Source organism: Panicum virgatum, chromosome 9N, assembly GCF_016808335.1.
Source record: "Panicum virgatum strain AP13 chromosome 9N, P.virgatum_v5, whole genome shotgun sequence".
NCBI lineage: Eukaryota > Viridiplantae > Streptophyta > Magnoliopsida > Poales > Poaceae > Panicum > Panicum virgatum.
This window is the reverse complement of record NC_053153.1, coordinates 14,444,224-14,512,835: the sequence shown is the minus strand read 5'-3', so window position 1 is coordinate 14,512,835 and position 68,612 is coordinate 14,444,224. Positions and strand designations below refer to the sequence as shown.

Here is a 68,612-nt window from a genome sequence, read left to right as displayed (position 1 = left end):
CTCACTAATGCACCAGCTACTTTTCAGTGTGTTATGAATGAGGTTTTGCAGCCTTTTCTCAGAAAATTTGTACTTGTTTTCCTGGATGATATTTTGATCTATAGCAAGACTTTGGATGAGCATGTACACCACCTCAGAGCAGTGCTGGAAAAGCTCAAGTTCCATCAGTTTTATCTGAAAATGAGCAAATGTTCCTTTGCCCAGTCACAAATTGACTATTTGGGTCATATTATTTCCCAGGATGGAGTTGCTACTGACCCTTCCAAAACTCAGGCAATGCAGACTTGGCCATTACCCACTACAGTCATTGAGTTAAGGGGTTGACTGGGTATTATAGGAGATTTGTGCAGAACTATGGCATTATTGCCAAACCACTGACTCAACTCTTAAGGAAGAAACAATTTCTCTGGACAACAGAAGCCACTGCAGCATTCTGTGCTCTGAAACAGGCTATGACACAAACACCTGTACTTCAGTTGCCTGATTTTTCCCAGCCCTTTGTGGTGGAGACTGATGCTTGTGCAACTGGTATTGGTGCTGTCTTGATGCAAGGGGGTCGTCCTATAGCTTATTTGAGCAAGGCTTTGGGGCCAACACGCCAGCATCTGTCCATTTATGAGAAGGAATTTCTTGCACTCATTATGGCTGTGGAGAAGTGGAGGTCTTATCTGCAGAGACAGGAATTCATTATCCAGTCTGACCACAAGAGTTTATCTTATCTCTCTGAACAAAATTTGCAATCTGATTTGCAAAGGAAAGCAATGACCCGCTTGATGGGTTTACAATTCAGAGTGGTGTACAAGAAAGGCAAGGAAAATTTAGCTGCGGATGCATTATCTCGAGTGGGACACTTAATGGCAATTCAAGCAGTGTCTGAAATCAAACCTTTGTGGCTGCAGGAGGTTCTAAATTCCTATGTCACAGATGCAAATGCTCAAATTCAGCTGACTCAGCTGACCCTAGCCTCACCTGATCCTCAGGGGTATTCCTTGATGGATGGCCTCATCAGATATCATGGTCATATTTGGATTGGAGAGAATACAGCAGTCAGAACTAAGATTATTGCTGCACTACACTCCAGCCCCATTGGAGGCCATTCTGGCATTCAGGCCACTTATTACAGAGTCAAACAGCTATTCCATTGGAAAGGCATGAAACAAGATGTTGAACACTTTGTCAAACAATGCACAATTTGCCAACAAGCCAAGCATGAGCATTCTCATCCAGCAGGACTTCTCCAACCTCTTCCCCTTCCACAAGGTGCATGGCAGGATATATCTCTGGATTTCATAGAGGGATTACCATTGTCAGGGGGCTCCAATGTCATTTTGGAGGTGGTTGATCGTTTCACTAAATATGCACACTTCATGGCACTCAAACACCCTTTTACTGCTACTCAAGTGGCTAAATGTTTGCTGGATTCAGTGGTTAAATTGCATGGAGTACCTAGAACCATGGTTTCTGATCGTGACCGAATATTTCTGAGTTCAGTATGGAAAGAGCTCTTTACCTTGCTGGATACCAAACTACTCTATAGTACAGCATATCACCCTCAAACCGATGGTCAAACCGAACGAGTTAACCAATGTTTGGAGATGTATCTACGCTGTGCAGTGCATCATACTCCTCACAAATGGAAGTCTTGGTTATCCCTAGCAGAGCTGTGGTACAACACATCTTGGCATTCATCATTGGGGTGTTCTCCATTTCGAGCTTTGTATGGCCATGATCCCAACATGGGTGCTACACCAGTGCTGACAGAGACTACTAATTTGTCAGTCACAGAGATGCTGGAAGAAAGGGCTACTCATACTGCTCTTTTGAGGGAACAGTTGGCTATTGCCCAGACTCGAATGAAGCATCAAGCTGACCGTAAGAGGTCTGATAGAATGTTTCAGGTGGGGGAGCAAGTGTTACTGAAACTCCAACCATACGCTCAAGCTTCAGTGGCGAACAGACCTTATCCTAAGTTGGCTTACAAGTACTATGGCCCCTTTGCTGTGTTGGAACGAGTTGGTTCTGTGGCCTACCGCCTGGATCTTCAACCTGGCTGTTTGGTTCATCCAGTATTTCATGTTTCGCAACTCAAACCCTTTACCCCTGATCATTCTCCAGTCTTTTCAGATATCACTAAGCTTGCTGATTTGAGCGCAACTACACTGGAACCTGAGAAGATCCTACAAAGGCGGTTGGTGAAGAAGGGCAACAAAGCCATTCCACAGGTTCTTCTGAAGTGGACCAGCCTACCCGAGTCGTCCGCTACATGGGAAGATTACTACGTCGTCAAGCACCATTTTCCAAATGCTGTTGCTTGGGGACAAGCAACCTCTGAAGGGGGAGGCAATGTCATGGCCGACGCCACGACGACTGATGAGCTGTAGTTAAGGAGAGACGTAGTATTATATTTTACGCTTTCTTTGCTTAAGAAACGAGAATTGTAATGTGGGCCGGAGGCCGTGAGCGTGGAGCATAAAGCTACCCGCGTGTAAGAGGAGAACTGAGATTTTGCAATTGAAGAAACGAACTCGAAGAGGACAACCTGTCCTCGTTCCGTTCCCCCAACTTATCCACCATTTGTGCGTGCTCACGTCCCGGCGATCGCCGGCGGCCAAGGGTAGTGACAAGATGGAGGTGGAGAACCAGTGGGGCGGCCACGACTCCCGCGCGAAGGCCGACAACTTCGCCGCGTCCGTCCTCTCCTGGCTCTGCAACTCCAAGGGTACCTTGCTGCACCCTTTCCATCAACATTCGCCTCTGATTTTATTGGCCTTGATGCGGAATCTTGTAGTTAAGGCGTGTGTTTGATAGTGGGTTTTGAGATAGTTTTGAAATCTGCTGGCTTCGTCCAGAGAATTTGGAGTTGGGGCCTATTTTATTAAGTTCTCTTTACGTGTGCCTCAATTGAGCGTGTATTCGAAATTCTAGGTTATGTGCATGATTTAATTCTCTATAGGAAGAACACCACCCTTTGTGTGAATTGATCATTTTAATTGTTGTGATTATTTATTGGGCAACATGAGGTTTTCTAATTCTTTGTTGGGGCTGCCCTCTTGGATTGTCATGATCTAATCTAAATAGTTGAAAGATGATCATTTACACCAAATTGCCATAAAATAGGATGGGTGGCCTATTTGGCATAAATTTTGTGATGAAATCGCCAAATTGTCATTAGCGTGTGTTGTGCTGACAGCGTTGAATTGCTAGCTTATACATAGAAACATATTAGTATAACGGACACTGACAAACTGTAGTGATTCTAAGCTGAATATAGGTTTATAAGTTGAGTGCCATGGTATTGCGTTGATCAAATACTTGAGCAACAATGGTTATCCAGTCAGCTGCTTTTGGCACAGATGCTGCCTTGGCATTAGGTTGTTCTCGTACTCTTATGCAATTAAAGAAATATGGACAACTTTACCACCGTTAAGAAGGTCTACGGGTTTGGTTGAGTTTTAGGGCACATTTGTGGCACTCTATTGCTTTATTGTTAGCCACAAACTCCATATTTGATACTTTGTGCTTAGCCTTACGCTGCCTATAAACTCCTAATGGATTCTGTTGCCCTCAGGGGAACATAGCCGTATTCAATTGGATTCTGTTTATTCATCTTTTATTTGAATACTGGAATTTTGGTTCCCTTTTTTATGGCTTCAGTATAATTTTAGGAATCAAGATTTTGCATCCAGTTTTGATTTTTCATGTTTATGGTTCAATTTTCTGAACTTGGAAACTTTTGTATCCCATTTGTATTGACAAGGTTTCTTTTCAGGCCCACATTATTTCGAAGACTTGGCGGATATGATGGATGCCGAGATATCTGAATTGTTCAATGCCGACTTTCAGGATAATAGTATTGAGGAGGTAGTTATTTCCCCTGTCTATTCATGTTCAGCATCAACCTACATTTTAACTGTTAAATTGATAAAGTTTTGCCCCTGCCGAATCTAGTTCGGTTAAAACTGTATGGGTACATATTTTTTATTACTGTTTTCAAATGTGGATCTGTATGCATATTTCTTTCTTACCAAAAACGATGTTTGTTCTTGATTTAACATTAGCTGAATATATGTATGTTGGGGTACGCAGATGTCACTTTTACTCTTGTTGATCAGCACATTAAGGATTGTTGTACTTGCTTACCCTTCACGTGAACTAATTTATTCTTTCCAATTGGTTATGTAAAGGAGATGTCAGATGTGTTCAAGACATGAGTGTACTGTGTACATGATATTACCCATTTGGATCATGACACCTGCCTTTGAGTTAATTGTTATGTGCCAGATGGGGAGCCCAAGAAGTAATGGTTGATAAGCACTTGGATGGTAATGGACATTAATCTAATTTTACTGAGTGAATGTTGGGGTTGGGGAGTTCATGTGCATTACGTGACACATATTATTGAAAAAAATAGCTATTGTTTCCTCAGATGAATTTGATCTTGTTCTATATGAATTACTATATCTAATTTTTCTACACGGGACTCTGAAGTTATTTAAAAGTCTATAGCACACAATCTGATTTTTTTTCGGTAATCAAGGGCAAACTGTATTAACTAAGTGCTATTTATTTGTGCAAAGCATAACATATGTTGATTAGTTTCACTATTTTTTTTGTTGCAAACAGGTCGCTAAACAGTTACTGATTATGCATGAAGAATGCCTGCAAAGTAACTATTCGTCTATAGAGAAGTTAAGGAATTCACATGTTCAGGGGAATGCTGTTTCCCAAAGTAGACAGGTATGTACTAGTGGGTGCACATTTCTCGTGTGTAAGATGGGGACATTAAACATCATTTCCTTCCTAATTAGAGCTGGGCGACCATAGTCACTTGTTTTGGGATATGTTGATTTGAATGTAGCCAATAATTTATTGGATATCACATAAGCTTGCTTTCATTCCTTCCATTAGCTGGTTGGAGCAGATTAGTTTCAAAATTACAATTGACCCAGATGTTTGGCTGTGAAGCCTACCAGTTCATTGGAGCTTTTGCTTAGGTTTTCCCTCAACAAAGTAAATTTGAGGAGTTGCTAGCCTTGCGAATACCTTGAGCTGATATGTGTATGCTATATTGACTATGGAGGTTGATGTTGATATGAATCATTCCAATATTGCACCTTCTAGTAGAGTAGTTGATATGAATCATTCCAATATTCGTAGCTGAGGTTGAAATCTCTAGAAGTCCTTAGCAAGTTGTTATTGAACCGCAACAGTTTTGCTGGAGCCGTGCTTGGTACATACGCTTCTTAACTGGTTTTCTTCTCCTGAGCAGATAGCGGGCGACGATGACGACAGTGATAGCTTAGATGATGATGATGACGACGCGTCGATGATGGATGATGAAGCAGTTGCCACGCCAAGTTGATGGCGGTGGACAGGCGAAGACCCTCCAAGCCACCCCAGATGCCGATGGCTGGACTGTTGTGCCTCCTAGGCGTGGTCGGGGCAAGAATTGAGGAGCGTAAACGTGGTAGCTGCTGAGTTTGTTACCGAAGGTTTTCTGAGCGTTGAAGTCTGAGTATTACTACTATAATATGTATTTCTCTGAATCGTCAGGGAAGTTGAGTGTGCAGTATGTTTTCCTGACACTAGCTTCAAGCTGCGCACTACGACTAGTCTTGTGATTAGTATGATGTAGCTTGGGGCTGGACATGGTAAATATAAATCCAACCTATGATTGCTACGACTAATTCATAGTGCGTAGCTATGAACAGTACATTTTGCTTGGTATAAATGAGCCCAACCTATGCACGCTAGTCTTTACGCTGATGACGCGGCGGTTTTTCTGAATCCAGTCAAAGAGGAAGTGCAGTTGGTGGCTCTCCAAATGTGTTTCCCATAAGATGTGAGGGCTGCAACTTGGAGGATGTCCAGGTGTAGTAGGATCACAACTTGACATACCCACCTTGAGGTGCTTGCCTCCAAGTACGTCATTGTTGCTGCAGGGAAATCAGGGTGGACACCACATATCCAATGAAATGCTACTATTGATGCAGGGGGTTGAGCAGCAACCATGGCCACCACCTACACTGTTGGTTTTTTATAGCGTTGGTGTTAAATTCAGGCCAACACCTTGGCCATCTTTTGGTTGTCATATAGCTGTTGTGCACTTAGGCAGCATATGGTTCAAAGAGCAAATGCAAGATAGAAATACCAGACTGTCAACTGGAGTTGTGACATGGCATCAGTGGCTGATCCAATTAGTCATCCCCTGGTCTGCTTGTGCTCTGCAATGTTGGATTGGTGAAGTGACAGTTTCCATACATCAGCAGCTAGCGTTGAAGTGCTACACAAGTGCAGCCAAATTAGTAATGTTCAGTGATGGGTATTGGCTGCTATTTACTTGCCATCATGAGCTAGTCCAGTGGAAGCTCTCCTGGGTGTCTACGAGTAGTTGTTGTTTTGCCAGCAGCATCAAAATGTGGCACAATGCTATGGTTGATGTGATATGGTCGCTGGAGACTATAAAGCTGAGGTTCTGTGATCTTTTGTACAACAATTTCCAGATTAGTCAGTTAGTTGCTCAGTGGATTTGTAGGCATTTACCAAATGTGAATCCATGGATTTTCTCACTTTCAAGTATGCTACCTGCTAGAAGAATCACGCTACCAGTTGTTGTGCATTGGTGCCTGCATATTCTATTTGGATGCATGAAAAAGATGATAGTTCAATTGACCAGCTGGCCACAGGTTGTGATCTGTATGGTATCTTGGCTCGATACATATGATAGCTGCTTGTTTTATAATTGCAGAGGCTGTGAGTTAATCCAAGATCTACCAAATACAGTGGGTGGCAAACGTGAGCTTCGTCAGTTACCTTGTTTGGTGGGCGCAATTCACATTAGTAGTTCTGACAGTGACAGGTTTACTAGATCTCATATTGTGTTTTGCATTCTTACATGGGACCCTGGCAATTTCTTTCCTTGGGGGCAAAGCGATTTTCATGGAGGGGGGAACACCAAGCAATTACAAGGATCATATCATTGCAATTTTGGTTTATATCTGGAAAGTACGATGAACACAACTGATGACTTAAATTCATTGGGCCAGTCAGAGAAGCATTGGCAGCTTAACAGTAGTTGTTGCTGGAAGGATGGATGTTGCAAACCTCTCCTATATCAAGTATTAGGTCAGATCAGGAAAGATTTGAGTCATCGACAAGGCACTGATCCAATATGGATTAAGCACTTGGTTGGCATACCCAGTTTGTTCACACAACAAAATGCTACTACTACAGGCATAGTCATGGCATTGCTTTTAGTGCCACTGATCCTCAAGATTCTGATGGAGTCATGGGATTCGGGAGGTCAAAAAAAAAATTTTTTGAACTTAAAGGGAGGTCAAAATCTACATCAGTTTTTCATCATATCGGCTTGGGGGCTAGCCGAAGCTAAAGGAGGGAGGAATGTTAGGACCCCATGTCTGGGCCGGCTGCTTCATGTGCCGTGGGCCGTGAAGGGTGAAGGATTCGCCGAGGAAATAGAGACTGCTCAGGAGAGGATATTAATTATCAGAAAGAAAAGGGAAAAGTCTATTTTTCAACCTCCAACAGTCACGTTAGTCCGGATTTCAACCTCGAATTACGAAACCGGACACTCTGGGTCCTCGTACTGTCAAAACCGTCCAAATTACCCCCTTGGGTACTGTAGCAAGCAGTTTCAGGAGCGGTTTTGCCGACGTGGCACGCAGGGCCCACATGTCAGTCCACGTCACTGCTCATTGCCTCAATGACATGTGGGGCCCACTTGTCACCTCTCTCTCCTCCTGCCTGCGCGCCGCGTTCCTCCGCGGCGACGCCGGCCTCCCACCCCGTGCGGTCATCGTCGTCCTTGCCGGCCTCCCGCCGCTCCGCTTCGGACGACGACGCCTCGTCCCCATGGCCGCTCCACCTCCCGACGGCGCGCCTCAACCCCGCGGCCGGCCACTCCACCTCCCGCCGGCTGCGCCTTGACCCCGCCGCTCCGCTCCGGACGGCGGCACCTCGTCCCCATGGCCGCTCCACCTCCCGACGGCGCGCCTCAACCCCGCGGCCGGCCGCTCCGCCTCCCGCCGGCTGCGCCTTGACCCCGCCGCTCTGCTCCGGACGGCGGCGCCTCGTCCCCATGGCCGCTCCACCTCCCGACGGCGCGCCTCAACCCCGCGGCCGGCCGCTCCGCCTCCCGCCGGCTGCGCCTTGACCCCGCTCCTGCTCCGGCCGGCGGCTTCGCCTCTGCCTCCGGTAGGCGTCCTCGCTCCCACGGCCTCTCCGCCTCCGTCCGGCGGCGCCTCGTCCCCGCGACCGCTCCGCCTCCTGACGGCCGATGGTAGCCGCACGAGCGAGCTTGCGGGCGCGGGGACCCACTTGTCATCTCTCTCCATGGGATCCATTTCCCCTGCCGGCGTCGTGGCTGTCGTCGCCGTGGAGCTTGGGCGCCGCGTCCGCCGCCGAGCTGAGCCTTAGGCCACCGCGTCTGCCCGTGCCTCAGGCCGCGTGCGTCGACGTGCGCCTCCGGCTGCCACGCCGAGGCGCCTATCTAGGAGGCAAGAGTCGAGGGGCTAGGACACCAGTAGAGCTCGCGCGCGCCTTCGTCGCCGCGGAGCTCATGCGTCGCGTCCGCCGCCGAGCCGAGCCTCGGGCCGCCGCGTTTGTGCGGGCCTCTGGCCACCGCGTCGCGTGCGCCTCCGGCTGCCGCGGAGCTCATGCGTGCCTCCGGCGGCCGCGTCCTTTCATTGCCGCGGAGCTCGCGAGCCGTGTCCGCCGCCGAGCCGAGCCTTGGGCCGCCCGTCTGCACACGCCTCTGGCTGCGAGCCGGGGCCGGGGCTGGCGAGGAGGAGGATGGGCCCGACGCCAGCGCGGGAGGCCGCAGCGGCCGGCGCGAGGCGGAGATGGGGAGGGGCGTCGACGGCCAGGCGGGCCAGCGTGAGGCATTAGGCGGTGGCGGCAGTGGGAGAGGAGGCGGCGGCGGCGGGAGAGTAGAAGTGGGGCCCACCTGTCATTGAGAGGGAAGAAAAGGTTGATGTGCTGACGTGGACTGACTTGTGGGCCCCCTGTGCCACGTGTGCAAAACCACCCTCAAAACCACTTGCTACAGTGCTCGAGGGGGTGATTCGGACGGTTTTGACAGTTCGAGGGCCTATGTTACCCGGTTTCGTAGTAGGAGGTTGAAAAACGGACTTCTTGACTAGTTCGAGGTTATAAAATAGACTTATCCCGAAAGAAAATATGTTCATCTTCCTCCTCAAGTCTCTTCCTCCTCTACTGTTCTTCGTCTAGATTATTTACTAGTCTCTGATGTATCTCTCATCCTCCGATCCCTTGCTTTGCTACCCTATCCCGAGCTCTATTTTTCTCAAATTTGTATTCCGAACTTAGCTGCTTCTATATCAGTGTCATTTCTGTTGGAGTAAGAAAGGGGGTTGCTAACACAACATGATGCTGAAAGGAATACATTGCAACCCAATTTGCTCTCTGTGCGATCAGGAATTGGAATCTGCATCTCACTTATGCTTGCACTGTTGTTTTGCGCAACAAGTCTGGTCTCTGGTCCAAACTTGGTCTGAAGGGTTGGTATTGGTTCCTGCCCTGGGTGTCAATGTTCAGGATTGGTGGAATTCATCGTGCAGATTGCTGATGCTGAAAACAAGGGCCGGGTGGCAGCTATGCTAATCTACACGACATGGAACATTTGGAATGAAAGGAATAGGCACATTTTTCAGGGAGTTTCTCAAGCCCCGCAACGGATTCTTGGATTGATCAAGGAGGAGATGGCGCTCCGACAGCAAGCGTGTGAGCTACGGGTGCATAATATAGTATCATAATGCATATATGTTCTACGAGTATGAGACTACTAGTTATTTATGTAATCGTAATCATTGTGAACTTTGTATTGCTTCTCCTTCCTATATGATCCGGCAGTGCTCCTGCCTTTATATTCAAAAAGAAAAGGTGAACAGAGGGCATTACGCCTGTATGGAAACCCGAATAAACAAACACAAATGTAGTCCCCTTCTGTAGTTGCGTGACGAACAAAAAGTGCTTTCCTCTAATCGCCGTCAACGGCGATCCTTCTCCGAGCCAAAACCTTCATGAGCTTATATAACGAAAAAAAGAGTTGGTGGGAGGGGTCCAGAGATGTTAATTGGTGACTTTTAGGTGCAGCTCCAATTTTTTAGTTCAAAATTTTATACTAATTCTACGATTTGAGATATCTAAGAATCACCAATTAACACCCGAGACACGAGCGAACCACTCTGGTGTGTTACAGCCGCTCCGGGCCACCGCCGGTCCCACCTGCCATCTTCACCAGCCTCACGTGTGGACAAGACCAGCGGATCTGCATAGCCTGCACACGACCCAGTCACCCACCGGAAAAAATTTGGGTGGGGATGGGGACCGTCCCCAAACTCCCTCTCGTAGGGACCGTCCCCAAACTCCATCCCCGATAGATGACGCATGGCGTCTCTCGCGAATCAACGACGAGGCTCGTGACGAGGAAACTGCGCTCGCTTGGCTCAGATGATCAACTTCGTCCATCGGCTCAGGCGGACGGGATCTTGTTTTTACCTATCGAGCTTTTTTCGCGACCGTGCTTGGGCAGTTTTTCATTAAGAGGAAAGAAGACAAGTTTGTTACAGAAGACTGAATCCGGAGAATTAGAACCAGACCTATACACAGTATCCGATTACTCGGTAACAATACGTGACCTGAAAACACACCCGAAGTTGCTAAAGCCAACTCTAGCTGTCTATAACCTGCATGGGACCAAGCTACGACCTTATCACACACACAACACAAGGTCATCTACTGTTCTAACCCAACGATCAAAAGTTCTATCATTTCTTTCTTTCCAAACTAACCAAGATACCAAAGGTAACCAAAGAGTCGTTTTACCTATCGAGCTGATAAATTAAATAAAAAAAAACTCCAGAGCCGGCCGCAGCTCATCTTCACCACGTCGTCCTACGCTGCCGATGTGCCGCCGCTGCCGCTGCGATCTGGAAGAACTAGTAAATCATTGATGCTATTGGAGTCTCAAGAGTCATCAAACCAATTCTACTTGTATCTTTCTTTTTTGCTGGAACTCGGATGTCAAAAATGTTTTGGTGAGCTTCACGCCTACTTTAGCTGCTGGCTAAAGAAGTCATCGACGATATGTCAGCACTCATCAGGCAACACAGGCGCCGGTGGAAGATGAAGCTGGGCCTCGAAGATCATCTCGGCCCAGGAAGCCCAACCCGCGAGTGTCTGGCCCAGTGTGGAGTAACGTGTGAGATGTGAGGCGTTTTTTTTCATTTTTATATTTTTCAAAATCGGTTTTTACATAAATATATTTTTTGGTTTCACAATTTACAGGTTTATACCCCTACTGCCCGGCAGGGGGGCGGCAGGGGGCCTGCCTCCCGCCCCCTTGCCGGGCGGTAGGGGCCTATATGCAATTAAAATTTTTGTTTTATCGCATGGAGGCCCCTACCGCCCGGCAGGGGGGCGGCAGTCTCCCACCCCCAATATAAAAGCCGAGGTCCCCCCACACCTGCATTTGCAGCAAACAACATCCAGGAGAGACGTGGGGTGAGGGAGGGAGTTGCAACAGCGAAGCCCTGCCAGATTTTAATACCGAACTGAAATTTTAATACTATAGCATTAATGAAATTAAATTGCTTTACAATATTAATGGATTCATACGTAACTTACCTGCAGATCACAAGTCCGGAATCCAGCAAGGTTTCGCTGTTGTAACTCCCTCCCTCACCCCACGTCTCTCCTGGATGTTGTTTGCTGCAAATGCAGGTGTGGAGGGACCTCGGCTTTTTATATTGGGGGTGGGAGCCTGCCGGCCCCCTGCCGGGCGGTAGGAGCCTCCATGCGATAAAACAGAAATTTTAATTACATATAGGCCCTTACCACCCGGCAGGGGGCGGCAAGGGTACAAACCCGTAAATTATGAAACCGAAAATATATTTCTGTAAAAAACGATTTTGAAAAATATAAAAATATAAAAAACGCGAGATGTGAGTACTTGCCTATATGTATCGGCTGAGAGCGGCAAGCCCCCTGCCGCCCCCCTGCCGGGCGGTAGGGGTACAAACCCGTAAATTGTGAAACCGAAAATATATTTCTGTAAAAAATGATTTTGAAAAATATAAAAATATAAAAAACGCGAGATGTGAGCGCTTGCCTATATGTATCGGCTGAGAGAGAGGGGTTATGAATAATGTAAACAACTGAATTCTGTTATCCTAATCTGCCCTCTGTTGATAAGATCAGACGTGCTTTTCTATGGAATGGCTCAGCAGATGTTGGGGGGAAATGCTTGGTGGCCTGGGACAGAATCAAGAGTCCTAAACCTCGTGGTGGTTTGGGTGTGCTAGACTTGGAGAAATTCAGCAGGGCACTCAGACTTCGTTGGCTATGGTTCCAATGGACAGACCCTGACCGGCCTTGGGTTGGATCTGAAGTCCCGTGTTCTGAAACTGACAGACATCTGTTTAGGTGTAGCACGACGGTTACAATTGGGAATGGCAGTACTGCAGCATTTTGGGAATCAGCTTGGGCCAATGGCTTGGCGCCCAGGGACTTTGCACCGCATCTGTACAAACTTGCTTGGAGGAAGAAACTTTCAGTGAGGGAAGAAATTGAGAATCGGACCTGGACTAGGGGACTTTGGCGCATGTCCACTGCAACTGAAATAGCCGAGTTCATTCAGCTTTGGGACTGTGTACAAGAGGTGCAATTCTCGGATAGTTCTGACACGATAATCTGGAAGTGGACAGCAAATGGCATGTATTCGTCCAAATCGGCTTATGACATTCAGTTTGTAGGCTCTTACTGTACTTTCAACGCAAACGCAATTTGGAAGGCTAAAGCGGAAGGAAAGCATCGGCTCTTTGCTTGGCTACTGGTGCAGGATAAAATTCAGACTGCAGATAATTTAACAAGGAAAGGAATCGCCTGTAACTCGATCTGTTGTTTCTGTGATCAGGAGCAGGAATCTGCTGCTCATCTTTGTTTGCACTGTGTTTTCGCCCAGCAAGTTTGGAATTTGGTTCAGAATTGGACTGATGGCCTGATCAGCCTACCGCCTTCAGGGATTGGCATTGAGGAATGGTGGAATCTGATGATAAACAGCACAACTTCAGAAAACAGAAACAAGGTTGCTGCGATACTCATTTACACGGCTTGGAACATCTGGAATGAGAGGAACCGAAGAATATTTCAGGGGTCTTCACAACAACCAACAGCAGTCCTAGGTTTCATCAAGGAAGAAATGGAGGTTCGACGACAAGCACTTGACAGGGAGCAGAGCTCTTTATTTTCTTAATGTTTTCCTTTACTATGAGGCCGAGTGTTATTTTGTTAGTATGTAAGCAAAACTATGTAAGAACCCGCATTTTTATCCTCCTTAAATGATATGGCAGTGCTCCTACCCTTTATTTCAAAAAAAAATAATAATCTGCCCTCTGTTCATCCCAAAACAGCTAGCCTCTCCCCTGAATCTCTTCTTCTCCACTTGATTATCATCTCTGCTAACAAATTGGTATCAGAGACACCCATCCTGGAACCCCACGAGATCCACCGCGACCATTACACCCGTTTCCGCAAGCAATTCGGTTCTGTCATGGATCCGCAAATGCAGAAGATTTTTTGATGAACTGAAGACCGTATCCTCGTCCATCAGCGATCTCAAGGATTCGCTGTCTAAGCGGATCGATCACGTCGAGACGACGCTGGGCGCGCGGTTCCAATCACTGGAATCCGCGGCGCAGATCTTCGATGATTGGAAGCCTCGCATTGAGTCTTCTGTGGATGATCTGAAGGTTGAGATCGGGGCGCTGCGCAAGACAGTGAACCGCGTCGTCCTCGACTCTCCTTCCCCTGCCGGAGGCATCTTCCCTCCTCCGGTGTCGGCGACATCGCCACCATCTGCCGGTCTTCACGCCGACGGACCCGCTGGGCACCACGTTGCCAACAATCACCGGGAGAGTGTGTATGGGTCGGTGTACGCCCGCATGCATTCCCCGGTCAAGGGTACGTCGATCCCGCCCACTCCACCACTTCATCGCTCCCCTTCCCATCCTAAATTGGAGATCTCGGGTGCTAGCGTTGGTCCTATGCATGAGTCGAGTCGTTATCATTCTCACAAATCTGGTAGAACTTCCCCCGGTAGACTACCTAAGCTCAATTTCCCCGTGTTTGAGGGCGACAATCCTAAGCTGTGGATCAATCGCTGTCAGGATTATTTTGAGTTGTACTGTGTAGAACCATATCGATGGATCAAACTTGCCTCAATGCATTTTTCCCTATCTGCTGGGCGTTGGTTGCAATCCGTAGAGAAAAAGTTGCGATCGGTAGAGTGGTCTGAATTTTGTCAAATGGTGCTGGATCGTTTTGGCAAGGAGCACCATGAGCTCCTGATCCGGCAATTGTTTCGCATCCGGCAAACAGGGTCGGTCTTTGACTATATCGATCAGTTTTCTGGACTGGTTGATCAGCTCACGGCTGAAGCGTCCCCTCATGAGAGAAGACTTAAAAGTGCTACAATATCAGACCCAGGAGGCTGATAACACTTTTATTACATCAGATGATACATCACCGTACAACTCCACGCGGAAGTGGGCAGTGAAGCGCCACTATCGCGAGGATAACAACCAACACCCGCACAACGATATTAACTACGAAAAGGGGTCATCAGAGTCTTGCGCCATACGAAACTTCCTGCAGGCGACCCTATCCACAGGCAAGGTTGGGTGCAGGACGGGACCTCTACTCAACGTCTTCGGGAATGAAGTCTGGATCTTCCTCTGTAAAAATTAAGAACGGGGTGAGTACAAACGTACTCAGCAAGTCCAACCACACCCACGGAGGGGTTTAAATAGAATACAATGCACATGATAAATCAAGGATAAGGTTAGGGTTTAATTTGCGGAAAGCTGATTTTTATGCAAGGGTTCATTTGAAAGAAAGGTTTTTCAAAGCAAGTTTTTTGAGTAACACAGGATCCAAGTTTTAAGTTGCTACCAGACTCCTCATCCGCCGTAGCACATGGCACAACTGCCGGACACTTTTCCAAAACAACTCACGCCAACCCATCCAATCCCAGAAGAAACACTAGTTATGTAACCACACCGTAACTCGCCCAGTACCGTGGGCATAGCTATTCGAATATATTTTAACTCTGCAGAGGTGTGCAACTTTACCCACAAGCGGGGTACCGCAACTCGATCACCTTAGTGTCGGTGCAGATCCCAACAAAGCCATTACCCACCTTAGCTAGACCTGACGAGCCATCACGGGATCCACCATGGGGTCATTGACCTATCACAGAGGTTTTAACCGGGGCATAAGTCACACAGAGCTAATCTCTTCTCCTTGATCACCTGTTGCTGTCAGCTCTCCTGATGGCTATCAGACTAACCAGTGGGGTTTATGCTAAGCCGTTGCCCATACAACGGTTGAGTGGTTTGCACGATAATGGAGTTAGGTGAGATGACACACCAACTCGGTCCTTAGTTGTGACAAGATGAATATCTCCCTTCCTTGCTCTACCACACAGGCACGAGCACACCATTTGGCAAATCACACAGAAGTGCCATCCATCCCGTCTAAACTTATCTTTCGAAAATTTCACATTTTTCCCTTCACACACACTCACACATTTTCCTTTTATAAAACAAGTTGTATTGTGTTTAAGGTCCTAAGCATTCTAGCAGCGATTAACATCCAAACAAATCACATTCAGACATTAATCTAGGTGGTCAAGGAATGATTATAACAAATCAAAGGGTGGCTATCCAACCATGTTTTCAGCAGGCAAAACATATGCAATTTTATAAAACAGTCCAATAGGTTGTGTTTATAAAAAAAACTAGGACAAAACATGCATCAAAGGTCGGGATTGAACTTGCCGTCTTCAAAGCCTTCCAGGAAGTCCTGATCGAGGTACTGTCCTTCGGGTTCGGGGGCGCGGAACTGATCCTCGTTTGCTTGCTCGAAGTACTGCTCATCGACGAGCTCTCCCTCGTTCACACCGTGATCTACGACGCATACAAACAAACACACAATCAAGAAAAAAGAAATAAAAGCTTTATCGTTGAGCTCGAATCATAAACAATTAAGACATGGAGATAGGAGTAATGTTTTTGGGCGATTTCCTAATGGCATGTCCAAAACTATGTTAGGAATGGCGCGGTAAAGTTTCGGGTCGATCGGAGATCGTTTGGCGCATAAAATGATAGGTTGGAGAGGGATTTAGGGTTAAATAAGGATCCAGGGGCTCATTTGTAAATTGTTTGGAATAGAAAAGGACTTAGTTGTAATTTCTAGAAATATTTGGGGCATACTAAAAGGTGTGGGGGTTTATTTAGAATTAAGTTTATATGGTGGAAGGGTTTATTTTGAAAAATAAAAAGAGAGAGGGTTTATTTTGCAAAAAGCTAAAGAGTGGAAGGGTTCTTAAATGAATAGAAACAAAGGCAGGGCGGTATGGGTAAAATGGCCTGTCTTCTTCCCCCCCTCGCTGAGAAACAGGGGAGGGGCGGCGCAATGCCGGCGGCACCCGGCCGGTGGCCCTGGGCCACGGTGGCGGCCGCGAAGTGGGGAAAATCTTGCGGGGCTCGAGAGGGTTTGTTTCCCCCCACTCGATTCGAGCGGAGACGGCCCGTGGTGGCGTGGCCACGGTGGTCGGCGGAGATGGCCTGAGATGGACGTGGAGGCGGCGTTGTGGGCTCGGGGAAGGGACTCGAGGAGGGCGAAGGGGTCGTGGGGGTCGAGGAGCCTCTATCCTTGCCCTCACCTTGGGCGGAGACGTCTCGGGAAGGCGGCTCGATGGAGGCGGGCGGCGGCTGGCCCTGGAGCTTGGCGTGGCGGCGCTGCGTGGCTTGGGCGAAGGCTAGAGGCGGTGGTGGAGGTTGTGAGGATGCTGGGCGACGAGGTGGCCTATTTGTAGGCGCGGCGAGGCGGTGGAGGGGAGGGGCCGCGTTGGTGGTGGTCCGGCGAGCTCGGCAGGGCGCCTTAATGGCGTTTGGCCGCTACCGCGGTGTCGTGGAGCGGCGGCACGGGCAGCGAGGTGGCCACAGGATGACGGGACGTCTCGGACAGGCACGAGCGGCGCGGCGAGCACCCGAGGCGCACAGGGACGCGCGTGGGCGGGGAGCAGAGCACGCGCGGCGAGTCTCCCGGGCACGCGGAGCGCGTGCGCGCGTGGAGCAGGCACTGTGCGTGCTGTGCGGCTCGGCGGACGGCGTGGCGAGGCGGCCAGGCGATGAGACGAGTCGGCGAGCGGCGCGGCGAGCGGCGTGTCCGCGTGGTGCGCACGCGTGGAGCGCGTGACGCGCGCGGGCGATGCGTGAGCAGGCGGCCGGGCGTGGCGTCGCGCGCGACTCGGTGTGCCGGGGCGCGGTGAGCGCGTGTGCGCGCAGCAGCGCTCGCGTAGCGGGGCAGGGGAGGCAGCGGCGGTGCTTGGCGCTGCGGGGTGAGTGGGCCAGGGGGGCGTGCGCGTGCGCGTGGGCAGGCCGGGACGGCGCGGTGAGCATGCTGCCCTGCAGCGCACGGGGAAGGAGAGAGGGAGGGAGAAAAAGAAAAGAAAAAGGAAAAAGGAAAAAGAAAAGGGGAGGGATAAAGAAAAAGAGGAAAAGAGAGAGAGAAAAGAGAGATCCCTCGGCGGCGACCGCGGTCGGTTGCGCACGCACGCCGGTCGGGCGTGGCGCACGGGACGAGGAGGAATAGGGAGACGGGACAGCGGTTGGATATCGGGACCAGGTTTTCGGGAGATCGGGCTGGGAATGATTTTGAATGGACTGAGCTCAACGATTGAAAATAGATTTTGAGATTATTTAGCGCGTGATTTGATTTGGTAAATTTTTGGAATATTACAACGGCTTATGAATCTCCTCCTGATCCCCTTTATTATACCGTCCGGTTCATAGAAGGGTTGCGTGATGACATTAAACCTACTTTGGTTGTTCAGCGACCCCAAGCCCTCGATACTGCTTGTGTTCTTGCTCGATTGCAGGAAGAGGTGGCGGATCCTTACCGCAAGCGTGAGTTCAAGAAGACGGAATTCTTTCGGCAGCATCCTATCACTACGGCTATGCCATTGCCGGCTCCTCCTTGTTTGGATCGGCCTATGGGTGCTGTTTCTACTGAAGATCGCAAACCTGCAGAAGGTGGTCGCGGTCGTGTCACTGATGATCGAATTGCTGCTTTGAGAGCCTACCGTCGTGCCAAGGGCCTGTGTGTTAAATGTGCAGAGAGATGGGGTCCCGGTCACAAATGTCCCGAGTCCATCCAGTTGCATGTCATGCAAGAGATGTGGGATCTACTGCAGGCTGAGGAAGATTGTGAGGATTCTGTCAGTCAGCGAGATGGTTCAAATGAACAGCTATATCTCGCATTATCAGTTGCTGCTTGTTCAGGTGTGGAAGCCCCTCGTACTATGAGGCTGCAGGGGTGTGTCCAGGGCCGGGAGGCACTGATTCTGATTGATTCTGGAAGTTCAGCTACTTTTGTCAGTTCAGACTTTGCTGCTGGCATGGAAGGAGTTGTTCCTCTGACCAAATCCATTGGGGTCAAGGTGGCTGATGGCAACAACATTGTTTGTGATTCTCAGATATTGAATGTGGCTTGGTCTGTGCATGGATGTTCTTTTCAATCTGATATGAAAATTCTTCCACTTCTACACTATGATCTAATTGTGGGCATGGACTGGCTTGAGGCATACAGTCCTATGAGAGTTCATTGGGGAGAAAAGTGGATGTCTATTCCATATAATGGGTCCTCTATTGTATTACAGGGTCTGGCGCCAATTTTTCCTGAAGGTACAGTGGTGGAAGTGTGTGCTGTGCTGGTTCCTGAGGATAACACCAAGGACTTGTCTGTACCTCCTGAAATCTCTGCATTACTGGATAGGTTTGCTGCTGTTTTTGCCCCTCCATCTGGTCTTCCCCCTGAGAGAGCCTGTGACCACACTATTCCCTTGATTGATGGAGCCACTCCTGTATCTATGCGGCCATACAGGTATCCACCTGCTCTCAAGGATGAAATCGAAAGACAAGTCAAAGCAATGCTGCAAGAAGGTATCATCCAGCACAGTGTAAGCCCTTTTTCTTCCTTAGTTCTCCTAGTAAGGAAAAAAGATCTGTCCTGGAGATTTTGTGTGGATTTTCGACATCTGAATGCTATTACATTAAAGTGCAAATACCCTGCCCCTCGTATTGATGACTTTTTGGATGAGTTGGGTAAAGCAAGCTGGTTCACTAGTTTAGACCTTACAGCTGGTTACCATCAAGTTAGACTTAAACCTGGTGAAGCTTTTAAGACTGCATTCCAAACTCATTTAGGCCACTTGAGGGACCGAAAAGGCGACCAGAGGGGGGGTGAATGGGAGCCAATTAAAACTTTCTTCAGGGAAAGTTTGACCTATGATCCCAAACGTGCACTACAAGCCCTCTCTTCTAGAGTGTGCACAGTGTAGCTGTAGCTGAGCTAGACACAAAGCACAAACCCTAGGAACAAGATGCGAAGAGATCAAATCAAGAACGGCGAGCAAGCAACAGAGAAAGCACGGTATATGAGCACCGGTTAAACCGACGTGTGAAGAAGGTCTTCACCGGTTTAACCGACGTCACAGAGCCGGCAGCAAGAGAAAAACAAGCACCGGTTGATCCGACAAAATCAAGTGTCAACGTTGGTGCAGTTGTCCAGAGACACCTCAAAACGGACTTAAAGAGCACCGGTTAAACTGATGAAAACAAAGCCCTAGCGTCGGTGCAGTTGTCCAGAGAGACTACAAAATGAATCGCACTGAGCAACGGTTGAACCGACGTTGATGAACTTCTATACGCCGGTGCAACGAGCAAAACAGCACACAGGGATCGCTGGTGAAGCTTCACCGGTTGAACCGATGCATGTGGAACTAATGCACCGGTGCAACCAAGCAGAAAGGCCAAAAACCCTAAAAGCCAAAACTTCTACTCGCCAGTTGATCCGACGATCTTGATCTCAAGCGTCGGTTCAACCGGCGATAACGAAAAACCCAGTCCGAGCAGAACTGGTGTTTCACAGCCCGCAACCTTTGGAAAACTTGATGATTGGAGGATCAAAACAAGTCCAAAGGGGCTCAAATTTTGCAGGCACGATCACAAAGACCTTGTGAACATACCCACCAAAAGAATAGATGAATCACTCCATGGTTTGGGAGGAATCGAGGAATTCCCGATCAAGAACGGGGTTTTCCTAGAACGTGAAAAGCTTCGATTTGAGAAGACTCATGATTCCGTAGGATTTAGAACTAGGCTAGGTGGATTAGAATCACTTCAAAGAGTCACACAATCATCACAAACTCGTGCACCAAGAATCAACAAAGCGAATTCGAAATTCATCGCAAAGAAAGCACGATACATATGAAATTGAGACGAAATCAACACCCCGGAGGGCACAAGGAGGGAAGGGTCTCCTTTCCCATCCAATCTTAGTACAAAGTCTCAAAAATTCACACTCCAAATCCTACCCTAGAGAAAAGAAGGAGGAAGAACAGAGAGAGGGGGAGGAGGCGCACAGAGGAGAGGGGGCTCTGGGCGCCAGGAAAGGAGAGCACCTGAGGAGAGAGTGGGTGAGGGATATTTAAGCCCACTAACTCTAGAACTAAAAGACTAAACTACCCCTAGACTTAACTAGACACTAGAAAGCCCGTAGGTGCAAAACCGAAAAAAGATACAAGGACTCATCCGACGGCCAAGGTTCTTTCTTCGAGTCGAAGGCTTCTCCGCGGTTTTGGAGGGTCCGCGAAACCCGGGTAGGTGGCCGGTTTTGAGAAAACCGCCAAAACTCCACGCGCGGGAAGATTCCCGCCTCCACGCCGTGGCCCTGGACACCATTCCCGCCTTGGCCTTCTGACGGCCCTAGACGCCGCCCGACGCCCGTCACCTCCTCGCCCGCCGCGAGGCCCTAGACTCCGTCGACGCCCGTTCCTCCGCCAGTCCCGAGACCGACGCCCGTGCCTCCACGACTTGGCGTCTTCAACCGCCGTCCGCCAACTTGGTTTTGTGGCGTAAACCAAGAAACCCGCCATCCACCGGTGCTTGCGCCCTCGATCCAGGAGTGGATGCCACAGCTGTCGCCCGGCCCAAGCTCCGGTCCCGGCTGCCCTTCACCGCCGTCCACCGCACGGTCCATCGGCCACAGCACCTCCACAGCAGCTCTCCGTCGACACTCGACGCCCGTGTACCTGCAACCAAAGACCAAGCACACGATCACACCGCACGGTTGACAATTCACTCATCACAGCTAGGAGAAGGTACTCAACATTCCTCACCACTATGAATTTCGAGTGATGGCTTTTGGGTTGTCTGGAGCACCTGCTACTTTTCAGAAAGCCATGAATACAACTTTGGGCCCCTACTTAAGGAAGTTTGTCTTAGTCTTTTTTGATGACATCCTCATATACAACAGATCTTATGAAGAACATCTTAAGCACATTGAGTTGGTCTTGCAGCTGTTAGCCAAGGATCAGTGGCAGGTCAAGCTGTCTAAATGTTCCTTTGCACAGAGACAGGTCTCTTACCTTGGTCATTTTATCAGTCAAGCAAGTGTTGCTACAGATCCAAAAAAGGTGTCTGCTGTACAAGAATGGCCCACTCCCTCTAATGTGAAAGAGTTAAGGGGATTTCTAGGATTGGCTGGTTATTATAGGAAGTTTGTAAGGAACTTTGGTGTTATTTCTAAACCTCTGACAGAGCTCTTAAAGAAAGGTGCATTGTTTGTTTGGACTAGTGTTCATGCAGTAGCTTTTCAGACTCTCAAGAACTCTTTGAGCTCAGCACCTGTGCTAGCCCTTCCTGACTTTTCCGTGCCATTTTGCTTGGAGACTGATGCTAGTGGGGTAGGGATTGGTGCTATTCTTCTTCAGAAAGGTCACCCTCTGGCTTACTTCAGCAAAGCCTTGGGCCCTAAATCTCGAGGTCTGTCAGTATATGAAAAGGAATACATGGCTATTTTAGCTGCAGTTGATCAATGGAAGCATTACCTGCAGTTGGGAGAATTCTACATTTTCACTGATCATAAAAGCTTGGTCCAGTTACCTGAGCAGAGGCTCCATACACCCTGGCAGCAGAAAGTGTTCACAAAGTTGCTGGGCTTGCAGTACAAGATTATATATAAAAAAGGAGCGGACAACAAAGGGGCTGATGCACTGTCAAGAAGGTATGCCTTTGTGTCTGAATGTGCAGTTCTGTCCTCTAGTTCCCCTCAGTGGTTACAGGAAGTCCTGCATTCTTATGAATCTGATGATACTGCTCAAACCGTTCGGGCTAAGTTGGCCTTGGATCCCTTAGCTGTTCCTGGTTATACATTGCAAGATGGTCTGTTAAGGTACAAAAACCGTATTTGGCTGGGGGCCAATCCTCATTTGCATCACAAGATTATGACTGCATTTCACTCTTCAGCTGTTGGGGGCCATTCAGGTGTGCCGGTTACATATAAACGTCTTAAGCAGTTGTTTGCCTGGCCTGGAATGAAATCCTCAGTACAGTTGTTTGTCCAGTCCTGCTTAGTTTGTTAGCAAGCCAAGCCTGATAGAGCTAAACTGCCAGGCCTGCTTCAGCCTCTTGCAGTTCTTTCAATGTCGTGGCAGCTCATATCCATGGATTTCGTGGAGGAATTACCCAAGTCCAGTGGCTACAATTGTATTCTGGTGGTCGTGGACACCTTCTCAAAATATGCTCACTTCCTGCCTCTTCGGCATCCCTTTACAGCAGCTTCAGTGGCCAAATTGTTCCACAATCAAGTCTATCGTTTGCTTGGTATGCCGTCAGCCATTATCTCTGATCAAGATCGTATCTTTACCAGTAATTTGTGGAAAGAGCTATTTAAGCTTGCCAATGTCACTCTCAGTATGAGCTCTGCGTACCATCCATAGTCTGACGGTCAATCGGAGGTGTTTCGTTCATGCTTGCCCCTCGAAGTGGAGTTCTTGGATTGCTCTTGCTGAATACTGGTACAATAACAGAACACATTCGGCCACTGGAAAATCTCCGTTTCTGGTGTTATACGGTTATGAACCAAAACATTTTGGCATCTCTGCCGCTGATGCAGTGTCTACACCTGATCTGTCTGAATGGTTACAGGAACGACAATTGATGACTGATCTAGTGAAACAGCATTTGGCCCGTGCTAAGGATCGCATGAAAAGGCAAGCTGATAAGAATCGCTCCGAGCGAGCTTTTCAAGTGGGGGACTGGGTATTTCTGAAGGCACAACCCTATGTTCAATCGTCGTTGGCTCCACGAGCTAGTCAGAAGCTCTCTTTAAGTTCTTTGGCCCCTATCAGATCATCTCCAGACTCCAGAGTGGGTTCGGTTGCCTACAAACTGCAATTACCGTCCAGTACGTCTGTTCACCCGGTGCAGGGCTGGCTCTAGTGTTTTAAGGGCCCTAGAGCGAACGGGATACGGTGGGCCCTTAAGCTATTTTTTTCACATTTGCAAAATGATAAAGCATATATTAGTAGAAAGATTTACTTAATTCTTAAAAACATTGTCGATATTATAAACTGAAAGAGCATTAAAATGAGACTATTATGCCAAATGAGAACCGAAAGCTCGAACGACTCCATCAACGATAAGAAAACAACCACCGACATTTATTTATTACCAATACACGATATGGGTATGTCGATATATGTATACTTGCAAATATGTTGAGGAACGAGAGTACTCTATCCTGCTTGTGATGAGTGAATTGTCAACCGTGCGGTGTGATCGTGCGCTTGGTCTTTGGATTGCAGGTACACGGGCATCGAGTGCCGACGGGGAGCTGCCGTGGAGGTACTGTGACCGATGGACCGTGCGGTGGACGGCGGTGAAGGGCAGCCGGGACCGGAGCTCGGACCGGGCTGTAGCTGTGGCGTCCATTCCTGGATCGAGGGCGCAAGCGACGACGAAAGGCGTGTTTCTTGGTTTGCGCCACAAAACCAAGGAGGCGGACGGCGGTTGAAGACGCCAAGTCGTGGAGGTGACGGGCGTCGGTCTCGGGACTGACGGAGGCGACGGGCGTCGACGGCGTCTAGGGCCTCGCTGCGGGCGAGGAGGTGACAGGCGTCGGGTGGCGTCTAGGGCCGTCAGAAGGCCGAGGCGGGAACGACGTCTAGGGTCACGGCGTGGAGGCGGGAATCTTCCCGCGCGTGAGGTTTTGGCGGTTTTCTCAAAACCGGCCACCTACCCGGGTTTCGCGGACCCTCCAAAACCGCGGACTGGTACTTCGTCAACGTGGCGGCATCGCAGCAAAGACTTCGAGTCGAAGAAAGAAGCTCCGTTGTCGATGGAGGGTGTACAGCGGGCTGTTGCAGACACGACCGGTCTGACCGGTCCCCTGGACCGGTCTAACCGGTCTGGCCGTAGCAGCCGGGTATAAATACCCCCCACCAGCCCGTGGGTGGGTGAGTCTCTTGAGTCTTTTTTTTTCTCTGAGTTTTTCCTTCTCCCAGCCTCTGCTCTAGGTTAGGGCCAAGGACTCCAACGCAAAGAGAGTTTAGATTATAACTATTCTCTTCATCTAGTGGGTGGATGATGGGCGGATGGCTCTAGCCTTTGTATAGGTGAATTCCTCTGAGTTTAATGGATGAAATTTGTTTGAGATTCACTTGTGTGTGCTGAGCATCTCGTCCTCCCCTTCTCTCTTGCGTTTTGGGTTTAATTCTCCTCTTTTGGTGTGTTTCTTGTTTGGAGGAGACCGACCCTTGAATTTGTGGTTTGATGAACTCTTTGTGACGATTCTAATCCTTCTAGACGAGTGCTAAACCTACTGGAATCGAGAGTTCACATGAATTGGTGATTTTGTGCTAAACCCCAATCCTCTTTGATCTTTCCTCGATTTCTCTCGATCCGTGAATCTTTTGGGTGAGATCCTTTGGGGACATGTTCCCGGGGTAGTTACGAAGCTTTCCTCCAAGTTTCATCGAATTTGGACTTCGCTTGCTCAAGATTTGCCTTTTGAAGCTTTGGGCTCGGGCTGTCTGGAAGGGACCGGTCTGACCGGTCTCTAAAACCGGTCTGGATTTTTGAATTCCAGCCCGACCGGTCTGACCGGTATGTGCTAGCAGTCAGACCGGTCTGACTCAGTGTGCTGCTGGTTGTGGACTTTTTCCAGATTTGCTTCCGCGGAGTTTTCTAGGGTGTGCTGTTGTGAGATAGCTTGTTCATAGCTATTCTCACACACCTTAGGTGTAGAGTTTGCGGTGATTTTGGGATATAGGCCGACGGATCGATTTCGGAAGAAATTTAGATCGGCTCCCATTCACTCCCCCTCTGGTCGCCGGTTTCGGTCCCTCAATTGGTATCAGAGCCAGGTTGAGGTTTTCAATACCTTAACCGGTTCGAAAACCACTTGGTGACCATGGCAAGTCTTGGTAAGATTCCGGTGTTTTACGACGAGGACTATGCCTACTGGAAGGTTCGCATGAGAGCCTTCTTGCAGAGCATGGGAGCCGAGATCTGGGAAATTACCAGCTTTACGAGGTGCTTGCTGTTCGGACCACACCTCTCCAGGTGACCCAGCACGAGGCTAACGCCAAGGCCGTCAATGCCTTGTTCACTGGCGTTTCTCGTGCGGAGTTCTCACGCGTCCAGGGTTTTCAGGAAGCCCACAAAATTTGGACATGCCTTGAGAACTACCACGAGGGTACACCTCAGGTGAAGGCCAGACTGTTCGAGACTCATCGGCGTGAGTACGAGAACTTCACACAGGAGCCAGGGAAGAGCATTGACCTGATGTTCAGTCGTTTTCAGTCGATTGTGAACAAGGTCAATGCGAACAGATCTGCTGGTGTCCTTGAGTACACAGAGCACGAGAAGGCTCTCAAGTTGCTCTACGCACTTGACCCTCTGTGTGGGATCTCAAGGTGAACACGATCATTGAGTCTGCAGGCTATGAGACTCTGACCGTGAACGAGCTTTTTAGCAAGCTCAAGGCCACGGAGGTGGATAACCAGACACGAGCCAAGCTCAATGGTGCCCCTCCTTCCAAGAGCGTCGCTCTTGTGACTGGCCCAGGTGGATCGAGCTCTAACGCTAACTCTGCTCTTGGCTTTTCTCTTGCCTCTTTGCCTTCTGTTTCAGATGAGCAGCTGGAGACGCTGGGCGACGACGACTTGTGCCTCCTCATCAGCAAGTTCCAGCGCGTCTACCACAACAGGCAGAGGAAGAAGAACCCCGGGTGCTACAACTGCGGTGATCTGAACCACTTCATCGTCGATTGCCCCAAGAAGTCCGGCGGCGGCCAGAACAACTCCTTCGACTACTACCACCACCGCGACCGCGACGAGGGAGGCTCCAACAAGGAGCGTCGGCGCCACAAGCACTGCAGTCGTGACCGGGGAGGACGCTTCGACAAGGAGTCGCTCAAGAAGCGCTTCCAGTACAAGGCCAAGAAGCGGGAGAAGGCCTTCCTGGCGTAGCTCAGCGACCTTGACAAGAGCTCCGACACCGACCGCTCTTCTTCACCGACCTCCGACGACGACGACAAGAAGAAGAAGAAGCGGAACAAGGAAGCCACCGGCTTCATCGGCCTTTGCTTGGCGGCCGGTCAGCGCAAGAGCTTCTGCACCATGGCGGGCGAAGCCGATGGTGCTCGTGCGTCTTCGGGTGGACATGCTACACCGACGCACTCTGGCTCTTCTCCTGGATCCGAGAGCGATTCAGAGGTAAACTCCACAATCGACCTGCTTGATACAGAGGTTAGGGAGTTGTACACCACTCTCGACAACCAGAAGAGGCTGCTTAAGGAAGCAGCTAGAGAGCGTAGAAAGCTTAGGGCTGAGCTGGCTTGTGCTAGGGAGAAATCTAGTGAGGATGAGTGCGCTGGCTGCATATCTCACATGAATGATCTTGTTGCTCTCCGTGCCAAGCATGATGAGAACGTCGCGAACTTAGATGTTGCTAAGACTTCGCTTTCTGATGTGTCTCACGAGCTAGCCAAGGCCAAGCATGAGCTTGAACTTGTCAAGGACGCTCCCATTGTTAGTGATGTGCTTGAATGCGATGAGTGCCCTATCTTCAAGTCTGATCTAGCTTCTTTGCAGTCCAAGTTTGCTATTGTTGTTTGTGAACTAGAGGAGCTTAGATCTAGGCATACTTTGCTTGGCTCTTGTAAGCTTTGTCCCACGCTTAGGTCGGAGCTAGAGGAGAAGAACGCTTTGATCAAGTCTTTTGGAAAGACTAAGGTCATAGAGTCTAGCCCACCTATTGACTGCTTTGTTTGCCCTGGTTTGATTGCTGATTTAGATAGTCTTGCGGTAGAGAAAGCCAACTTGGAGAATGAGAACACATACCTTAAGGCGATTCTGAGTTGGGTTTCTAGCAGTGAGCCGCAGTTGGGCATGATGATTAAGCAGTTCAAGCGTGGTGATGGGTTTGGGGTTGGTTACACATACACGAAGTCAGACTTTGACAGGTTGTATGGTAAGATTGGCAAGGCTGCTGGAAACACTGCTAGCACGAGCACACAGCCTTCGCTTGTTGACCGCGGATGGTGTGCTTAAAGAACCACCGAAAGCACCTCCACAGAAGCAGGTTTGGGTTCCAAAGCCCAATGCGCTGAGGAACCCCCTCGACACGCTCCTTGCTGCCACAGCCCAGGTTGCCCAGAAGAAGAGGGCTGCTCCTCCCCGTCCGCAGGCTAGGTCTCCACCTCCCAAGCGTGAGGTGAGGTACCACTACGAGTTCTGTGACAGGGAAGGTCATCTGGAGGAGTTTTGCTTCAGGAGGAAGCGGGCTGTGAGGAGAGAGCAGGAGAGACGGAACGTGGACATGTACTCTGCTCGGGTGCACTTACGCCCGTACGTGCCTGTGAAACCGCGAGAGTTGGCTCTGATACCATTCTATAACGTCCTGCCTCCCCGAGGCCAGGCCCGCTTACATCTGGCAGCTTTCTAGGATATAGACTATCCTCACAGACCAACACATGTCTTTTCTGCGCACTTTTTCCTCACTCGTGCGCACCCGGGAAGAAGTTCCCGGTCGGTCACCAATCCCGAAATTGCTCCAGGCCAAGCACGCTTAACTTTGGAGTTCTTTCGAGATCGGCTTCCGGAAAAGAAGTTACAACTTGTTGATATGAGTATTCTATCAATTCTATTAAGCCCTTGGGCTGGGGTGTCACAGTAAGGTAACGGAAGGAACACCTTTTTTGGACTGATCGCTGGATGCATGGCAAGTGTCTTGAGGGTCTTGTCCCAAATGTTGCCCGTTTGTGTACCAGTGTGAATTAGGAAAAAGAGAACAATAATGGAGGCCTTGCAAGGGAATTCATGGATTGCAAATATAAAAGGGGCTCTCGGTTGGTTTGGCTTACTGAATACCTTGAGCTTTGGGACATGTTGGTGGGTGTTACTCTCAATGACAATGAAGACACTCATAACTGGAAACCTGAAGCCTCAGGTTTATTCTTGACAAGATCAACATATAGGAGTTTTTTTATCGGCTCATCAACATTGAACCTTGGAAGAAAATATGGAAGTCATGGGCACCTGGGAAATGCAAAACATTTGTCTGGCTGGCTGTTCGGAATCGTTGTTGGACTGCATATCGTTTACAAAAAAGAGGTCTTCCTCATCCTGAGCATTGCCCACTCTGTGATCAGGAGGAGGAAACCATTCAACACATCCTCATCTCATGTGTTTCTGCAAGGCAATTCTGGTATGCCATGTTGCAGCCCATAAACTTGAGTCGGTTGACACCCACAAGGAGTGAATTTTGCTGACTGGTGGAAACATGCTGACAGGAGACTTCCTAACCAGCACAGGAAGGGTTTTAACTCCTTGTGTATACTCGGGGCCTGGATCCTTTGGAAGCATTGGAATACTTGTGTGTTTGAGGGAGCTTCTCCAAACCTACAGGTGGTGGTGCAGGCCTTCAAGGAGGAGTCCCACCTATAGCAACTCTCGGGGGCTAAAAAGCTTACTGCCCTAACACTACCGGAATCTGGTAGTTTGCCGTGTTCCTGGGGCACACGCAAAGGCTTTGCCGTGTGCAACACACGGCAAAGCGCTCACGACATACGTCGGTCAGCAAAGAGCTCTTTGTCGTGTGTCTTATGTTGGGCACACGACAAAGCTGCTTTTGCCGTGTGCATTTTCCGACACACGGCAAAATAAATGAATGGTACATAAAAAAAGAAATCCATGCAGGCCCGGCTGTTGCCCCACCGCCGCCCGCACCCCCGTTGCCTATCCCACCAACTGCCTGCTGCTGCCCTGCCGGCCACCGCACGCCACCAGGCCGCCACCACCACTACCACCGAAAGCCGCCGCCGCCACCGCTGGAGCCATCTCCCCCTCCATCGTCGACGTCGAGCACCAGAGGAAAAGGTTGTAGCCGTCGCTGTCCCCTGTTGCGGCCTCCCGCTGGGGAAGGAGGGGAGGACCGGCGCGTGGTGGCCGGATCCAACCTCGCCGCCACGCCTCCCAATGACGGTGCGGCCTCCCGCCAGGGAAAGAGGGTTTGGGGTCGTAGATCCGGCAGTGGTAGAGGAGAAGGAGGGAGCCGCACGCCAGAGGAGGAGCAGGGGGAGCCGCCACCGCCACCGGAGGAGGAGGACCAGAGGCCGCCACCATCGCACGCCTCCCGCTTCGTCCGCACCGGGAGAGGAGAGGGAGGGGGCCCCGCGGCAAGCCGGCTGAGGGAGGAGGCCGGCCGGGCGTTGTCCTCCTGCTAGGTCCATGCTAGGAGAGGAGAGGGAGAGGGCCACGCGTCGGAGGCTGGAGCAGCCACTTTGAGCCGCCGTCCCGACACCGGATTTGGATCCAGCGACAGCGGTCGGGGCTGCGACGGCGGCGGAGAGGAGGGAATGGGGGGCGGTGGGGAGCAGGGAGAGAGGGGAGAGATAGGGGCGGCGGGAGTGTGAGACGGGAGAGGGAGACGGGTCAGGGGGTAGGGTTTGGGGAGGGGGTGGCAGGCCGGCGTGTGTTGGGCCGGGCCGATGCGGCCGGGGGGGGGGTGTTGTGTTTGTCGTGTGCTGTAAATAAGGACACACGGCAAAATTTGGCTTTGCTGTGTGCCAGAAAAAAGGTCACGATAAACCATGACTTTGCCGTGTGACAGAAAAAAGGTCACGGCAAACCATGACTTTGCCATGTGCCGAAAAAAGCACACGGCAAACCATGGCTTTGTCGTGTACCCGAGATATTGCACACGGCAAAGTAACAAGCACACGGTAAACTAGGAGTTTCCGGTAGTGTAAGCCCTAGGATGGGTGTGTTGCAGGTCTAGTAGATGGTCGAGTTGTGGTCTGGTCCTATGTTTCATGTTTTTATGTAATAGTTTGTTATCCTAGATCTTTAGTTCCTCACTCTAGTCCAAGGTGTGGAATGTTTCTTTGTATTTGGACTATTTTTTCTCTCTCTTAATATAATGATACGCAGCTCTCCTGCGTGTTCGAGGAAAAAAATATGCATTAATGTTACCTCTCCTTGTTGCATCTGTCTTGCTGAAATTACATTATCCAATTTGCAATCGTGTTAATTTTATTTGTCTCGTTCATTAGGCAGGCTTTGTCAAGAGCAGTAACAGAAGATGAGCTTATCTACATCAGAGCACAATACAACTTGTTAGAACCAAACAGCAGAGATGGTCGAATATGTATCGACAACTTCAGGATGGTAAGTGCTTACAAATAAAAATTTACAGTTGGCTTGCTCATATTCTATTTTTGGACATGTATTATGATATATTGAAGCTTTTTCCATGTTTATGACACAATACTCAACTTTCCCTTTCCACCCTTTTAATTATGCAGGCTCTTTTACAGAACTCGACAGATGCTATGAAGGAATCCAGAACACTTGAGATCTTAAATGCGGTATGAAATACATAATCTATAGCCAACTTTATTTTTTCCACATTTTGGATGTATATGCCGTATAAGGTTCAGTGTTTCATTTTATGGATGTAATCACCTCCAGCTGGAGCCACTCGCATATATGAGAATGGACTTCGAGGAATTCAGAGCTGCTACAATCAGCCCTTACCAGCTTAAGGCTGTGGCACGGTGGGAAGAAATCGCCAATACTGCATTCGAATACTTTGAGCAAGAAGGCAACCGTGCTATCACAATCGAGGAGCTGGCTCAGGTCTGTGACCTAATTATACTGAACCGAATGATGAATTGAACCTTTGGTCTCGTGTAGATGCTAATCAAGTTACCTCTCCTCTCGTTTACAGGAGATGAATCTTTCCTCAGCGCCGTATTCCATCGTGCGCGGCTGGATTAAACCGTCGGATGGCAAGCTTAGCCTTCTAGGCTACACCAAGTTGTTGCTTGGATGACTATGCGAAGCGCGGGCGACGCAAGGCGGCACCATTGATTCTTTTGCTGCGCTGGTAATTACTTGAATTGGTTCCATACTTCCATTGGTTTTGTTCATGGGGTGTTGGAGGGATGCTGGTGTTTTGTCTCTTTTCTTCTGGTGGTTTAGCTTCTTGTAGAGAGAGACAGAGAGGGGGGGGGGGGGGGGGGGGGGGGACGGAAAGCGAACGCAAGTAGTGGTTAAAATCCTCTGTCCGTTGGAACTTGCCTGCTTTAATTATATTCATCGGTGTGTATTGCAATAGAGAAGCAGTAGGCAATGTTGTTTTACTAGTCCATGTACAAAGTGCCAGATGTTATACTACTCCATATAGGCTTAATCCATATATTATGAAGATATAATCCAAAATAGCAGAATAGTTACTGTATGGTCCTTGAGTAAAACGCATATGCTATTCCATATAAGCTTAATCCATCTCGACTAGTAGCAACATAGTCACGATGAGACATGGCCAAAATGATTCACACCATGCAAATCCTATATTACAAACTACTTTGACCAAATAATAAATAACAGACCATGGAGATAAATTACTAGCTAGGTAATAGTTTCTTCTAAGAAAACCAAAGAAAAATAACATGGATGAATAAAAGCAGAAGCAACATGCGAGCTACTTGCGATGTTTAATTCACAGCAACACGATAATCAACCATAAACCGCACTTGCACCATTCCTATCACAAAAAAAAATTAGCTTCTATGTATTTCTTCCACCAAGTGCTCTGCAAGTAACTTGAAAAAAAAACTCATAAGATGAATGCTAAATATTGAATGCATTGCAGGGACCAAATAAACTCAAGAGGCTATAGAATGCTGAATTCTGAGCTAAAAAACAAAAACAAAAAACAAAATACATATATCATGCTGAATGCTAACAGATGCTGAACCAAAAAAAATGTTAAGCTAGCAAATATTTTATTTGAGAGGCTACCAGATACTGATTTAATAAAATATTGTATTTTTGAACCACCAGATTGTATATTATCATACCATAAATCAATACTACTATTAGAACATTCAGTCCATAACTCCATACCAGCACCAAAAAATATGATAACCAATAGTATATAGTTACAACTAAAGGGTTGGCAAAATATTGTCTTTAGAACAAGTATTGGCAATCTACTCTAGAAAAGCATATCAACAGTCAAATTTCATGTGCAAGACCAAATATTGAAAAGTATTTCAGAAAACCATATGCTGAGCATGTTCAAAGAAACATATCTGATTTTTCTTCAGTTTTCATATCATGCACTTCCACTGAGCACTCTGCAGGTAACACAAATTGACACATGGCTTAGTTTAGCTATTCATCTTTTGTAACCGTACTTATTTTTCTTGTCAGATCTGATCAGACAAGTGTTAACTAAGTACACTGAGCATATTCAAAGAGACATACCTAATTTTTCTCTTTAGCCAAATTAGTCGAACATCAGGATTTGTATGATAATTCAAACTGTACTATCAAATGTGAACTTATATAATATCCTGACAGGAAAAGGATGCCAGCAATAATACTCATGAGGCAGGGAAAAGGATAACATCCTGGACCTCTTGATATAATAAAGACAGGAACTAGGAAGGAACCAGGAAGTATCACAATCCGATGACAAATTGAAACGTGCTATAATCGGTGAACTGCTGTCTAAGCTATGGTTGACAGCATGAAGTAGCATAACTCCACAAAAAAAATGATGATAAACTAGTAGAGAAAAATTTAAAACTGATGCAGGAAGTTGGATCCGCTTGCTTTTACCTGGAACAAGCGGACGACCTAGGAAGTGCCAGGGTGAGGAAGAGGAGCATGTGGTCCGCTCACTGCATTCAGCCAACGTCCGGGTCTAGCTTTCTCTGCTTCAACAGGATCTACAAGAAAAAGGTGTGAGGAGAGGAGAGGAGAAACCCTAGCGGGAGCACAGGGAAATGCGTGGTGAGGGGGAGAGGAGGGGGATCCATCTGATGCGAAGGAAGAGGTCGCCGTAGAGACGCCGGGGGAGGAGACGCTGCCGGCGCGAGGTTGTCGGAGGAGATCGGCAGGCGGCAGCGGCGCTCTCCCGCTCGACTCCGCGAGTCGAGTAAGTCGAGGCCTTTTTTTTTTCTTTTTGAGCGAGGACTTCGAGACACCAGAAAATTGGGCCGTATTCCCCCCTGAAAATTGGGCGCATCCGGGCCGGAAAATCCAAGCAACAGGCTTTCAAAGGCGCGTGCTGGACTCCGAGTGGGCTGCCAGTGCGGGGAAACGACGGAGATCCCGGCGGGGGAAGAGGGCTTCCAAGGCCTGATGCAACTGTTTCCACGCCTGATGCAGTGATGCTACCGTTCTGAACATGCTCTTCCGCAACAGATTCAGACCACCTCAGCGTCGTCACTCGTTCGATCTAGTAAACCCGGATTAAACAGGCATTGCCCAGAGGCAAATGGCCGCACCAACAAATTCACATGGATTCTAACCTGAGTCCTGACAAAGCTCGAAACGTGGGAAGAAACTAGAAATGGGATGGACCTGCCTAGCATTTTTTTTTTGTCTTCCTTTTCCATTTGTCAGTAGCAAGGCCAAACACCTTTTCAATTTCCAAGCACAGCAGTATCATGTGGTCCTCCAAAGAAAAGGCAGAATCATGTTACACATTGGACAAAGTTGACAGTGGTATCAGCGGCAGTCAGGAGTATCGCAAAGTATAGATGTTCAAACGTGCGGCCCGGTCCGACACTGCACTAATACTATTCGGCACTGACACTATTCGACGCTACACTACTCGACACTAAGCTTTAGTCGTGCCGTGCCGTGCCGGCACTGCGTGCTGGCCACTCGGCCCCAAGCATTACACTATAAGCACTTAACCATGCCGTGTCGTGCCGGCGGCACGGTTAGCACGCCATGCTAGTGCCAGCCTAGGCACTACCACCACAAAAAAAGCTCAAAATACTCAAAATTCAAGTTTGGGGACGGATTCGAGGAGACCGGAGATGGGAGAGGAGGATGGGACTAGAAGGGGAAGAAGTCCTGCGGGAGTGCCGGGCCGGGACGATGATGGAGGCGCAACGTAGCTTCACTGGCCCGACCGCGGCTCCGATCTAGATCAGACAGCCAAGGACGAGAAGAGAAGGGGAGTCGAGCAGGAGGATGACGGTGTAACACTGGAGCAAGACTAAATAGCTTAGGATGATGACCATCGGCGGCCGGCGGCACAGATCCGGCGTCCAGAGCGGGAGAAGCGAGCGAGAGGCGAGAGGTGAGCATGAGAAGGCGTCGTTCGTGGTATATATATGCCGGTCGCTGTAACAGGTCTTACGTGGGCTCCCGGTCTATTAAACCTGTAAGCCTAACGACTAGTAGATCAGGTCTAACATCTAGTATCAAATAGGTACCGTGCCAAACCTGTACCGGCTCATTATCCGTGTCGTACCCGTGCCAGCACTGCGTGCTGGGGTTACGGCCCACGCACTACACCCCGTGCCGTGCTGACACTAGCACTAAACCCACCGTGTCGTTTCGTGTTCGCGTATGTTTTTTAGTGTTGTTTTCGGTGCCACCCATCTCACACGGCCCATTTGGCCATCTATATCGCTAAAAGCAAGTATTATGGTGGGCTAAAAGCAGGCTAAATGCTGATATAGAGGTGAGAGAAGAGGAGAGAGAGAGGGGAAGTGGACTATTAGGTTACAGTCAGCTTCGACACAATAACCAAAACATTTTGTGAGATAGACAAGTGGGCCATGTATTTATGGTGGAGAGCTAAATTATTATATAAGTGGGCTGAGAGATGAGCTACAAAGGTCTCGCAGGCAGCCGCAAGCTAATCATTAGCTTTGCTCTAATTTGTCAGTACTACCGGAGAAGGAGAAAAGAAGGAGATCAATCAGTGGCTCTGTTGGGCAGCAGTCCAAGGTTGTAGCTCATTAATGCCACTGTCTCCTACGCGGCGGCCGGCTACTCCACGCCTAGGAGCTGGTCTTTGCCTAGAGCTAGAGCCGCTAGCGTTAGGTTGTCTGCACTTGTCATATTCTAAATCCATCCTTTAAAAAGTATATTCTGTCTTAGTCATCAATATTCTCTCTTTTACATTCAGTTTCTTCGCACTTGTTCATACTCTACAGACATCCTCTACACTAACTACCAAGACCCAGATCCCACTTGTCAGTCTCCATTTTATTTTTTACCACCCCGCCGCCCCACCCCCTCCTCTCTCTCCCTCCCTCCCCTCTCTCTCTCCCTCCTCCCTTCCTCCTCTCTCTCGGCCTCGCTGGCATCGCCACCCGCGCGGCCTCCCTCCTCCGGCCTCCACCGTCGGCCATGGCGGAGCTACAGCGTCGCCGCCGAGCTGCAGTGCGCCGGATCTGCTTCTCCCCGACGCCCATCCTCCCCGGAGGCGCGGGCTCGAGCTCGAGCTCGGGCGGCCAAATCCGGCGGAGGTCCGGTCGGGCGCTCCTCAAGCCCCGTCGCGCCGAGGAGAGGGCGAGACCTGCATGCTCGAGCACCGGAGCGCCCAGATTTGGCGCCCCCTCCTCCCTCCCTCTCCCTACTCGGCGTCCATGGCGGCGGCGGGTTGGACGCGGCAGACGGCCCCGTCCCCTCCTTCACTCCCTACCCTTCCCCTGCCCCGACGGCAGCCATGGCAAGCGGCGCCGGTCCATGGCAAGGCCGCACGGCCTGCCCCCGGTGGTGGCTCGCGCGCGGCCTGCGTCCGCGGCGGCGGCGGCTCACACGTGGCGCCGGGCCATGGCAAGGCCGCGCGGCGGCGGCTCGGCGCGGACCTCGCCCGCGGCTGCAGCGCGCGGCTGCGGCGGCGGCGGCGAGCGCGCGGCATGCGTCCGCAGCAGCGGCGGCAAGCGCGCGGCGCCGGGACTTGGCTCCCTTCCATTCCGAGGCCCGGCGCGAATGCGGGACCATTGGGAGCGGCGGCGGGGGCAGGCTGACGTGGCCTGTACCGTCCGTCCGCTCCGTCCCCTTTATTTGCTGTTCCTCCGCCTGGTAAAATCCAGTAGGCTTTAGCGTCCACCGCTCTAGGGGAAAAAATGCTAAAGTCATACTGGAGGACTGGGTATCCGATGGCATCCAGTACCCGGTGCAGACAGCCTTAGGGTCTGTTTGGTTGACGAGCGGACTGGAGCGGAGCCATTCCATCCCATGTTTGGTTCAAGAGCCTGAGGATGGAGAGATTCCCGTGACTGAATATTCGGAGCAGATTCGGGATGGCTCGGTCCGGCAAAATCGGGCGAACCGAGCCGTCCCATTTCCACGCCGTCTCGTGCCGTTCGCTTCCTCCCTCTCTACCGACGACGATGACGACGAAGTGGCCGGCGCCGCAGTCGGCGACGAGGTCCCAGACGACGAGCGCGGGGCTGGCGGCTTTGCGGGCGGGGTCCCAGCGGAGGAGGACGCGGCCGTGGCGCGTGTCGAGGGCGCGCCAGCCGCGGAGGAGGCCGCCTGGGCGGGCGGAAGGCGGCGGCGGGGACGAAGCGTGCCCTGGTGCCGGCGGTGCAGACGAGGCCGAGCAGGGGCGGCGCGCGGTGGAGCTCCCAGAACCGGCTGCGGAAGCTGGCGCCCGAGACGAGCGCGCACCAGCGCCGGCAGACGAGCGCGGTGGCGACGAGGCGGGATGGGTCCGCCGGCGGGAACCGCATGAGGACCTCCTCCACGAGCTCCTCCATCAGCGCGCTCGCCGGCGGATCTGCTGCTGCCATGGCGGGCGGGCGTGCGGGCGGCTTAGCATACCGGCGGACCCGAGGTGGAGGGCCCGAGAGATGGCAGCGTGGTCAGGAGCTCGAGGAGGAAGATGACCTGCGAGCGAGCCCCACAAACGGAGGCTAACAGGTCTAAAAATTCTGTCATCCCATTGCTCCAACCAAACAACTCTAGTAAGAACCGCTCCATCCCGAAAAATAAGAATGGAACCGCTCCTTCCTACCTCACTCTCCAACCAAACGCACCCTTAGCCACCGATCACTGACAGCAACCCTCATGTGCCCCGTACGTGATGATTGGAGTAGAGTCCATGGCCTGGTCAGCAGCACTAAGCACTAGTACATGTATGATGGGTTAAGTGGTTCTTTTTTATGTTATTACAAGTACTTTTTTAGGAGATGGTTTCATATAGCTAGTAACATAAAAGTTCTTTTTTTATGTTACTAGTTGGGCTGTTCAGCGGCTTATAGCAAAAGAAGTTTCTTTGGTGTCACTTTTCCCATTAAAAAGGAGAAGGGGGAAAAAGAGGAGGAAGGAGAAGCTGCTCTGAATCTCTGATGCATGTGAGAGGATCAGGAGGAGATTGTTGAAAAGAGGAAAAGCTTGCGAAGAAAACATTCAAACCAAGTATAGTAGCGCAGCTTTGCTTTAGCCAGAAAGAGCAAAGACTGGCCTTGGAACATTCTCTTTTGAACATTACAGTCTACTTGAACCTTATTAAACTCGCGGTTATCTCCTTGCATGCATTAAGACTTGACCCTGCATGTACAATGTGGCTGAAGCTTGTGTGTCTCCCTCGCGTGTCCCCTTCGGTGTCTCCAGACACGTGTCCAAGTTGTATTGGATCCCCTCTCAAGACAGCCCCCCTCACGTATTCTCTCCGTCCGCGCCGTGCGGTGCCGTCCGTCTGGTCCGTCTCCCTCTGTTTTCGCATCTCAACCTCTCCTCTCACAGCCTTGAGCCACCCGTCTCCCTCCGCTTTCCCCTCTTCCTCTCAGCTCGAAGCTTGTCCGCTCTCCTCTCAAATCTCATATGCTAAACTCGATTCCTTTCAAATCTCATATGCTAAACTCGATTCCTTTCAAATCTCATATGCTAAACTCGATTCCTTTCAAATCTCATATGCTAAACTCGATTTGGGCAGGAACGACCTCAAGCTCATAGCAGTGAGTTGATTATATTTACTGGAACCTAGATTCAAGCTCTGATTTTGGTTTTGATTGCTACGATTTTGATTTTGGATTGGGGATCTGGATTTGACTTTGCAGATTTCGATTTGTGCTATGAGAATGTGTACTCTACCTTTCCTCTTCAGGTCCATCGAACTGACATCACACCATGGTGGATTCAAGATATTTGGCAGCAGCTCGTAGATGCTGTTCAGCATGAAGGTGACGTTGCTTTCATGACCTCTCTAGCATTATTTTGCAAGTTTATTTTTCTAGTGCTAGTCCCTATTTTTTCATGACACAGTAATAAAGATGCAATCTTCCGCATTCAGTCTGATGCTATCAAATCAAATATACCAGTTAGCAAAAAAAAACAAGTAGAGTTTAGCACATGACTCATCGGTTCTCCTAATGGGATAGGACCTTCACTTAAAATTGGCAAACACATTATAGGGATTTGGATTGAATGACTGAGTGACATTTCCTTGTGTATCTTGACCATGGTTAGGGGTCCCAAAGAATGAACTGAAAGGCGGAGGCACAAAAGCATTTCCATGTGGATAGTAGCCCGGATAGTAACCTGCCATCTGAATTTGATTTTGGTATGTGCTAGTCCCTAAATGCCCCTGTACCAAAGAAAAAGGAATACGAATATCAGTAATGAAAATATGACTAGTCTTGATAGTATTAAATTAAATATAACTGAAATCTCGTACCAGGTCAGTGTAGTGTGGCTGCCCATATGTTACATTATCTACTTCCACTATAGGACCACAATCCTTTGGGTCATTCTTGCCTTTCTTTTTCCGTTGTGTGTTTGCCTCTTTTGCAGAACCAGAAACCATTGGGTCTTTTTTGGTCTTCTTTTTCTGCCGTGTTGCCTTCTCAAAACCACCAATAGGTCTCGCAGATCCATGAATTTCCTTCTCCTTAACCTTCAGGCCTTTTGGTTTTATAGTTTGTTCTCCTTCTTCTGTACCTACAAAATATATAATAATTAGTTTGGTGTCATATGTATGGTGTTCACACAATTATTACTCAGGCTATACTGGGGTGCGAACCTTCGGGGTGCAAACCTTCGGGATGAGATGAGGTACCAACATCTGAATCAGGTCTTATTTTTAGGCTTTTCTCCACATCTTCTGCTAATTTTTGCGCATTATTCACAGCCATTAAGTACGTTTCATCAGATTCTGCAGCTCGATTAGCTAAATGAATGTACATCCTGCATAACTCCTGTCTGCGTTTTGATAACTTTGTTTTGGGATCTTCATGTGTCTCAGAATTGCTCTTTATATGAATTACTTTTGCATCAATTGTCCATCTATTTAGTATGTAATGTTCAGGAATTTTTTTGATATTGTTGATATCAAGTATCTTCAACGCATGACAGCATAAGATTCCAACAAATTCATACTTTTTGCAGCTACACTTTACTTCAACTTCCAATGCAGAAAACTTCACGACATGTTCATTCCTCCTACCATAAACCTTTACTTTGTACTCCTTTTCAGCATTACTTTCACCACAATAGAACAGATCACAATTCAGTGTTTGCATCACTTGCTCTTGGAATACCTTAAATATGGTTGGAGTATAAATTCTTGCTGCATGCCTTAGTATTCTCAACTCAGATTTCAACTTAGGTGTACTTTGTGTTGCCTTGAAATCACATTTTACCTCCTCATTTCTTTTATCTGCCACCAACCTTTCAAAGTGCTCGAAAAAGGTAAGTATGTCATATTTGACACTAATGTACCCCTTCAACTCATTGTTCATGCTTTCACTTCTTTGAGTGCTAACCATATCAGCAGAAAAGGTATTTCTTCCATACGCTAAGGCCCATTTCTCCCTTTTATCAAATAATCTTTGCAGCCATTCATTGTTTTGTAGCTTATACTTGTCTAGCAAATTGTTCCATGTATTTATAAATTCCTCCTCCTCCTCTTGATCATAAATACAGTTTTGAAAATCTTTATTGAACTTCTTATAGTCCTCCACAACTCCAGCAAGATGCTTGCAAGCATTCTGGTTCATATGCCAAACACAAATTCTGTGATGAGTCTCTGGTAGTACTATCTTGATTGCTTTTGCCATGGCTGCATCTTCATCGGTTAAAATAGTTTTTGGTTTTTTCCCTGACATAGCAGTTAAAAATGTGTTGAAAAGCCAAACAAAACTCTCTGCAGTTTCATCATACAAAAGTGCAGCACCAAAAATTGTTGTCTTCTTGTGATTATTCACTCCAACTAGCAAACCAAATGGACGTCCATCATTTAATTTTCTGTATGTTGTGTCAAAGCAAACAACATCACCAAAAAGTTCATAGTCTGCAACCATTTTAGAATCTGTCCAAAAAATATTTGTTATCAAGTCATCCTCATCAACCTGAATGGAATAGAAAAACTTCCCATCCTCTGATGTTTTTTTCTCTAGATATTCCAATACTCCTCCTGTGTCCCCATAGTTTGTCTGTAGTGACCTCTTTGAATACAATTTATTCTTCATATCTTCACGAGTAAATCCAAGATTCTCAACTCCACCTGCTTCTTTTGCCATGAGATCAAAGGTAGCTTTATTTGAAATGCCGACTGCTTTAGCATTTTCTACACTCGCGAGTTGTGCTTCTGTTATTTTTCTTTGAGATCTTAAATGATGAACTTGACTGCTACTAGCAAGAATATGATTATGTTCAGGCTCAAACTCATAGATGCAGTACAATCCATCTGTGAGACTTATCTTCATGCGAGCTTGACACATACATCGTGTCTCTGGTCTACTATAGCCGGAAGATTCTTCTCTTTTATCAGGACGCCGAACACCTATTGATAAATAAATAAATAATTGATCAAATTGATGTTATATCCCTAATGATGAAGAAAAGGCACAATAACAAAGTGATTTAATACCTTCACGAGAACAACAGAAGGTTCTATTCTTTATGGTGGTGCTGTTTTTCACATTATGTGAACTGCTCCTTCGAATACTAAAACCCTTGTCTCGAGCATAGGCATTGTAAAATTGGTATGCCTCTTCTTCAGTGCAGAATTTCATACCAACCTTTGGTATCCTGTCTTCTGTACAATTTTCTACTTGACTAGGTTCGGTCTGAAGCATAGGCATTTCAAATATATTTGTATAAACAAAACAAGTATAGACAGATTATGAATGGTAATCCATTATGACTTGCACTTTCTAACTTTGTTCTTATTGTGCCAGATGAGGGAATATTTATCTAGAGAAGTTTTCTGAGGATGTGACAACACCAAGAGGTGGTATCAAGATTTGGGTACCTGTGGAGAATCGGAGTCCATGTAGTTAGGCTCGTCAGCCATTGGCGGGATCGCCTGAGATGCCCCCATGTAGTCGGCACTGATCTCGTCAGGCATGGAGAGAATTGGCTGAGATGTAATTGTTGTGTAGATTGAGATACAATTTGCTGAGATGCAATTGTTATGTAGATTGAGACAAACGAGAAGAATACTAATCTAGTTACCCTTCCGTATTAGATGCTAATTTGATGGAACCACCTATCGAAATTGACGCCATTTTCCTTTGTCTAATGCCTTTTGCCGCCTCCATTTCATTCAGTTGGCGGGAAATTAATGTGGGGCCATGTGATTATTTGGGGAGACGGACCAGACGGACGGCTCCGTTCCGTTTCTTGCATGCGGTGCGGACGGAGATAACAAAAGAGGGTCCACATTTTTTAAGAGGCACGGATGTCGTTGATGCATGGGGAGACACGGATCGAGACACGCAAAGGGGACACACAAGCTCCAGCCGTACAATGTACATGTATACCGACCAACACTCGTCATGATTGATTGATGCAGTGAACCTGTGGAAGGCAGGTTCACGAACCCGCCGCGTCTGATCCATGTACACTCCACAGCGCGCACAGCCGCAGATTTTGTCTGGCAGGGAGCCTCTTCTCTGAGGAGTGTGGATCGATTCAAACATTCACTGGACTGAGAACAGCGGAGCTGCAGTGACATGATCGTGTCCAAAGAACACGAGAAACCGGGGCGGCACTGTCGGGCGGTTGGGCTGTCTGCCTCCGCCGCGCCGCAGAGCACTGCCGCCGGTGTACACGGCTGCTGCTGCAGACTGCAGGTACCTGCTACCGGCTGCCGCTGCTTCTTCCTCTCCTCCTGGCGAGGCACGATGGAGGATGGACGACGCAACGCAACTGCCTCGCCGGCGCGCGGCCGCTCGCCCCCGACACAGCGACGTGCGGCCGTGCGGAGGGCGTCTGCGTCAGAGATCGCTGCCATGGAAGATATGGTCCTGCTTGCTGCCGGTCCGTACCCTGCACTATCGCTCGCCACTGTTCCAATCCCTCTGTTCTTGTTCCTGATGTTCCTTGGCGCTGATTACCGCGGCGGATGATTGGAGCGAGAGAGACTGGTGCGGGGAGGTTAGATGAAAAGCGATGACGAGACGCCGTACGGCGGCCGTCCTAAGGGCCTGTTTGGCTCCAGGACTTTTTCCAAAAGTCCCTATCACATCAAAAGGAATCTTACTATTTTATATTATTAAATAAAATCTGTTTATAAATGTTTTTTGACAGCTGAGTGCTTTTTCGCGAGACGAATCTAATGAGCCTAATTAATCGATGATTGGCTACAGTGATGCTACAGTAACCATTCGCTAATCATAGATTAAGATACATCATTAGATTCGTCTCGCAGTTTAGCCCCAGGGTTCTGCAGTTAGTTTTATAATTAATATTTATTTAATACTTCTAAATACTAAAAAGTCCCTAGGACTTTTTTGAAGTCCCTCAATCTAAACACCCCCTAAGGCTATCCACACCCCATCTCCTCTAAATTTCAACTCTAAAAAGAATATTCCTACCTAGTCAGCGAGATTCTTTTTCCTACACCAACTTCACCCGCATTCCATCAACTCTACATTTTAACTCTATACCCCACTACTACATATTATATTCATCCCACCACAACCACCACCCAACCGCACCTTCCCTCTTCTCTGTCCGGGGCCCGCAGCGGCACAGTGATTGGGGTGGACGCCGTACCACTCTGCAGATGGAGGGGATCGGCTGCTCCCCCACGGTGGAGGTGACGGTGGAGTCATGGGCTGCAGGCGATTTCCACTCTAAAAACAACTCTATCTGTATAGCGGGACGGTGGAGCCATGGAGTGCGAATGGTCTAATCGCCACACCACTTGAAGCACGTCAATTATCATGCTCGCCCGCTCGCTCATGGCTTTCTTTAGCAGCAAGCAATGGCAATGTGTGCCCCGGGAGCACAGAAAAAAAATGGAGGGGGGGAGCAAAAGCGAGCGGGCCGGAACATGGGTCTAGTTGCGCCTGTAAATTTTTTGAAATTGATTTTTTTGCACATTTGAAGTATTAAATATAGATTAATTACAAAACTAATTACAGAATTTATCTGTAAACTACGAGACGAATCTAATGAGTCTAATTAATCTATTATTAGAGCATATGTACTGTAGCAATTGATATAGCAATTTAGCATCTAATCATAGTCTACTTACACTCATTAGATTCGTCTCGCAATTTATAAGCAAACTGTGTAATTTGTTTTTTATTTCATCTAGATTTAATACTTATGCATGTAAGATTTTTTTTCGATGTGATAGATTTGAAATTTTGAATTTTGCAACTAAACAAGGGCATGGATTGGTGCCTCCAAATGGCAAAGGCCATTAGAGCAACTCCAACAGATTGATTTTCCCCTTTCTTTTTTCTCACCATATAGGAAAATCCCCTTTCTCAATTTCAACATATATGGAAGAAGTGCTCCAGCAGATTGATTTTCCCCTTTTCTATATGGAAAGGGAGATGTGATGTCTCCCCTTTTTATTGGGGATTGAAGGAAAATTATTGGGGATTGAGAAAAAATAAAGGGGAAAGGGAGATGGAAAATCAATCTGGTGGAGTAGATTTTTTAACATTAATTCTCTATATTAAGAAAAAGTGGAAAGGGAAAAGCGGAAAATCAATCTGTTGTAGTTGCTCTTGGGCCAGACAAAGAGAGAGAGGGTGCACGGCTAATCTAGTGGGCATGACGGCGGTCGCTGCTGGGCGCGGGAGGTACAGACAAAAGGGGCTCGGTTTGACGCCGGCACGCCAGGGGGCTGCGGCGGCGAGGTGCGGTGCGGTGACCCATCCTGTCCGTCCCCGGCACGACGACACCGCCCGCCGTCCCACAGAGACCTGGATGGAAATGATGGGGCCTCGCCTTGGCCTGATGAGAATCGAAATCAAACAAGGATCGACAGAGATTTCCCTTCGGTTAATCAGCCGACAGGCTAACCTATCCGTCCGCGTCAATCGGCCCGGCTCTGTTCCGCCACTAGTGCCAGGAGTCGATCACTGGTGCGCAGATCTCACTCACCCGAGTGACACATTCACCGGCAGATTAGATTCACCTTTCAGATCTACTCCATCCTCTTAAGGATTTCACCTTCTTGACTGACGGCAAAGCATACTGATAAGAGTGTCTATTTACCAAAGCAGAGGGGAATCAACGGGCGGCGGCAACCTGGGAGCAAAGCCTCTGTGGATCATGCGCGAATGATTCGGCCGGCCGACAGCCGCAGCCGACAGCCATTAGCACGGCGGCACTCCGTCCATCCATCCATCCTCCGGCGCGGCCGCAATTAGCATGCGTGCCATGGCTTTGCTGCGTCTCTTTTTTTCCGTGTGTTCCTTCCTTGGGCTCCATCGCGTTGCAACTGCATCATCAATGGGGAGGGGATGAACCAATTGAGATCGATCTCGGTCAAAGGTAGGGCGCGGCCCGTGAGACGAAGCAAATCGATGGTGGTGTGGGTGCGTCGACGGGAGGGGGAGCACGCATGATGCGACGTGCCGCGCGCGCCACGATCTCTTCCTGTCCCGGCCTCACTGCTCACTGTCCTTCTGTCCTCCTCTCTCTAGCCCAAGAAGACAGACGCGGAGACGCCTCAACTGCCACTGTCCTTGACCTCTCCCTGCCTTTTTCCTTCCTCCCCGAGCTGAGCTCTGCTCTGATCTCTGCCCCCCTGCCCCTCCTGCCTCCACTAAAAAGGGCTCCCGTTTCCGATACGAGACGACGTCGAGACCCAAGGCAGCCAGCCAGAGGCAGCCCAACCAACCTGCCCCGTCCTTGTGCCTGCCTGCGCACCTATCTTGCCCAGCCTCCCAATTTGGCAACAGCCGCATCTATCTACTTGCTCCGGCCGAGTCCAGTCTCCACTCCAGCGATCGTTGCTGGCCTGGCGTTGGCGATGAGGGACGCGGTGGCGGTGGCAGTGGGGACGCCCGGCGGCGGGAGGGCGGGGGGAGCCGGAACCGGAGGAGCGGCTTCGGCGTCGGGGTCGGCGCCGTGCGCGGCGTGCAAGCTGCTGCGCCGCCGGTGCGCGGCCAGCTGCGTCTTCGCGCCCTACTTCCCGCCCGGGGAGCCGCACAAGTTCGCCAACGTGCACAAGGTGTTCGGGGCCAGCAATGTCAGCAAGCTGCTCCAGGTATGCGCTGCGCGCCCACTCTACTCTGTCTGCACGCTTACACGATCGTTGGCCGTCTTGAGCCCTTGACTTCCCCTCTCTGAACAGTATGAATGTTCATGACGGATTGATGCTTCCGTGCCTCTGTAGTAGTTGATCATGCCACCGTGTGGCACTCTTCTGCAATTGTTTCAGTCAACTACTTTCCCTGTGTCTTCTGATTCCTAGTCATTTAAGGCAGAGTTACTTCTGATTCCACAGTTGAAGTAGTTCTTCTCATGTTACTGTATGTGTGTATGCATTGATCTACTCTGGCAAGGGTCAAGTCTCTCGTTTCCCCCTTATGCTGGTTCCTCAGTCAGATACGGTGTTATTTGCTTCGGTCTAGACTACAGTTTGTCAATGTGTGCTGTAGAGGATGGATATTGTTCGAACTTGAAAGCGTTAAATTAGTCATGGGCTCATGGCAATCAGACTCATGACTTGTCTGCGTCTCAGGTATACTGCTTTGCCAAAAGTAGCAAGCTTTAATTATATCTAGTGATTAACAAAGCCTTCTCCGATCCTACCTACTGGCCACACTTTTAGGGATCATGCTGCTTTAGCCACTTGCATACACTCTTGATCCGGAAGCTTGATCCACTTTCCCCCAAATCTACCTGCTCTCGAGCCTCTGCACACCTCTACAGTCACGTTCCTGAGATGAACAGTCCTTGGGCACAGATCAACAGAACGACACAAGTCTACACTTGCTCTTCAGCAACCCTGCCAAGAACTCTCTCGGTCTCTCCATCATGAGCTCCACAAGGCATGGGCAAATGGTGCATCGCTTTCGCTGCACACACGCCACCGGGGCCCGTCATGTGGCCACCCGATCCAATCATGAGCAGAGCAGCAGCAAACCGAACCAAAACACAGAGATCGCGAGGAGGCGAGCCGGCCAATCAGATTTGCGGCTGCGGTTTCATCAGCATGTGCCCCCGGCGACATGGATGTCTGTTTGGTAGTACAAAGTTTATTAGAATCGACAGTGATTTGCCACCCGGCTCTTGACCGTATCCACAGATTCAAAGATTTTCCCCCATGTGTCGAGCCGCCGGCAGCAGTGCACGGCCGTCGCCGTCTCCAGGCATGGAATGCACATGGTGTTCGAAAAAGAAACTTTCGGCCGCCACCAAACATGCAGACATGTCGTCGATCTTTTCTGTCAATCTTTCTTTCTCGGAGCAAGACCTCCAGTAGTAACCCAGCAGCTACTACCTCCTATTGGTCCTGATCTGATAGTGTTTTTTTTTTCTACCATGTGTGAACTTGTATTCTGCTGCATTTCATTTTCATGTGTATCTTCTACTACTTCTACTTGTGATGTCCACCGGGTGGATCCTTGCACTGTCGGTGCTCATTTCTCTGAAAGACTGAAACTTTTTCTTTTCTATTGAACTGCAGGAGATCCCGGTGCAGCACCGAGGGGACGCGGTGAGCAGCCTGGTGTACGAGGCGAACGCGCGCGTCCGGGACCCGGTCTACGGCTGCGTGGGCGCCATCTCGTCGCTGCAGCAGCAGGTGGAGGCGCTCCAGGCGCAGCTGGCGCTGGCGCAGGCCGAGATGGTCAGGCTCAAGATGAGCAACGACTACATCGTGCACCGGCTCAAGGCCGCGCGCGGCGGCGGCGGCGGGGGCAGCAGCTACGCCGGCTCGCCGTCGTCCATGTCGTCGCCGAAGACGGCGGAGCCGGAGGCGCACTTCAAGGCCACGCCGGAGCTGCTGGACATGGTGGTGGACCAGCCCGGCATGGACGACGCCCAGTTCTGGTCCTACTAGGATTGGAGGCAGCAGCTGACTCTGACTGCATCAGGTGCTTCTGGTTCTGGGTCAGGTCAAGCTAGGTTCTTTTTAGCTGATTTTAGTGTGTGATCAGGTGCTGTTTTTGAGTCACAGATGGGTGGTCCGGTAGCAGTTGGTATATAGTATCAGGTATATGGTGTGTGTGCGCTGTAACAGCGTGACACTAGGAGGAAGGTGAGCGTAGAGACCTTCTCCTATACCTTCTTCTAGTATGTATGTCCAGGGCTTGGTTTTTGGCTGTCCTTCCATGATGAGAAGGTGGAACACCATTACAGTAATTGGTGTGCTATGCATTGCAAGAACCTTCTCCTTGCTCGTAGCATTTGCTTGGTTAAACAGTTGAACTCTGCCATGGAAAATGCAGATAACGTTTATTATCTTTGTCTGTCCTAATGTCAACCTTTTCTTGTCTGCGTTTTGGGAATTATCTGCCAACTTTTGTAATTAAGCTGTGAAACAAAATTTTTGAGAAAAACTTCACACTTGAGTGCAAATCAGATCAGCACGGAAGTTTCTGGTTAGCTCGGAAGAAGATGCAGCTAACAATGACTGGTGAAGATTAAGATAGGGATAAATGAAAATATTACTCTCATGTTTGTTTGTTTCGCGATTTTACAAGGATAGGCACCATGACAGACTGGAGACTGGATGCTAATTGAGGCAATGAAATGCCATCCGATTCCCGCAAGTACACCACTTACAGAAGCAACACCAGTTGCACACTCAGTTGTTCAGAGAGGTCTGATCGTTCCACCAAATGTGGATTATGGGTAGCAAAACTTGCAACTGGACCTTGCAATCGGCAACTAGATGGCAATATGTTGCTAGTGCAGCAACTTAGTTATCTGCAATCCAACAATAAATTAGCGCATCTTGCTAGCTTTTGTGGTACATAATCATGGATGAAGGGACTATTTCAATTCATGTAATTGGATACCAAACTTACCAAGAGAAACATGAAGCCTATGGCATGCTACGATTTAGCAAACCTTGGAAAGATAGGTACAGATCTTTGTTGTCTGGACCAAAGATCTCTTCAGCTTTCTTGAGAGTTTCCTGGTTGAGATGTAAACGTGAACAAGTTTTGTGTTATGCCATGACAGGACCCAATTCAAAAAATTAGCGAATGGACCCAATTGACTAACCTCCCGTGACTGCTTATGGGCATTGAGCTCTTTGATGTTGGCTAAGAATGCTCCAAATTGTTCGTATGATAGACGACTCCTAGAAATTGTAATAAAGTTCAGTTAATAATGATATATCATCCATCTCATTTGCTTATGGTGCAGAAAAGAAGGCAGGTTATCAACAGACCTGGCCTGACGGAAAAACTCCTTTCCATCAATGCGAGGAGTGCGACCTGAAAACCCCAAGCATTAACCATATTTATTCTATTCATATAGCATTGTAGGGCAAAACAGCATCATGTCTTCAGAAAGAAAAAAGAAACCTGGGTTGGGCCGTCCTCGTGGAGGAGAGTTAGCCGCAGAGGATTGCTTGTTTGATGGATACCATGGTGTCATTGACATGTGCCCTTCAATTCGGGCTCTTGTTGGTGATGTAGCACTAGACATCAATTTTGGTGTTGCTGTGGTAGACATTCGCCTTGGAGAAGTTGAGGTGGACAATATTTTAGGAGTGGTTTCCGGGGTAAGGCGAGGAGTGATGTGTGATGAGAGAGCATATTTTTGGATAGGAGGCCTTGTCGCTGTACCTAATAGATTTTCAAGAATGCAAATGATTGAGACTTACGTTGCCAGCATAATCAGTTGATGGCTAACAAGACGATCAAAAAATGATAAAGCTAACAGGACCTTCTCGGTTTGTACTTCCAACATCCAAAGACTTGCTCAATATACTTGGCATAGGGTGACTGAAAGATCCACCATCTTCAACATTCCCAAGAAGGTAACAGTTAGGGATCCATGTAAGAAAACTTGAATAGTTAATAGAATGACAAAAAAAATTAAGTATATAGAACCTCCACATGACGACGCTTTTGATGCTACTGACTGATCACACGTTGTAATGTCAACTGTTTCTTGAGGCTGCTTGAGAAGGATTCAGTAAAAAAAAAATCAACCTCAACCCTTACCATAAATTAGGAAGCACATATAAATGAAAATGATCTATTGGGTAAACAGATGAACGCACCGATGAACTATCATCTCGCAATGACTGCATCAGATGCCTCTTGAATGACTCCAGCTGAGAGTACAGAAGATATATCAGAACGCCGCCACATAAAAAGGGTAGGGAAAAAGATAAAGCATGGATGATAAGTTGTAACATCATCTGGCTTGGTCCTTAGAGAACTTTTAAAAAAAAAGTTTCCCCTCTTGCTGTAATGTGAAACTGAAAAGGGGAGGGGGAAAACGAGACAAGATTTATTCAGATTAATTCCTGCATCTCCCTAATATGCCTAATTGTAGGGGCCACTAAGCTAATGATCATGGCTGCAGATTGGGTGATTGATTTCATCAGCATAAACCAAGTTAAACACCAATTTGCTTGACATATACAGTGGCTACTATTCCATGAAACATCCTTGACGTGCTACCATGCTATTGAACTTCTGGGTAATTCAATCCTTCCATTATGATCTTAGAATCCACTAATAAATGGCTCGAATAAATTGTTCCCCTTATCTAACTACTATAATCTCCCTGCTTAATAAGTTTCCTAAAGTGGGAGTTTCTAATACTAGAGCATTACACCGACAAATATGTACGTAGAAGCAAGGTTCTAAAAAACGCTAGACGCTAGGCGAACGCTTACCTATGGTTTAGAGTTTTTTGTGATTAAACGTAGATTGAACATGATTAAACGTGTGTTGTGATTAAACGACACTGTGATTAAACGCAACGCTTGGCCACCGTTCAGCGTTTAATCAAGATTAAACGATGTTTAAAAACGTTTTTTAGAACACTGCGTAGAAGGAGGAGAGGTCAAACGAGGGCACTTTCTGCAGGTCGCGCGCCAGCTTCTTGGACGTCTGCGCCAGCGAGTCCCGCTCCTTGCTGAGCTTAATCTGCACCCACAGCGCAAACACCCAATCCCCACAGTCAAATCGAGACGCCAACCGAACCCAAATCCAAAATGGAGCAGCAGGGCGCCCCCCTGAGCGCCGGCACCCACATTGTCCTCGAGCGCGGCGCGGAGCTTGGCATTGGTCTCCTGCAGCGCGGTGTCGAGCAGCCCCACCCGCTCCCGCAGCTCCGCGTTCTCGCGGTCCTTCTCCGCGGCCTCGGCCCGGAGCCGCCCCGCCTCCCGCTCCAGCCCGGACACCCGCCCGGCCACGGCCATCGCCGTGATGCGGCGCGCCAGATCCAGCTGCTCGTAGGGGTCCCGCGGCAGCGCCGCCAGGACCTCGTCCGGCAGCGCGAAGTCCCCCGCCCCCATCGCCGCCGCGCCGTCCCCCAGTGGCATCGCCGCCGTCAGATCTCTCCACGGAGAAGGGGGGGGGGGGGCGAGAAGGAAACCCGAGTCGGATTGGGCGCGTGCTTGGGTTTGTCCGCTTTGGAGTGGAGGGGAGGGAGGGGGGGTAAGGGACCACCACCGACGCTTCTCGCCGCTTCCTCGGTGCGCTTGGGGTTTTTCCGGGTTTGAAATGGGCTCGGCGGCCGACGCGAGGTTTGAAATTGTTTTGGGGGCGCTGCGCCCCCCTCGTCGCCTCGGTTTCTGCTGGGGTGGGCGCCCGAAGTGGCAATTGTTTGAAACGGGGACGGTGAGGTTCGTACCTGTGGTCAGAGGGAGATGCGGTGCGAAATGGGAATAATAAGGTGATGTAGCTTAATGAGGGAAGGCATTTTTGGGTTAAAAGGACAATTTTCTTTTGAAAAGAACGGTGGTTATGGAAGCCGGGCGAGAGATTTCGGTCCCGACTGTTCTCTTTAGCGACTTGAAGTAATCGGAGAGAAGCCATGACGACTTTACGCGTTGAGACGGTTCGTATTGGTACAACCATACGAGTTGTCTTTACATTATCATTATTTATAGAGTGTTGGTCTCTCGTGTGAAGAGACTACACTTTAGATGAAATTGTGAAAGGTGTGCCATTGTATATGCATTCGAACCTGACATCACATACGATGCAATGCAAAATAGCACCCCTTCCAGCTTCAGATATAAAGGGTCACAGTAATGTCAGCTTCAAGACAACTAATTTGCAAGCTTACGAATGAAATGACTTGAAATTATACCATTGTATATCTCTGTGACTGTTAGGGTTATACAACAGTTCCCTCGATAAAAAGAGACGATGTCCCCAGTGAAATGGCCAAAGTGGTAGCCTTTATATGCACTTCTGCTACTTTCAAAGATTAAATCAATAACGCAATGTACTTATAAAAAAACGCATGATGTACGGCAAGGACACCACTGAGTTTGGAAGGGGCAGTATATAACAGTTCAAAATTTCAAAGAACACCTAATAAGACAATCGCGAGGAACAACTAATCTGCAAGCACTAACATAAGTGTACACGGCAGCACAGCATCTTACAGAACCCGCCCATGAAGTACAAAAATTTGCACAACAGTCAATATGCTGTGAGATGACATTTCTGTACAGGACTGGAATGGGCATGCCCATTCAGACAGCGAGGGAGGAGGCAGAGCAGAGAGCGCCGCCGGCGGAGGAGGCAGGGACGAGCACTGGCGGTGGAGGAGAAAGCAGGGGACGGGCGGCGGCGGAGGCAGTCGCGGAGGAGGAAGGGCGGAAGCGAGGCAGGGGCGGCGGCGTCGGGAAGGAGAGGAGAGGCAGCCGGCAGGGGCGTCGGGAAGGGAAACAGAGGAGAGGAGGGAGGAGATAAGGTGGCTGTTGGGCTGTTGGGCCGCTTTGATGGGCCTATTTTTCAACTCAAGGCTTAGTGGGCCTCTATTTTTCTTTTCTTTTAGAGGTATATGATGTATATGACAAGGTATACGTGTGAATATGGCACCGCCTAGCAAATCGCCTTGAAACGCCTAATTCCGCTTAATCCCGCTTAGGCTCTAAGCGGTGGGTCACCGCCTAGATACCGCCTAGCGCTTTTTTGAACATTGTGATTCATGAATAGATACAATTCAACATCCTTACCAACTAACCAAAAAACAGATAAACAGATAATACTAACATGGTATCTCCAGCGACACCAGTCTGTATATGCTGCCACCAATATTCGTCATTATCCTTTTGATGAAGGGGTGCCGGCTTTATATCATCCTAGCAACACATAGATTGCCTCTGCCCAAGCACCCACAGTGAGTGCCATTCACCTTCGCTCCACTTTTCATCTTCATGATTCTATGTCACCTGATCATTTTCATTTCGAGGTGGATCGGTGTAATCTTGACCATGATCACGGACATCTCTGAACATAGAGAAGAAAGAAACTATGCCATCAGAAGCACCGCCTCCTAACAACCACAACAAAAGGGTGCCAAATGGATTCAAGGAGCCCGAGCCTGCAGGGGCGTTTCCAGCTTGCTGACGGTTTTGCTCTTGATATTGGAGAGCACTGTTGGCTGCTGGGTCAGCAATTCCATTCTGTTGACCCTCTTGCTGGTTCCTGGTAGACTCATCCTGAACCAATAAGGCATCTGCTTCACGCACAGAACCAAGGCCATCATTTATAGTGCCAGGGTCCCTCACATTTACCCTAGCAATGTGTAAGGTAGATGTGTAGATGGTTGAGGTAGCAATCTGGACACCTGTCTGTTGGTGAATGTGAGCTCGACTCCGAATGAATCTCTGGAGAGCTGGCACCTGAAGCACCATAAATCAACACGAAGTAAACACATTGGGTGGCCAGGACTTCTCGGAGCTAATGAAACCAATGCGTAGCATATGCGTACTATCTATCTTACTAGTAAATCAACCAATATTGGGAGAACTTTCTGATTTATTACATGAAAGTTATGACAAGCAGTGCATACAAAAAAAATGCTCAGAAGCTAAAATAGCTGAGTGATATTAAACTTCAAAACATCTAATACTAAATCAATGATTATTTCCTAAAAAATATGTGAACGGGATATTACATCGAAATGTAGTACAAACAAGCATTGGATAAAGAAGAATGAGATATGCACTCACAAAAATAAGACATTAACTTACCTCAAAACGGTTCCAAAAATATAAAATCAGATGCTGCATAAATGCGGCCGTAGCAGAGAAAGCCAGATATGAGAAGCCTGTCAGAGAACACATCAATTGTACAAGTCATAGAGCGGTAGAAATGCTGCTGTTAGTTAATCAGTAGCTCAATAAAAAAAGAGGATACCGACTGAACTTACCATAAGTATACGAGAAGAAGTAGATATGGAAAACCAGGAAATACAGCAAGAAAAAGCGTGGAAAGAACTGCATTGATATAGATGTCCGAACACTGCAAAATGAAAAAATAAGGATACAAAGATAAGTATACAAGATAATTAGCTTCAAAAGTTTGTCCTGCACCAGATCAGTTCTGCTAAATGCATGCATGCTAGGTGCCTTGTACCATTTCCACAAACTGAAGTGATGTCTTTTAGCTTTCTCTACCACGAAATTGATTTTTTATTTATTTCTCTCTCAACAGTTCTACTGAGCAAAAAGCCTAATTTACTCCCTAAAAGTCCCACAAGTCACAACAGGTGTGGAACAATAATAAAAATTCCAGAAATACCATAGCGTAAAACATTACCTGATCATTGTGAATAGCTCACATAACCATACAAGAGTCAAAACAAGAAACGCAAGCAATTGATCATCGTAGAATTCAAATAGAAAAAAGAGGATCCCAATCATAATCTACAAAGATCAAAACAAAATAATGAGTGAGTTATGTAAAAGTTTGGTGAATCCTGCAGAGAATACATTTTCATCACAAACTTCAAATATTTCAAAACACCAAAGGATATTTCCCATTACCGGCGCAAAAACCAATGATTCGATGACATGCACGAATATCAACTGAAAAGTGGGCAATTGGTGGCGTGCATGGTGTTGAAGCTGCACTGAAATTTCAAGGAAGAGCAGCGCACTAGGTGAATTAAATAAAATATTTAAGCGCAAAGCAATCCAGGTCGCAACCTACAGAAAGGAACACAAACCTGTGAACCTAAGCATGCGGGATTGAGTCTCTCTCAGAGTAAATGAAACAGACATGGTGGTTGTGAAAAAGACAAAGAGTGACATTAGAAGGACACCACATTTTGTCACAAAGTAATCTGCAAACACCAAAGTTGCATTGCATCAGGTTTGATGCACACAGGCAGATAGGAGTCATGTATGTTATGAAAGGCAAGCAAAAAGCTTCAACAAAATTAAAGGCTTTTCGGTTCCGTGTTTTTCCAATTTAAAAGTTCATTGCAATTTGGTCGGTTCTTGAGCGGGTCGATAATGTAAAGAGGGGTAGAGGTAGACCTAAACTGACGTGGGATGAGTCGGTTAAGAGAGACCTTAAGGATTGGAATATCTCTAAAGAGATAGCTTTGGATAGGAGCGCTTGGAGACTAGCTATCAATGTGCCTGAACCTTGAACTTATTTCTTTCGGGTTCCATCTCTATCCTACCCCAACTTGCTTGGGAAAAAAGGCTATGTTGTTGTTGTTGTAAAAGTTCATTGCAATTTGGCATTTGGAATGTATAAAGCTCTGATACATCATTTTTAGGAAACACTCATGGGTTAAGTCAACATATTGAGAAAACAAAGTTCTATACAAACCTCCAAATCTTGTAGGACCTTGTGGTTCATGCCCATAACTGAGATCATAGAGCTCTTTTGTCTGAAAGTTGTATAGATAGCCTGCACAACATACAAAGATCAAAAGATTAGTTTAAGAGGGGTTGTAATGCAAATAATTACACAAAGTGAAAAAAAAACTATTGTTCAACATGCTTCCAAGAAAGTTGAATGTGCTGTTGCTTTTGTTGTCATGAACCAAGCCTGGAACTACTCTGATGATTATTAATTAAGGTTGGCACATGCACAGTAGGATCCGAAGCATACCATGACCAGGAGAATTCACCAAGCTGTTTGTAAGTATAGTATCATAGCCAACAAGGCTGTTTATCAAAAGCTGCTGCCACCTGAAAAGGGAAAAGGTAGAAAATTTTGGCATTCTAATTGTAGACAATCCAATTGGATAGTATAAGTACAACATAGACAAAGAAATGTCTTTCTCGCACGTTACATAAACTCACACAATTAACAGATTTTATTAGATTACAGAAAATTTCATGTTTGCAATGATATAGGAATTATTATTGTAGTGCTTATTGAAATATGGCACTACCGCACTTGTTCAAGATTAATGTTGCCAAAGACCTCATTCAACTCAAGATGACAAAAAGTAGCTGTACGAATTGTTAACCAACCGTATTTGTAAAATTTGACTACATGGAATCTAAGTAGCAAACTGGCATGAACAAATACGTGCACAAGTGGAAACAATTAGACAGGTATGTATCCAAGAGAAGGTCATTAATACTACTAAAATACATTATGCAGTGTGCTTGCATATAAACACGAAGGGCGTCGTCTCTTAAAATCTGTGAGATCAAAGTTTTCAGCATGTGAGAAGGTGTTAGATACACCAGCAACCCTTGTCATTAAAAAGCTTGCAAACAGGGAGGGTTCGAGAAAGACTGAAAAATAACCTGTTTCCGAAGCAAGGATTTCGAGCAGAAATTGTGATATTGATTGTTCGAACACCATGACGAATTTTAGCACCTTCTGAAAGCAAGAAATATCCCTGCAGAAAATAAATAAACATGTGAGGAAGCTCCTAAAATGAATACTATTCAACATACAATGCTACTAAATGCATATACTAACATAAAAGGAAAAACAAATAAGTCCTTTAACCCTATTAACAACTCAAGGCTTGCATGCACTTAATTCAAGAGACTGCATGCCATCAGTTAAACCTCTCTTGCTAAAATTGTCTGATTGTGAATGCTACTATTTTTCAAATCCTCATTCCCCAGGTGAATATGTCACTCTAATAAGGTCGAAGATCTTTCACCAACTTAAATTAACTGTTCTCTATTTTACTCCAGCCACATTAAAAGATTGCATACACCAATGTGCTGTGAAGGGTGAGTTCACCAACAAATTTCCAAGTTAGTGCTCTCATGTCCTGTGACCGTGAGTAGTTGGAATGCCAAGGTGCAGTCCAGAAGCAGAGTGGCTGCTCAGAGTGCATTAGAACAGTTTGGTGAGCTCGCAGGCCGGTAATAGCCTGCCCCTTCACTAACATGTTGAGACAACTTGAGTTGTGGCAGCAGACGCTCTCGCGGGCTGCTGGCTAGTGGAGCTCTCTCTCAGCCAGCAGACCTGGGTTTGAGCTCTGCCTTCTTTTAAGTGCAATGCGGGGAGGCGGTCTGCCTCTTCCCGTCTCGTTTTTTTTTAGTTGTGGCTTATAAAGGCGAGTGGAAGATCAGGGAGCAATGAAGGTCAACAAAGAAGGCATATAGCTTCCATCTGTATCCAGTGTTCCATCTCATCACTGGAGACCGCAGTGGTGTTGGTGGAGGTTGCATTATGAGCTCGCTGGAGAAGAGCGCACTAAAGCAGTAGTGGAGGGACACTAGACTGTGCCTAAGTTTATAGCTATGTTCAAAAAGGCGCTAGGCACTCCCTTGGCGGTGACCCACCGCCTAGAGCCTTGGCGCGCCAAGGCGGTTTTCTAGGCGGTGCTGTATATGTAGGCATCCGTTGCCATACACATCAATTATCTCTACAAGAAAAGGAAAACCAGAGAATAGTGGGCCTAAAGTTAGATAGAAGGCCATCAAAGCAGCAAAACTAAAGTCTCAACCCCACCTTATCCCTAGCCTCAATCTTAATCGTTCAATGCCTCCCCACCCTGCCTCCTTCACCCGTCTCCTCCGCTGCCCACCGCCACCCCCGCCCTCGCTTCCTCCTCTGCTTCCCAGGATGACGTCGCCTGCCCGCCCACCCCTGCCTCCTCCTCCTCATCCACCACCAGCTCTGCCTCAGCCACCTCCGCCACCGCCGCCTCCTATTAGGCTCTCATCTCCTCCACCGCCACTTCCGCTTGATGTCCCTTCCTCCCTCGCCGGTGCATGACGTCCCCACCTCGCCCACGCGTCCCTGACTGGTGGATCTGCGTGGCGGCCACCAGGTATGGAATTCCGGCCATCCTTTCACCGCCAACGAGCTGGCGCCGCCTAGGGTACTGCCTACCCCATAGGCCAAGCGGAATCCCCTGGCCTAGCGCTTAGTCACGCTTAGGCAGCCGCCTAGAACTGCCTTTTTGAACATTTTTATAGTGACAAATGAACAAAGGAACAGCAAGGATACTTTTTGAAATTTAACAGAAAATGTCCTCATAATGGAACTTCACAATGAAGATGTCAAGAAGCAGTGGCATATTCATAGTTAGCAGATATTATACATAATTTTAACCAGCTGAGGATAGACTAGTTGAATACACTATTTCCTCACTAAAGAGTGGCCTAAAAGTTTCAAATATGTCCAACAAAAAGTTTCTATTATTTTTGTTCTAAGACCCAAGCTCATCACCAAAAAAACATATTAAAGCAGACAGTGGTAAGGGTGGTAAAGGGCCTTAAATTTTGACTTAGATTATCTAAGGGCTGGACCCTAAAAGGGTCAGGCTCTAATCTTACAATTTTGAGCTAAAAATATATAAGGCCCAAGTTGGATTGTGAAGAGACCACTAGGGCCATGGCCCATTACCACCCCTAGACAGTGGTCATGTGATATCAATATGCCATGAAGAAACTGACCTTCTCCACGCCATATAAATAGGTAGGTTCGAATGCTTTACTCCTCCTCTCAAACCACTGCACTGTAACAAATAAAATAAGCTAACAAGTTAGAGAAAATTAGTGCCAGGAGTTTGCAGGTAACAAGGTTAATAAGATTCATGCAAACACCGTTCTAGGACGAGGCATCATAAAATATGACCAAAATTTATGACAAACATTACCTATCATCGAGAGTAGATGATCCATGCTTGGTAGTTGAAGATCCTTAATGATATGGAGGAAGTCATTCCAATTTGATCTGACCTGTCATTAAAATGAACAAGAGAATATCCTAGGGAATAAAATACATGAATGTTTGACTAATTAGGCAGCACATAAAACCACAACACAGATCACGAACGAGCAAACACATAAACGAATAAGATATGGTACCACACCACTTATGGAACACAGCAGGAATAAAAATCGTTATGAGCATCTTTTCTTAACCTGAATGTTGATTAATACTATTAAAATATTGGTCCAACAAATATCAACAATACACTGCTAATGCGACTAACTTGATCCTTCCGGAACACTTCTCAAAAAGCAAGATGTAAGCCTAAGCCTAACAAACACTTGGGAACTAATTCTTTTTTCCTAAAAGGGAACATATAGCAGCTTTTTGGCTACAACAGAAATGATCCACCTAGGACCAACAAAAGGAGGACTTTCTTGAAGGGAATTAAACAAGGCGGCAGTTTCAAAAATCCTGGTCAAACTTCTTACCATTAATTGGAGGGTATTTTCTGTAAGTTGCTTTATGTTCCTCCAGAATGACACAGCACGAACATACCATTTTCTGAACAAATATGTCATCGCTGCTTTAAATGACTCCTTAGCAGATAAAGGGTAGTGTACAGAACCATCTCCAGCTGCCTTCAAATCTGGTATGCCTGGAATAGTCGTGGTAACAGTTGTGTCAGCTGCGTTCTCTGATTGAGGCTCAAATTCTTTGTCTCCCTTCCAAGTTCTAAACATTAGCTTACTCCTCCTAGCTCCAGGGCCAACCCAGGTTGACCAAAACTTAGATGCTAAAATGTTGAACTTATCACCATTAACCTCTAAAATTTTCTCAGCTGAACGTCCCAGGTTCTGGAGATCCATGATGTAAGAAGCACCTCTGCTAGCCCATAGCCCCCCACTGATAATCTACAACTCATAACATGGGCAATGTTTAGAATTGACACCAATAGAAACAGGAAGCATCAAAGAAAAGGAAGAAGGACAAAGCATGCATAACAGAATTTACAGAGTTGCAATAAACTCAAGAACAAATGAAAAGAGAAACATGGCATCAACACGTACCTTGATTTGGACAAGTTGTGCTTCTCCAAATTCAATTCCAGAAAACTCACTTGAGCAGCCAGGCTTTGCATGCAAAAGACAATTTAGAGGTGAGAATCTATAAATAAACACTGGAATGGACACACATATGTGGGGTACAAAATCAAATAGTATTAGCTCATCATATAGGGCTTTGTTCTTTCCTTTCCTTCCCTTTTCCTACAGAGATGCTTTCTTTTTCTTCAAATCTAGATTGTTGTGTTACAAATTTCCAGCCCGTGAACTTTCTGTTTCTACCCAGTGGATATGAGTAATCACCAGGAAAGTGAAACCATGCTGAGTTGTCCTGGGATTATTCCCATTTTGGGAACACAGAAACAGTCTCGTACCCAACAACAACAACAACAACAACAACAACATAGCCTTTTTTCCCAAGCAAGTTGGGGTAGGCTAGAGATGAAACCCGAAAGAAATAAGTTCAAGGTTCAGGCACATTGATAGCTAGTCTCCAAGCGCTCCTATCCAAAGCTATCTCTTTAGAGATATTCCAATCCTTAAGGTCTCTCTTAACCGACTCATCCCACGTCAGTTTAGGTCTACCTCTACCCCTCTTTACATTATCGACCCGCTCAAGAACCCCATTACACACCGGCGCCTCAGGAGGCCTTCGTTGGAAAACAGTCTCGTACCCACCTTGTCAAAACATTTCTCTTGTACCTGCCTTGTCAAAACCTTTCTCAAGTAGCGTACAACACTCCTCAATCACGTTACTCAACACCATGGACACGGGAACTTAGCGACTATGACTATTCGAATTACAGTGAGCCTTCTTTTAGATGTACAGATGTATAGACAGATTATTTAGACAAATAGGGTCATATTTGCATGGAATTGCCTGGTCCGATGTGCTCTACATGCATGTAGACATCTCATAGATCATTGAATTATTTATTTTCTGCTCAATCCCATGCATCACTGACAGACTAGATCAATCAGATTAGCAAAATTCGACCAAGCAGCAGCCCGATGAAATCAACAACCGAAAGATGCATTGACATGATGAGTGAGGCATCAACAGAACAGAACATAAGCATGTCCAGATTACAAATGTCAATAATGAACAGAACAGGAATGGAACACTATGTACACACATCAAGTGATTAGTTAACTTTTTTTTTCCTCCTAGTTCAAACTAAATACCATTGCCAGGAATCGCAGAGGATTAGCAAAAGTTCCTCGCATTGCACCAGCAAAATAACTAGCAAGCAGCAATGGTACCTCTGTTTGCAAAATTTACATCACACTAAAATTTTACCGAAGCTAGCACGAATTTCCCACCCGAAACCCGAAGCCCACGACCCCAATCCATCACAGAAGCGGCAGCGGAAGCAGCAGGCAGGAGCAATAGAAAAGGCTTGGCAGGCCACCCGGTGCGATTCCTGGGAGAGCGGGGCGGCGGCTCACCTGCTGCACGAAGTTGGTGTGCATAACGACGAGCAGGCAGAAGAGCGCGACGGCGCCGGCGAGGTAGAGGTACTCGAGCGCGAGGCGGATCCGCGGGGTGAGCAACTGGGACAGCATCCCCGACAGGCGCGCGTGCACCCGCAGGAACGTCTGCTCCGGATCCATCCCCCCGCCGCCCCGCGCCGGCCACCTCCAAACCCTAAGCAGGGCCGCGGCCCCCTCCACCTCCACCTCCGCCTGCACCTACCCCTCGGAGTAACGAAGCTTCGATTCGATTGGGATTCGGGATTATTCGGGGTTGGAAGCCGGAGCGGATCGACGGAAAGCAGAGGATTTGAATTCGGGTCTCGGGGATTTGAATTTGTCCGGGGTGGGGGGCAGTGCGCATCAGCGCACGCGATTAATACGTTTCGCTTTCGTTCCCCCGTCTGCTTTGCGTCGCCTGCGTGCCAGTACCGGGGGCTCTTTCTTGGGGAATGGGCCAAGGCGTGTGTGCAGGCGGCGGGGCGCACGCAGCAATTTTTCTTTCCGGCCGCCGGCACGGTGGTTGGTTGGCTGGTTGTGGTCGGGTCGGGTCTCGAATCTGGCTGGTGGATGCCGCCGTCGTATGGCTGGCGCCGTGCGAGCGGATGAGGATGCCAGATTTTATTGTGGCGTCTTGTCGTTCAGTTTAAGGCTCAAATTTGACCCTACTTTTCTCTTGAAATTTACGAGCAGAGGCAGAGAGCCTGCCCGGTAATTAAAATTTGAGCCCAGGATAGTGTGTTCAAGTTTAATACAAGGCTTGTATTTGTAGCTTTGACCTTTGAGTCTTGTATGCAATGTTTGAGGGTTGGCTGTGAAGCTTTGTTAAGCCATGATTGTGTGTGTACTCGACCTTCGCCTTCCACTGAGACAGGGGTGGATATGGGCCTAGGGCCACTAGGATTCGGCCCTAGGCGTAGCCCACAAACCCCTTTGATATCTCCTTGTTTTTCCACGGCCCAGTTTGTGTTTTCCGTAGCCTGCCCTGGACTTGACCGAGCACAGCAGCAAGGAGGCGAAGGCGCAACCCAAAGCCCCAAAGTCTGCCTGGCAATGTGCTCCATGCATCTGTCGGCCTAACCTGTTGTCGAAGACAACGGGCAGAGGAGGCCTGGACCTGTTTGGGTGCTCCTGCACGCGGCGCGCTGTGCTCCGTGCTCGTGTAGATGGCAGCCGCTGGCCACTGTCGGGGTGCAGAGCAGCACGGGCACGGTGCATGGCAGCACTCAGCACGCATCAGCAATCCCTTTTCCACCAATCTCTATTCAACATACTCCTAGGTAGCCGTGTTTGATGTCAAAAATATTATACTTTAAAATGAAAACAATTTCATTCATTGCTTCGTTTCATGTTTGTACTCATTGGCTAGGTAGTCGTGTGCATCTTACTCTAATAATATTCCAAATTGGATATGAACCGACAGAAATTGAAGCATTTTTTATAGCAACAGCGGTGTTGAATTTGATGACAAAAATATTATACAATACAAATAAATTAGAGCAATTTATTTGAACATCAAGAGCATGTACTCCCTCCATTTTCTTTTATTTGATGTTAGGACATCAAACAATAGTTCATTTTCTATACAGATTCTTGTCTGAGACGTCAAATAAAAGAATATGGAGGGAGTACTATTTAGATATTCTACCATGTGTGTTATATTTTACTTTTTTGTGAGCAGAATTAGTTTGAGTTTGCTAGCACGCACATAGCGCAGGTTCCTATAAGTTTGTTTGAAATAGGTACCAAATTATTATTCTATCAAGTATGTTGTACAATTAATCATGGGCTTGAGGTATCTTCTAAATTATACTACTTACTACCTCCGTACCGTAATATTTGATGTTTTAGACAAAACTTTACACTACAAATAAGCTAAAAGGTTGATGTCCTAACGTCATTTAAAAAATAGAGGGAGTATATTTGTAACATCACGGTGTTTAAAATTCAAAATTTGTAAGTTAAACCAGATTTGACACAGCTGGACCGGTCGGACCGGTGTTAACGACCGATCAGACCGGTTCAATCAGTTTCTCCTGTTTTGGGCCCATAACAATTAAAACCACTCACTCTCTCTCTTTCTCCCTCACTCACAGCTCACACTCCCTCTCTCCCGTTCACTCCCTCCCTCACGTGCTCCCTCTCCCTAAAGCCCTAAACCCCCGAATCATCCACCCCAACTTGAGCTCAAGGCCCAGGAGGCTTCAAGATGGCGTGGAGCACCTTCTTCTCCACGCGCTCCACCCCCGGGGAGCCTGTGATTCCAAGTTCTTCGCACAAGGAAATCTCATTCTAGATATTCAAACTTGCATCGGCACGATCTATCTTTCTAGGAGGTTCTAAGTGATTTCCTTTGGTCAATCATCTCTATATGCATCCCTCACCTAGGATCTAAAAGGATTTCGATTTTGGTTGGTCAGTTTTCCCGCAATAAGGATTTCTGTTTTTGGCTGAAAACGTGCTTATCGGAACTTCCTACACCATGTCGGAACTTCCTACGCACCTAAACCCAATCGGCCGAGTGCCTCTTGTCGGAAGAAACTCAAAACATCAGATGGGGGTCGGAACTTCCGAACCCGGGTCGGAACTTACGATCAGCACCGAGCAGCAGTGCTTGTAAAATGCGTAGAAAATTGCAGAAAAATCAGAAAAATACAAAACTAATTTTGTTAGCTTCGTATCTTCATGCTCTATATGATAGAACCATGAAATGTGTTGTTTGACAACTTTTCTATGCAGTTTTATTTATGCTAGATAAAATGCTTTTATAGCTTGTTAAAGGCATAACCGGAGTTAGGGCCATACTGTAAATGAAAAACCAGTTGGGTTAGCTTTGTTTAGATATGTATTGCTTAGGAAAAATATTAAACTTGCTGTTTGTTTAATGTTTCTATAATGTGTTGTAAAATCATGATTAATGCTTGTTTAAGCTTGTAGCTTTTATCTTCCTCATATATCCTGATGTATTAGTCCAAAAATCATGAAATTTATGCAGTAGTCTAATCTTTGTATGTGTAATTCACTGTAAAAGTTTCATGTCCATAATCTATGTGTATGTTTGTAGATCTTAAATTGTTCAGTTTGCCTTGCATCATGAGCACTTATGCATCATATAATATCATGGCACCGCTGCCCTAATATTTACATTGCATTAATTAGCATTTCATATGCATCTCATGTAGATGCGCTATATGTACAAAGTGTGAACGTGAAGCACACGATGTTGGAGCAGAACCATAAGACGGTGTTCGGTGGGCATCTCCAGAATATGAAAGGAACCGCTGAAGCAACCGAAAATCCGGCCCAAGGTCGGAAGGGCCCAAAGCCTTGATAGTATTAACACTAATTTAGTGTTACCCTCAGGCAAGTCCCGGTGCATTACGTTTTTAGGAATTGTTTGGAACCTTAGTTGTATGATCTCTAGGTTCCCAGTCAATAACACTGCTATGCTTAATAGGTCTCCATAGAAGTCGAGTGATTTCCTGTCACTCGCGAGCTATAGGGTAGAAATCGAGTAATTTCATGTTACTAGCGAGATATCGATGTTTTTATATTTCAGTATATGAGATATGGAATGCAATATGGAAGGAAAGAAATTGCAAAGCGGGCGGGGGAATGATGATGAGATGTAGTTATGGCACCAGGACAGGGTTCCAGGGTGTCTAGCCCCGTCTGTGTCGATTGAGCACCGTACCATTGTTGGCCCTGTTGAATGAGTTTGAAATGTACTAACCGCATGCCGAGAGTAGGAGGTAGTCGAAACCGATAAGCCTAGTACTGCCCTGTTTCAAAAGTACAAAACTTCATCACCACCCCTTAGGGTAGTCGAGTGGCCGCAGAGAATTGGGATGCATGTATTTATTTTTGGTGGTCTCTCGTAGGGCTCGGCTGACTATATGTAGGTGGGACAGTTCTGTAGTTCGAGGCGGGGATGGGAATGGTTGGCTCGTATAGTCCGACGGGGCAATTACGTGCCGTGTTGGTTAGGCCCACCTTGCAAGGTTAAATCGAATTGATTCGCCGTCAGTCGCTCTTGGAGATGAGCACCTTGATCACTGCGTCGCATCGTAGTAATGAGATGGAATATGAATGATATATGATGATGATTACTTTGAATTATTATTTAATATTCCACCATGTTTGCTCTAGATGTTATGCAAATATTAGTTAATGGTTCAACTATATAGAAACATGTGCTAAAATATTGAAAATATGGATCCACTCTTAGTTGATTTTCCGCAAAACAACCTACCAGCCAGAAAGTCTTGCATGTCTAAATATATGGGCTAAGCATACCCAATCGTCGGGTAAGTCTTGCTGAGTATTAGTTGCTCAGGGTTTATTGTTTACTATGTTTCAGGTATATAAGCTAAATAGGACTTCCATCGGTGGGCTCGATGTGACGTCTTGTCCTCACGTCTCCGTAGTTCTCGATTTATTGTCTTTGTTTTACTTGTTCTCTATTAAAAATATTCTGCAGGTTAGATTCTCTTCGCTGCTGTCATTTCTTATATTAATTCTAGATTGAAAGCTGTTTTGTAAATGTATTAATATTATTTACTATTTTTTGTGAAATTATATCATGCTGGTACCGTCTGCGCTTGCCGTCGTGCGAGACTTCTAGTGTGTTTTGGTCGGCCAGTAGGTTGGAAACAGACTGTCAAGTTACATCTAGGCCTGATCATCTGTCGGATTCGGGTCGGATGACTTCGGGTTTCGGGTAAAAAAATATTGGCCCATGCCATGACATGGTCGGGTCGGGTCGGGTTCGGGTTGGATCGGATTGACCTGCAATTTTGTGTGTAATTTTCAGGTTGGATCGGGTATTTTTGAGTTTGGGGTCAAATATTTCGGCCCGTACCTGACCCGTCACTTAGTCGGGTCGGGTCGGGTATTTTTCGGGCAGGTTGGGTCGGGTGGCCCGTGATCAGGTCTAGTTACATCTAATTAAGCTAATGCGTCTGATGTGTTCAAATGATGGTCATTACGCTTAATTAACCGACTTAACTTGGCGGTTCTGTCACAATATTTATCCTTTTACTTCTGTGAACTATCTATACGTGGCTGGACATGAGTTGTTTGATTGCTTAGATAGTGGCCTTAGGCGTAGATATTCAGTAGCGCCGCCACTGCACTGAGATAAGCTAGCTAGAGCCACAGCCAAGGCCACCAGCTCGAGGACCAACAGTGGTACAGGTATGTATGGGTAATACCTATCAACAATGGTGAATTTAGGATGTAAAATTTCCTCCCTTCTCTTTTTTTAATTCTTTCTCTTCTTCATACATAGTTAAAAATTGTTGGGGAGCTTTGGGGGGCTCTATGGGATCCATAGGGGTAGGGGGGCTTGAGCCCCAGCACCCCCGGATCCGCCCCTTCCTATCAGCTAGCAGGATCCGCCCCTTCCTATCAGCTAGCAGCTGATAGATACTGTGAGCCCAGTTTCTTAACATTAGTATACTTTACCAATTGGTCATTTGATTGAGCCTTTGATCGTGACGGTAGGTAATTGAGGTAGGTGAAGCTGGAAGGATCTTCATCAGCCGGCCCATGGATGCAAGTCGAAGGTCATTGGGCCCTGTTTGGTTGCATTCTAGGACTCCTAGAATCCGTCTTCTAAGCTCCGCACGAAGTACTAAATGAAATTTATTTGAAAAAACTCTTCAGGGATAGGTGTAATTTTTCGCGACGAATCTAATAACGGTAATTAATTGATGATTTGGCTACAGTGATGCTACAGTAAACATCCTCTAATCACGCAGTCAAAAGCCTCATTAGATTTTTCAGGGTTTCTAGCGCAAGGGTTGTGAAGTTGGTTTTATAAATTGCTTTATTTTACACTCTTAATTAGCGGTCAAAATGCCGTTCTAGACTGTTCTAGGAACAACCAAACGGGCAGTTGTTCTAGACTGTCACTAGGCAGTTGTTTCCCCTCTTCAGTTTTTTTTTGGAAAAAGTCCGATTTTGACCCCTCAACTATTGAGTTTGTCCAACTTTAACCCCCAACTATAAAACTAGGTACAATGGACGCCCTAAGTTGTAATACCATGCAAATTTAGCCCCTGTGCTCGTTTTCGGAGGTTTCAGGCTGACGTGGGGTGGTTTTGACCCGCCACGCTGGCAACGACGTGGGCCCAATCACCCAGCCTGTCGTTCTCCTCCCTCTCCCCTGCCTTTGACGCGGACGATGGCGGAGGTGCGCCAGGCTGGCGGCGCCGGGGCACGAGGAGGACGGGGACGGCGATGGGCTCCACAAGTTCCGGCGGTGGGCGTTCCCGTCACACGACGCCACGGTGTTCGTGTTCTGGTACCCGTTCCTGGTGAACGGCAACCTCCAGTTGGATGCCATGACCGCCGCCGCTCTACGAAAGGAAGCCGCCGGCCTCCAACTCGCCCACTTTGCCTCTCCCTGCTCACCCATGCGCAGCGCACCACCACGCCTGTGCTAGCGCCGCGCCGCGTCGCCGGCCAGCGTCTCCCCTGCTTTTGGTCGAGCTCCACCCGCTAGCCAGATTCGCAGCCGTTGCGCTGTCTCCTCGCAATTCCTCGCACGAGGAGCAGCCCTGCGACCCAGTCAACCTCCCTGCCACCTTGCTCCAGTCTGCCGCGCCATGGAACCTCGGCGCCGGCGAGTCGTGCCCGCTCCTGCCGTCTGCTCTGTTTCCAACTACTGCCGCAGCCGGGCCAAATCCGCCGCGGCCATGCTGCCATTCACCAATTCCTCCGGCGTAGGGCTCCACCGCGCCCTCGCGGAGCTCCCCACAGCCGCACCCTAGCGCGCCATCCGTCGGAGCTTCCTCCCCGCCGGCTGCTTGCGCCGCTCAGCACCGTCCTCGCCACCACGCCCGCCGCTGGTGAGCTTCCCCCTCCGGTTCCCTTTTCACATGGTGGTCCTGCCCGCAGGGCACTGGTTCCGCCTCGCTGTCCGCGGCGCGCTCCGCGATGTCGTCATCCGCGGCGCCAGGGCCCAGCAGCAGCAGCGGGAGCGCCGCCATAAGCTGGCCGTGGTGACGACGTTCTCGTCGGCGCACTTCGGGGGGGGGGGCGAGGGAGCGCGTGCCCAATGACTGCCTGGAGCCCAACCGTAGCTGCCCGATAGAGCGGACGCCGCCGCAGACCACCGCCTCCTCCCGGCCGCGCGCCGCCAGGCCGCGAGAGCCGATGTCGACTTGGGGCCGCGTCCGCCCGTGCTGGCCTCCTCCTAGCCCGACTTGGGGCTGCGGGCTCCGTACCCGGCCGCCTCAGTTTGGGCCCCACGGCCCACCTGTGCCGGTCGCCTCCTCGCGCGCCCCCTGGCTGTCCGCGCCGGCCGCGTCGTTGCGCGGGTCGATGGGCGCGTGTTGCCGCTGTCCATCGCCGAGCGCTCACCGCCCTTTGCCCAGCGCCGCCCGCCCACCAAGGGCCGTCCGACCTGCGTTCGCCGCCCTCTGACCCTGCGCCGGGCTCGCCGCCGACCGCGCTGCACCGTGCTAGCTTCCATCCGCCCAGCGCCGCCCGTCGCAGGTGCCACGCGGCGGCGGCGGCAACGGCAATGCTCTGCTCTGCTCCCTCCCTCTCTGAGTCTCTCCC

General features: G+C 48.2%; 6 protein-coding genes and 1 long non-coding RNA gene across 9 annotated transcripts; 3 read left to right on the top strand and 4 right to left on the bottom strand.

Annotated features, from left to right (window-relative positions):
• The first annotated feature begins 2,584 nt into the window (after positions 1-2,584).
• LOC120691823 (pre-rRNA-processing protein TSR2-like) lies at positions 2,585-5,710 on the top strand. The gene is made up of 4 exons (XM_039975019.1): positions 2,585-2,719; positions 3,770-3,861; positions 4,624-4,737; positions 5,270-5,710. Exons 1-4 carry the CDS (start codon positions 2,626-2,628, stop codon positions 5,360-5,362), a joined length of 393 nt encoding a protein of 130 aa, XP_039830953.1. The 5' UTR covers positions 2,585-2,625; the 3' UTR covers positions 5,363-5,710.
• Positions 5,711-28,129: 22,419 nt separating this feature from the next.
• LOC120692997 (CDPK-related kinase 3-like) lies at positions 28,130-31,462 on the top strand. The gene is made up of 5 exons (XM_039976403.1): positions 28,130-28,658; positions 30,509-30,619; positions 30,757-30,819; positions 30,923-31,090; positions 31,182-31,462. Exons 1-5 carry the CDS (start codon positions 28,635-28,637, stop codon positions 31,284-31,286), a joined length of 471 nt encoding a protein of 156 aa, XP_039832337.1. The 5' UTR covers positions 28,130-28,634; the 3' UTR covers positions 31,287-31,462.
• A 238-nt stretch (positions 31,463-31,700) lies between these two features.
• On the bottom strand, positions 31,701-33,194 carry LOC120692998. Its single transcript, XR_005682814.1, has 2 exons — positions 33,083-33,194; positions 31,701-32,595 (listed from the first exon to the last, which is right to left on the bottom strand). It is a non-coding gene; the product is annotated as an uncharacterized LOC120692998 (long non-coding RNA).
• A 5,412-nt stretch (positions 33,195-38,606) lies between these two features.
• LOC120688741 (protein FAR1-RELATED SEQUENCE 5-like) lies at positions 38,607-41,570 on the bottom strand. Its single transcript, XM_039971119.1, has 5 exons — positions 41,475-41,570; positions 41,091-41,289; positions 39,243-41,003; positions 38,898-39,160; positions 38,607-38,807 (listed from the first exon to the last, which is right to left on the bottom strand). Exons 1-5 carry the CDS (start codon positions 41,568-41,570, stop codon positions 38,607-38,609), a joined length of 2,520 nt encoding a protein of 839 aa, XP_039827053.1.
• Positions 41,571-45,443: 3,873 nt separating this feature from the next.
• LOC120691705 (LOB domain-containing protein 4-like) lies at positions 45,444-47,881 on the top strand. The gene is made up of 2 exons (XM_039974864.1): positions 45,444-45,680; positions 47,106-47,881. Exons 1-2 carry the CDS (start codon positions 45,444-45,446, stop codon positions 47,478-47,480), a joined length of 612 nt encoding a protein of 203 aa, XP_039830798.1. The 3' UTR covers positions 47,481-47,881.
• Positions 47,882-48,057: 176 nt separating this feature from the next.
• On the bottom strand, positions 48,058-51,162 carry LOC120691704 (uncharacterized protein At4g15545-like). 2 transcript variants are annotated; one of them, XM_039974863.1, is made up of 11 exons: positions 50,643-51,162; positions 50,467-50,535; positions 49,659-49,712; positions 49,486-49,552; positions 49,319-49,393; positions 48,955-49,218; positions 48,819-48,864; positions 48,650-48,728; positions 48,451-48,560; positions 48,319-48,349; positions 48,058-48,274 (listed from the first exon to the last, which is right to left on the bottom strand). In XM_039974863.1, the coding sequence occupies exons 1-9, from the start codon at positions 50,931-50,933 to the stop codon at positions 48,468-48,470; spliced, it is 1,038 nt and encodes a 345-aa protein (XP_039830797.1). In that variant the 5' UTR covers positions 50,934-51,162; the 3' UTR covers positions 48,058-48,274; positions 48,319-48,349; positions 48,451-48,467. The 2 variants fall into 2 exon arrangements, with proteins under 2 accessions (XP_039830797.1, XP_039830795.1); XM_039974861.1 differs by having other exon boundaries at positions 48,058-48,349; positions 50,643-51,159.
• A 1,292-nt stretch (positions 51,163-52,454) lies between these two features.
• On the bottom strand, positions 52,455-61,510 carry LOC120687852 (membralin-like protein At1g60995). 2 transcript variants are annotated; one of them, XM_039969925.1, is made up of 15 exons: positions 61,020-61,506; positions 59,577-59,639; positions 59,258-59,420; positions 58,998-59,164; positions 58,451-58,532; positions 58,248-58,309; positions 56,130-56,224; positions 55,480-55,559; positions 55,195-55,275; positions 54,581-54,697; positions 54,399-54,484; positions 54,172-54,278; positions 53,783-53,874; positions 53,604-53,680; positions 52,458-53,252 (listed from the first exon to the last, which is right to left on the bottom strand). In XM_039969925.1, exons 1-15 carry the CDS (start codon positions 61,182-61,184, stop codon positions 52,791-52,793), a joined length of 1,899 nt encoding a protein of 632 aa, XP_039825859.1. In that variant the 5' UTR covers positions 61,185-61,506; the 3' UTR covers positions 52,458-52,790. The 2 variants fall into 2 exon arrangements, with proteins under 2 accessions (XP_039825858.1, XP_039825859.1); XM_039969924.1 differs by having other exon boundaries at positions 52,455-53,252; positions 58,998-59,420; positions 61,020-61,510.
• Positions 61,511-68,612: the final 7,102 nt, after the last annotated feature.

Bases quoted from the DNA above. Each gene is read 5' to 3' on its own strand.
- LOC120691823 (XM_039975019.1), top strand. From the start codon at position 2,626: ATGGAGGTGGAGAACCAGTGGGGCGGCCACGACTCCCGCGCGAAGGCC. The intron at 3,862-4,623 runs GTAGTTATTTCC...TGTTGCAAACAG, and splicing joins AGGATAATAGTATTGAGGAG to GTCGCTAAACAGTTACTGAT. The intron at 4,738-5,269 runs GTATGTACTAGT...TCTCCTGAGCAG, and splicing joins CTGTTTCCCAAAGTAGACAG to ATAGCGGGCGACGATGACGA.
- LOC120692997 (XM_039976403.1), top strand. From the start codon at position 28,635: ATGTGTTTCTGCAAGGCAATTCTG. The intron at 28,659-30,508 runs GTATGCCATGTT...TTCATTAGGCAG, and splicing joins GTTTCTGCAAGGCAATTCTG to GCTTTGTCAAGAGCAGTAAC. The intron at 30,820-30,922 runs GTATGAAATACA...AATCACCTCCAG, and splicing joins CACTTGAGATCTTAAATGCG to CTGGAGCCACTCGCATATAT.
- LOC120688741 (XM_039971119.1), bottom strand. From the start codon at position 41,570: ATGCCTGACGAGATCAGTGCCGACTACATGGGGGCATCTCAGGCGATC. The intron at 41,290-41,474 runs GTACCCAAATCT...CCTATGCTTCAG, and splicing joins TGGACTCCGATTCTCCACAG to ACCGAACCTAGTCAAGTAGA. The intron at 38,808-38,897 runs GTACGAGATTTC...TCTTTGGTACAG, and splicing joins AGCCACACTACACTGACCTG to GGGCATTTAGGGACTAGCAC.
- LOC120691705 (XM_039974864.1), top strand. From the start codon at position 45,444: ATGAGGGACGCGGTGGCGGTGGCAGTGGGGACGCCCGGCGGCGGGAGG. The intron at 45,681-47,105 runs GTATGCGCTGCG...ATTGAACTGCAG, and splicing joins ATGTCAGCAAGCTGCTCCAG to GAGATCCCGGTGCAGCACCG.
- LOC120691704 (XM_039974863.1), bottom strand. From the start codon at position 50,933: ATGCCACTGGGGGACGGCGCGGCGGCGATGGGGGCGGGGGACTTCGCG. The intron at 49,713-50,466 runs GTGCCCTCGTTT...CTGTACTCTCAG, and splicing joins TGGCGCGCGACCTGCAGAAA to CTGGAGTCATTCAAGAGGCA. The intron at 49,394-49,485 runs GTTCTATATACT...GGAATGTTGAAG, and splicing joins AAAAGCGTCGTCATGTGGAG to ATGGTGGATCTTTCAGTCAC.
- LOC120687852 (XM_039969924.1), bottom strand. From the start codon at position 61,184: ATGGATCCGGAGCAGACGTTCCTGCGGGTGCACGCGCGCCTGTCGGGG. The intron at 59,640-61,019 runs GTGAGCCGCCGC...TTGCATGCAAAG, and splicing joins ACACCAACTTCGTGCAGCAG to CCTGGCTGCTCAAGTGAGTT. The intron at 54,279-54,398 runs GTAATGGGAAAT...TGATCTTTGTAG, and splicing joins AATCATTGGTTTTTGCGCCG to ATTATGATTGGGATCCTCTT.